The sequence below is a fragment of the Mytilus californianus genome, unplaced genomic scaffold (genome assembly GCF_021869535.1).
Source record: "Mytilus californianus isolate M0D057914Y unplaced genomic scaffold, xbMytCali1.0.p SCAF_12, whole genome shotgun sequence".
Taxonomy (NCBI): Eukaryota; Metazoa; Mollusca; class Bivalvia; order Mytilida; family Mytilidae; genus Mytilus; species Mytilus californianus.
In genome coordinates, this window is record NW_026262604.1 from 14,283,073 (window position 1) to 14,346,259 (window position 63,187).

Sequence of the window (63,187 nt, forward strand, 5' to 3'; positions counted from 1 at the left end):
GAGACAAAAAAAATCTTCTTATGAAGCAACCATATAATGTGCAACTTGGTTTTAATATTATCTAAAATGTTTGCCGTACTGATAACTATTGAACGTTTTTCATATGTTGAAAACATACTCTTTCGATCAGTTTAATTGAGGTCTTAAGCTGGCATATCAGTAACTGCTAGTAGTCTTTTGTTAATTTATGTTGATCATTGTCATTTTGCTTAGTTTTTTCTGTTAACTATTCTAACATTGGACTCGGACTTCTTTTGAAATGATTTTATTGTGTGTATTGCTGTGTGTTTGCTTATTCAACATTAGCTAGATGTATAGGGGTGGGTTGAGATCTTACAAATAAAATTGAGACAACAACCCGACCAAAGAGCCACCAATGGGTCTTCAACACAGCGAGAAAATCCCGCACCCGGAGGCGGACTTCATCTGGCCCTTAAACAAAAATGTGTACTAGTTCAATGAAAACAGACATGTTGAACCCCACCGCATTTATTCGCCTGTCCCAAGTCAGGAACCTCCAGCTTTTGCTAGTCTTCTGTTTTTTAATTGTGTTTCATTTATATGTTTTGGAGTATAGTGTGGCATCTGTTTCGCTGGTCTGTTATACATTATTGTTCACGGACCAGCTGAAGCCCGCCTGCGGATGCGAGATTTACCTGCTACGTTGAAGCACCCTTGGTGACCTTGGGCTGCACTTTTGTCAGGTTGTTGTCTCTTTGACACATTCCACGTTTCCATTTCAATTCTATTTGATGCCGGACTGTTATTCAAATGACGAAGATTACACGGGGAAGGGTTGAGTTGTATATTATCAATAGTAACGGAAGCACATATATGTGTTTTTTTTTATGTTCAACACGTGTTGATTAGCACATGGTTGCATACCTGATTTGTTATTGTATGATTTGTTTGGTTATCGTATGTCTCTTCCTTAATAATTTGACATGATAGTGTAAATATTATGTATCTACTGTCTTTTGTAGATTGTCGTAGATTTTGTATTTGTTGGAAGGAATTCCGATACCGACTGTGTATCCGTGTAAAATGTGATATATTTTACTGAGATGGAAGGTCATTGACAGGAGTATGTTGATTTGCTAAGGCTTGATGTTTTCGAGTATATTGTTTGAAGGTTTGAAAAATTAAAGTGTGCTTCTCACTTGGAGAGCTCATTCCTATATAATACATGTGTTGAATTTTATTGACTAACTAGTTTATGTTTGGTTAAGCTTGGCGAATAAGAACATAACTAGAAATATTGTTTATCACAGCGACATGTTTACATGTCTGTCACAACTCATAATTTTAGAAAGTTGTTGCTTTTTGTTATATTTCAATGATTTTATTTGTTTGTTTCCTTTTCTTATTTTTTTACGAGGAATATGCCACTGTGGTTGATTTTGTTGATTTCTGTTTAATATTCTCAAAATTGTTTAAGATTTTCAGTGATTTATAGTTGACAATTTTTTAAATGATTTCCCTATTGTTAAAGATCGTATTTTGAACAATATTAATCATGTTATGTTTCATGTGAATGCGGTCTAAATGAGTCACGTCCACTTTTATTCATATAGGCCTTCTTTTCATATTTCTAGTCTGATGAAATCAATTTTTGTTTAAAGACAAATCCTCAATGGAAGAGCTACTCAAAGGTGAAAAAGGGCTTAGAGGCAAAAGCGGTCCTGGAGATAAGTAAGACCCGTTTGACAGAAAATGTAACGTAGGTGATAAGGAAGAAAAAGGTGAAAGAGGAGATAGTTGGTGCAGCGAGAGTCAGTGGCGCAAACGGGTGACAAAGGTTTGATTGAAGTCAAATCGTAGATAAAAATCTAGTTATGTACTGAGTAGTTATGGTAAAGAATGCTTTTGCTTAAAGCAGAAAACAATATATTTTCAAGATATTTGATAAAAACACTTAAATCATCATTTAGGGCAACTAGTAGAGATTCTACTGATAATTTCCATCATTTTGACCTTTTTATTGATATTATTTTGTCATTTACTATTTTCCTCTATCTGCTGTAGTTTAAGCGTATAACGCAAAATAGAAACAAATCGACATTTACGGGAAATCACTCAAATAACAAGTTGACTAGCAATTTCGACCATTATAAGTGATATATGAATATTTTCATGCTGTTCTTTTTTGCCTTATTCAAGTTTTTTTCTATCTATTATAGCATGTATATTTTTTTTAAATTATAGTAAAAAAAAAGCCAAAATTGGGTGAAAATCGTTTTTCATTTGCTTAAACGTTTTTGAAGAGTCGACTGACTATTTCGACCATTATCAGTTGTTAAATACAGTTACTATTATTCTTCAAATAAATAATAAATCTTCTAAAACGCTTGTAAGTGCAGAAATAATAGCTTTTCTGAATAGAAAACTTGTAATTGCATTGGCATGGCAATTTCTTTGAAAACAACAGTGTCAAAATACAGTGTTGTTCAATCTTAAATATGAAATTACTTTGTTCTACGAAAACGTCAAATGAATAGTTCGAGGATATATATGTAAACAAGTTTGAACTCATCACATTCTTCTTTGGACAGGTACCACCCTATCCAATTATGACAACTCGAAGAAAGAGAAAGCCAATTAAAAATCATATTTAGCCCTAAATTGAAGCTACCACAAAATTTTATTTGTCAGCAAAACGTAGAATATAATTAAAAAAAGAACAATTTGACCTTACATGAAAATAATGAGGAGTGTTTCAATTTGAGATGATTAAGCGTGTTACTCGTACCACCATGTATACATACATTCCATTTACATGATTTATATTTCACCAATTTTAAGTCGGCATTTCGTGTAAAATATGACAAAACCTTGGACGATGGAGGTAGCATATTTACATGTCGGTAAACACAATATTTAATCAAAAATGAAATAATGAAGTGAATTGTAAAATTTAATCACCTTACAACTGTTCAAAATATATGTATGCTAATAATGTTTACTTTTGATCTTGCCACAAGCTGATTGACAAGTTGTCTTTGTGCTAATTATTTTGTAAAAATGAATAATTTCAAGGTTAACAATAGCAATCAATATATATTAGACAATTGATCTGTCAAATTAATTACAATGACGATCATTATAAAATTCAACAACATTTTTTAATGATTTCAATATACATACGTTTTACTGTCACCAACACAAATCGATTGACCAATATGATATGCCATTGTCTCAACTCACTAGCGACATGTAATTGTAAAGTCGTCTGTTATTTAACCGATTATGTAGTACTCTCGATTGTTACACTTGAGACTGAGTGTGAATTTGCATGGCTGGTAATGGATGCATAGATAGAGACGTTTACCCTGTCGCTTCTGTTAAAGTTTTTGCGATTCCCTCAGTTTTTGTTTATTACCTTTGTCTCTTCCTAATCGATTTACTACAGTCGCCTAAGTTAAATGTAGAATATGAACTATTGCTTGTTATACATTCTAATTTAATAATTGAAAACACAGTCTCTGGCAATATTCTGTTCTGTATCCATCTGATGAGTTAAGCCCTTTTCAACTGATTTTATAGTTTGTTCTTATGTTGTGCTGTTACAATATTGTCCCAGTTTGTGTGTGTGGAGAGAGGGGTTGGGGATTGGCGCAAGTAAACTAGTTTAACCCCACAACATTCTGTTTGTGCCTGTCCCAGGTGAGGAGCCTGTATAATTCAGTGGTTGTCGTTTGTCGGGTTCTTTTAAAGTTAACTATGCGGTATGGGTTTTGTTAATTGTAGAAGGTGACCTATAGTTATTAACTTCTATGTCCTTTAGTCTCTGTTGGAGAGTTGTCTCATTGGCAATCATACCACACCTTCTAATATTTATAACAACGTCGCCAACCATTAACATTTATGTGGTACAAAAAATGAACATTCCCGAAATCTAAATTTACATATAATGATAATCAATGATGTACCTCCATTTTTGCCTTTTTGACCAATATTTCCTACATTCAATACATCTAAATTAGAATGCTAATTTTCTTTAGAATAAAATATCCACCATTTTCAATTATTTTTTATTTTGTTATGAACAATGAAATATGAGATACCAAGATGGAATAAAAACTATCGTCATTGAAAGATAGACAAAATTGTGTCTAGGGAAAAGGACACAAGACATCCCAAAGTACAAAAACTACCTAAAAACTAAAGGTTAGGCAATGTGTTCCCACAACCAGAATAACATTAGACCCACTTACAATATGTATTAATTACTTTCTATAATAGGAAAACAAAGGATATGGAGTATCCATCCATGATACAAAATCAGTACATGCACGGCAAAAATCACACAAAAAGCAAAGGATCAGCGCTTTTGTTACTGTTCTACATCTGAAACTGAGGCCTTCAACACGGAGCCAACAAAACTCTCACCTCACTGTAGGTTTAAGACGGCCCCTAGCACCGGTTTGAGCGGAATTCTTTGCAAAATTATTTGGATAAACTTTATAAGATGTAATACCACCGAATCGGGCCTGGTCAAAAAAGAACATACTTGGAAGTGTAAATATCAAACTATGTAGAGTATATTTTATCATTAAGGTATCAAATGAAAGGTGAAGTGTTGAGGATCCTTGTAGAACACTTGCTTGTCACAGACTTTGTAATACTCATCTTAACACTATTATTTCCCTGAAGTCATTGAAGTCGTCTACTTAATGTTGGTATTTTTAAACAGCACCATTTACAGTGATATGAACCTCATATTTTCTAGTGTTAACTTTGATACCACATTCGCAATGTTCACCTTTTAAGCCATGTAGTCCATTTCTTCCGGTGGCATCAACTAGATCATGTCTGCCCATTTCGCCCTTGGAATCCTTTTCACCAACTACACAGATGTCTCCTTTTGTACTCTTTGTGCCAACTGCACCATTGTCACCAGCCATCTTTAGGTACACAATTATTTCCACAATTACCTTTCATTAACATAGATAATTTCATTTAATAAAAATAAGAGTGAAGGTTAATACCGAAGATAGAGAAAAGGCGATTTTAAAAAGAGTGATTGATTGTTTCAATATAAAGAAAACGAGATGTGTAATGATTGCCAATGAGAAACTATACACCTTACACCAAATGGCGTAGGTGTGAGCAACTATATGTCCATGTACGGCCTTTAGAAATGAAGAAAACCCATATTTGCACAGTTTGCTATAGCAGAACAGCCAGTTTTTATTGGTTGAAAAAGGTGGGTTCCCGGAGAGAACCCATGACTCTTGGAAATGTAACTACTAGTGTTAGTTTATTTAGATCGGAGTCCAATATACTGTACAGAAACTGGATTGAACCAGTGCATCAGAGTTAACCAGTAACTGCTATCATAAAAAAGTCAATTGATATCATGGAGTCCTATAATCAAACGGACAAAATGTTGCAGCCAAAATCGTAGACAACGAAATAAGTTATGATTCACTTTTGATATCTATATATTTGAGTGAATGTTTTTTGATACCAACATGAAATTACCTTTTCTCAAATTTTATACATAATTGCAAGTGCACTTCAAAGAAGCACTTTAACTACTTCAAACTCCACAAGCATCTTGTATTTAATGTGATAACGTTTATACTTTACAACAAGCACATTGATAGAAATTTCAAGGTCGGTACACTAGAAAATGAATTGTAATTTTAAACGATCATTTTGATCATAACAACATCGGATAAATCTGAACAATAATTTATTCGGTCATATTAAGTCTTCAAGTCAATTTTCAGACCTATCAGCAATGGTAAATCCAGTACTGTTCAAACAATTCGCTTCCAGTCATTCACTACTGTTCAGTAGCTTTTCAGACAATATAGTTTAAGTTTGTTGTGTGCAGGTAAATAGCACTCCTGAACAGATCTTAATTGACTGCAAGAGAATTGTCTGAACAGTATTGACTTTACCGCAGTGGATAAGTGTTATATTCTAGCATGGGGCATATAGAGGTCTGTATTCATTCAAGACATATTTCAAACTACACTTTATTACAAGCTATACATCAAGATATTATATTACAACAGTAAACATTACTAATACAGATAACATGTGTTAAAGCAATTAATTCGGTCAGAGTACCGTGAGAACTGTAAGATTATATTGATCATGTTTATAGATATGATGATAGATATGACATCTCATTTCTTTACTTAAATGAAATTAAATGGCATCATGTAAACCTTTGCTTTACTAAACAAATAAATTTTATAAATGAAATATTGAAATGATGTGTATGTAATTAATGAAAATATTGTATCTAAAGCTAAATTGTCCTAATCTAAATATTAACCTAACTCCTACAAATTAATTCGTGTTTTCAATTAGTCTTTCTGGTTTTTTCACCATTCTTCCTGTACGCGTACTGTAATCATCTTTCACTTCGTTTTGTACAGTATTCGGTTGCGCTATTGGCTCAGTGTCTAAATCGTCATTTACAATTACGACATTGTTTTTGTTTTCCATCAAATGTTTTCTATTTTTTCTGTACAATTTGTCATTTTTTTTTTACAATATACGAACGCGAATTGTCTGCTGGTTTCCAACGATTTTCTCTTTGAACATATACATTGTCATTAACGTTCAATTTTGATAGTTCTTTTGTTTTTTTTTATCATAATACAGATTCTGTTTCTCTTGTTTTTCAACAAAAGTGTTCTTCGCATTTTTCGGAACTTCGGTTCTCAGTAACTTCTTCGTTATGGGTAGTCTTGTTTTACAACGGCGACCCATCAATAGTTGAGATGGCGACGGCATGTCACTGTCTAACGGAGTATTTCGGAAATTAAAGATACTCATATACGGATCTTTTCCTTCATATACGGATCTTTTCCTTCATATACGGATCTTTTCCTTCATATTCGGCTTTCTTTAATAGCTGTTTTACGGTTTGAACTGTCCTTTCCGCTAATCCATTGCTTTGTTGGTATCTCGGACTCGGCGTAATATGTTTAAATTCCCACGATTTCGCGAATTCTTGGAATTTTGAACTTGTATAATACCTTGCATTGTCAGATACAAGTATTTCCGGAATGCCATGTCGTGCAAATATCGACTTTATGTTCTTTATGATTGTGTCACTAGTCAAATTGTTCAGCATACTCACTTCAAAGAGTTTTGTTTAGTAATCTACAATTAACAAATACTGCCTGTTCTTAAAGTCAAACACGTCTGTGGCTACTTTCTCCCACGGTCGCGACGGTAATTCGGCTTATACATCGGCTCCTTCGCACTTGAGTTTTGAAAACGCTTCCAAATGTCACACCTTTGAACCACGTCTTCTATCTGTTTTGACATAGCGGTCAGAACAAAACTTTCCTTGTACTGTTTTTACACTTTTCTATTCCTTGGTGTCCCTCGTGAATTCTCTGTAGCATTTCTTATCTTAAAGGAAACGGAACTACAATTTTTTCTCCTTTGAACACTAATCCTTGTGCTTCATGAATTTCTTCTCTGTAGTCCCAATATGGTTTGACTTTGTCGTTTATTTCCGACTTGCTCTTGGGCCATTCGTCCTTTGCGGTGTTCTTTAGTTCTGTTAATGTATCGTCACAGTCTGTTGCTTTCCGAAATTCGTCCATTTTCGACTCTGATACGGATACATGTTTTACCAATAAATGTAATTGAGCATCTTTGTCCTTATCACACGAGTTGTCGAACTCATTTAGGTAAGCTCTTGACTAAGTGTCCGATATGTACATCAATTTTCCTGGTTTGTATACAACATTAATGTCATACTTCCGAAGTCGTATCATAAGTTTTTGTTTTCTAGGAGGCGCTTTTACTAGTGGCTTTTTGAATATTGCTTCTAGAGGTTTATGATCTGTTTCTACCTCAATTTCCTTCCGTATACATACTGATGAAATCTTTCACACCCGAATACGATGGCGTACAGCTCTTTTTCTATTTATGCCCATTTTTTCTGCGATGTAGTCACTGCCCTCGATACATATTCAACTGGCAACTCTTTCTGTAATAGTACAGCACCTAGTCAATTTTGAGATGCATCTACGGATAACTTTACTGGCTTTGTACTGTTGAAATATCTTAGCACTGGAGAGTTTGTGATCAATGTTTTCAGATATTTGAATGTTTTATCATGATTATCGTCCCATTGAAACGGTACATCCTTTTTCAGTAAATCCCTCAATACTGCTGTGTTTGATGAAAAATTTGGTACAAATTTGGCTATATACGTCACCATTCCAAGAAATCGTTCAAGTTCTTTTTTGCTTGTCGGTGATTTCATCTCGGTTATCGCTTTCACTTTGTTGTCGTCGATTTTCAATCCTTCTCGTGTATACCTGTGACCGAAATATGTCACTTCTGAAATTCCAATTTCACATTTATCACGCTTTAGCTTCAAATTTGCGGTATGGATTCGTTCTATAAACTCATTTAATCTCTTTTCGTGCTCTTCTTTTGTACATCCCCACACTAATATATCATCGATAAATGATTCGACACCATTTAATTTTTCAAGAATTTTACATACGGCTTTGTGAAACACTTCGCTAGCAGATTTTATTCCAAACGGTTATCTCAAAAACTTAAATCTTCCAAATGGTGTGTTGAACGCACACAGGTTTGGACTTCTTACTGAAATATTTCGCTCTTGCTAACTTAGCGGTTATTTCTTCCTGTCTCGGCAATATGAAATGCTCTCTCTTTTTTGCTCGATTAAGATCTTTAGGATCCAAAGATATCCTCAATTTACCATATGCCTTTTCTACAATAACTATTGAACTAACCCATTCAGTGGGATGTTCCACTTTTTCCACAATGCCTAATTTTTCCATTCTCTCTATTTCTGATTTTAATCTTTCTTGCAGAGCAATCGATACTCTTCGCGGTGGATGAATAACAGGATTGATTGATTTATTCAATTCAATATGATGATATCCTTCTAATTCACCTATTCCTTCAAATAAATCACTATTTTCCTTCAAAATAGATTCGGCACTTTTCTCAACTGACATAACTCTATTAATTAGATCTAATTGTTCACAAGCACTTAATCCTAATATACATTGAGCATTGAAATTTACAACTGCGAATTCCATTCGTTCAGTTTTATCTTTATGAGATACATTTATGTAACATTTTACCTAGCACATTCATTTTTTTCACCTGAATATGTGACTACTCTTGTTTTGCTTGGAATAATGTTTATATCTCCTTTCACTAATTTCAATACTTTGTACGGAATTACATTTGCTTGCGCACCCGTATCCAATTTGAAATTCAGATATTTTACATTCAGATTCAAATTTACCATCCAAGAATTTTCTTTTTTCTTCTGATTTTCGATATATGTCTATTGACTTTGCGAGTGTCAAGTCTGGAATTCTTAGTAATCTTTCGCGAACATTGTCACTTAGTATACCACATACTATTATGTCCCTTACAAAACTGTCGCATAACTGTCCAAATTCACATGTTTTGGCTTTGTTTTTTAGTTCTATGGCATAGTGGTCTATGTTTTCTCCTTCACTTTGCGAACACGTATGAAATTTATAACGTTCATATGTCTGGTTCTTTATTGGATTGCAAAATTGTTCAAATTTCATTAGCAATGGTGCAATTTTGTCCTTTTCATCTTCTACGAAATTAAACGTGTTGAAAACTTCTACGGCATCTTCTCCAATACAATGAAGTAACAGCGAACATTGCAACTTTTCTGCTTTTTCGTTGAACTCAGTAGCGTCTAGGTAAAACTGGAATTTTTGTTTCCATTTTCTCCAATTCTCGGATATATTTCCCTCTACAATTAAGGCTATGGGTGGCTTCAGTTGATCCATTTTGGTAGTTAATCCATTCATTTTTTAATCTGACACCAAGTTTTATTCTAGATTGGGCATATTTAGGTCTGTATTCATTCAAGACATATTTCAAACTACACTTTATTACAAGCTACACATCAAGATATTATATTGCAACAGTAAACATTACTAATATATAACATGTGTTAAAGCAATTAAGAGTCTGCGGTCAGAATACCGTGACACCTGTTAGATTATATTTATCATGTTTATAGATATGATGATAGATATGACAATAAGTATAAAAATGACACGAAAAACTGAGAAATACTAACAATTTATTGTTCCGTCTTTAAAGAGCTGTTCAGATCAAAATTGGTTTACTAGTGGTACTAAGTGGAACAAATTCCGCAGCAAATACTGACGCAATTTATCACAATTTTTTGTAATTATATTCTCTGTTGATAGATTAAAACAAAATAAAATAAACTTTTGATACAGAGATATGTCTTGTCTGTTGGCAGAAAATTGATAAAAAGACAATCTGATGGACAGCAACATTGCTAATTAATTCAAAACTGATGGATCGTGACATAGAGGGTAACACTATCAAATGATCGACAAACTGAGATGTACTGATTGTGATACAATTTTATACACATGTTAAAGAAAATATCATTGTCTATTATACATGTAGGTAGTTCATAACAAACTAACTTAACCAGAAAACTTAACATTTAAAATTGGGAATTAATTGAAAGTCATTGGATCGTGAACTACGAAAGAAGGGCCTCAAAATAGTCGCCAGTAGTTCCTATCAAACTGATTTAAACCTAAAACTTAACATTAAAAATTGCTAATTATTTCAAAGTCACTGAACCATGACCAAAGGGACAGGGCCTCGAAATAGTTATCAGACTGATCAGTACTGATATTGATTCAACTTTATATAAATATATTGATCTATCACAAGTAGTTCCTATCAAACTAACTTCAGTAGAAAACTTAACAGTGAAAATAGCTTATTAATTAAAAGTTGCTGGACCATGACCTAGGGTCAAAAATAGTCGTCAAACTGATATGTACTGATAGTAATGCAACGTTGAAGAAAATATCATTGATATTTGATAAGTAGTTCATATTAAACGGACTTAAGCAGAAACGTTAACAATTGTTTACGCCGCCACAACGAAGACGACGACACCGTAACAGCAACACCTATATCTCGCATTCTGAAACTTTCATTGCTGGCGCGATAAATACTATGGATTGTACTCCCTCAGTGTTAAATTTGACATTATATTGATTTGTTTTTCTGTGATGTCCGTTGGTCATACAGCTCTTAACATGTTAGGTATTTAAACATCCGTGGTTTTCAATATGTAAGGTATTAGCGTTTTTTTCATGAAGGTATATCCAGTAATATTCGGAAGCAATAAATATATCAAATGTTATTTTTAATTACTAATAAGGTTCAACAAGGCAAACACAAAACGTCTTTCGTGACTACTACTTGTAACCTTTAACACTATCACCATCAACTGTACCAAACCTGTGACAATTGATATGTATAAAATGTAAAATGCAAATGTAAGTGTTCAGGTGCTCTGCAATAACCTTAATCTAGTGGTATTGAATTGTTCTAAAACTATTATTTTAGGAAAATAAGTATGTGATGACCATCTCGTAGATCTGTATATCTTAATATAATGGAGTTATTTGCTTTAGTTCAACCATTATTCCACCATTTTGAAAATTAACTACGCAGAAAAATTAGATGATTCACAGTTACTGTAAATAAAGGCAACAGTAGTATACCACTGTTCAATAGTCAATGAGAATAACATTGTAACCATAGTCAATGTGATTGCGTGAAACTGTCCTTCACAAGAATGAATTCCATTTCCAATCGAATAAATCAAACAATTAATAAGTAAAGGTTTTCGTCATTTGTTCTAGTACTTGAGTATTAAACTTTTGATCATATACTCGATGTCTTTCCATAAGAATAATGTGTTTACAAAGGTTAGGGTAATTTCAATATTGAATACAATGCTGTAATCTTGATCAAAATCTTGATAAAGGGAATATTTTAATCGTCTATAATCAACGTTGGAGAACGATTGTTTATTTAACCTGTAAACAAGGTCACAGTAATGTCTTAAAATATCATCCGACTACATAAAAACTCCTTGAACGTAGATGAAATACGACATCTTTTATCATATGGAAGTCACTTGTATAAGAATCTGCTAACACTTCTGACTTCATAAGCCCGCTTTCGGGTGCGGGATTTTCTCACTGTGTTGAAGACCTGTTGGTGTCCTTCGGCTGTTTTCTGCTCTTTGGTCGGTTTGTTGTCTCTTTGACACATTCCTTATTTCCATTCTCAATTTTATTGATGTTTATCACATTGTACATATCGATTTCTACATGTATGTGTACTTATAAATGTCATTATTTATACTTATTTACATCCATTCTTTCTCTTTTGCAAGAAAAATATCAAATTTCTGACTACATCATGGTATGTCCGAAATAAGTTCACAAGATTCTTTTGGGTCGATACAATCATATCATATGAAATCAGTTGCAATAAGGACTTTGCTGAAGCAGACCTGATGTCAGTGATCTAACAAAATGCAAATATGAGATCTTAGATATGCACGTCTTATCACAATTCCATCATATATTTACTTTTCACCATGATAAATGAGGTATGAACATACTGTAAAAATTAATAAATGAGCTCATCATGGAAAACAACGAGTTGGAAAGACAAACAAAAGTCTGTTAAGCAGAAAACTAAAGTTGGATCATCACAAACCCTCCAACAAAAGAATAAAACTTTCTTGCGCTACCATGGAACCTAATAGATTGCACGATTGAACAAGATGTCCGGTGATAAGATGCATTTGATGATGTCTTGAACTAGGAAAGAAAATAATGGATTATGAAAACAAACAGTGAAACTATTCTTGATCATCTGTGAGATAGATATTATATAAAGGTTTTAATTTGATTACCTAAATGTGCCTTAATATCCTTCTCGATTTTTTTTTTATTCATTCACTGTTTGCATGACTTGAGACAATTGAGAACTTTAACTAAATATAGTTTATTCTTTTGTAAATCTTAGAAAACTTTTGGCTCGTATATGCTATTTTTTTATTCTTCATGTTCAACTTGTTGGCATATGTGTAATTGATATGTTTTTATTGAAATAGATTTCCGCATGTAATTTATGATAGATAAAATACACAATTAGGAATTAATGAATAACAAAAAAAATTATAACTTCGTGCGTGCGAAGAGCTTTTTGGGCTTACCTTGATAAGAAATTCTCATACTGACACATTAGAAAGCTAGGGATGTATAACAAGATACAACGTAAGGAAAAAATTGACCAAAACGGACCTAAAGAAATAGGCATATATATGTCTAAATCAATTGCAAATTATGACATACACAACCGGTTTCAATATGAGAAAGAAATTAACAATAACAAACATGCTATTTAAAAAAAAGGAAAACAAACACATTAAAAAATTCATATTGAAGTAAAAAAACAATTTTTAATCAACAAGGAATAACTCTGAGCGACTATTATATTACAGACATGATTAAAACCTGAGAAATAACGCATAGTTGGTTTTAATATTTCTCACAAATATATGAAAATTTATGTGAACATTGAATGTCATTCCACTTATACGTAGCACCACTACTCATATGCACACAGTCTTCTTGACCAGCATAATTAGGTTCGTTTTCATTCCAGTCGGTATAAGTTAGCACTGTATTATCGGATTCCCATATAAAACGAGATTCTTGTACAGAATCATGAGCTCCAATCCACACGTGGCCTGGGTTTTTTCTGACTATAAACATCATGCTTTGAATCTATCTGATGAGTTAAGCCCTTTTCAACTGATTTTTATAGTTTGTTCATATCTTGTACTGTTACACCACTGTCCCAGTTCAAGGGAGGGTTGGGCGCCCGTTAACATGTTTAACCCCGCCACATTCTATACGTGCCTATTCCAAGTCAGGAGCCTGTAATTGAGTGGTTGTTGTTTGTTCTTGTTGAATATGTTTTCTTTTTTTATTGTTTTGTGTAGCTATTGTGTTGTTCTGTTGCACCACTGTCCCATGATAAGGGGAGGGTTGGGCGCCCGCTAACATGTTTACCCCCCCCCCCCCCCCCACACACACACACACATTCTTTATATGCCTCTCCCGTCAGAAGCCTATACTTTTTGTACATAAATCAGGCCGTTAGTTTTCTAGTTTGAATTGTTTTGCATTTGTCATTTCGGGGCCGTTTATAGCTGACCATGCGGTATGGGCTTTACTCATTGTTGTAGGACGTACGTTGACCTATAGTTGATAATTTCTGTGTTATTTTGTCTCTTTTGAAGAGTTTTTTAATTGTCAATAATACCACATCATCTTATTTTTATATCTACTTTTATTAGAATTTGACAGTTGTCAACAAAACAAAAAGACTGCAGTGTTGCACTTAAATATCACAATGTTATCTCTTTAAAACGAAAATCAGATCACTCAAACGTAAAGAGAATACGTTTTGTTATAACATTTTTTTTCATTTCTAAAAGGCCTACTTTTGCACTCAATGAACGTATGTAATTTAACTTCGTTCCTCGGCGTTCGGTCATAGTTGTCGTCATTCTTATTAAAATTTCGTCATGATGTTTCTTTAAATGACCTTTCACATAAAAGACATTGGGAATATATCGCAACAGCACAAAACCAAATTCGTAACTAGTGGAGCAGGAACTATTAATTTTCTGAAACACCAGATTTCACACCTGGTGTTTGCTGGTTTTGTGTTGCTTAGTTTAGAAATGTTTTATGAACTTGTGTGTATTGTAGTCTTTTATGTGGATGATAATGGTATTGTCTGTGTTCCTCAATTGCTCCCTCCTAGACAAAATACATTATTTACTGCGAAATTCAGTTTTTTATATAAAGGGGGATTTAAGTACTAATTACTATTATTTTATATTGTACATACCGATAGTAATAAACGATTCCAAGAAAATAAACTCATCATAGATACCAGGATTGAAATTTTATATTTACGCCAGACGCGCGTTTCGTCTACAAAAGACTCATCAGTGACGCTCGAATCAAAAAATATTAAAAAGTCCAAATAAAGTACGAAGTTGAAGAGCATTGAGGACCAAAAATTCCTAAAAGTTTTGCCAAATACAGCTAAAGTAATCTATTCCTGAGGTAGAAAAGCCTTAGTATTTCAAAAATTCAAAGTTTTGTTAACAGTTAATTTATAATTATGAACATATCAATGATAACTCAAGTCAACACAGAAGTGCTGACTACTGGGCTGGTGATACCCTCGGGGAAATAAATCTCCACCAGCAGTGGCATCGACCCAGTGGTTGTAAATAAACTCATCATAGAACCAATTCTCAGCAGTATTGTCAATTTTTACAAGGTTTCAATCAGTCTACAAACAATATTTCCAAATTTAATGTTAGAATAGGATGCATGTTTTATATTTTCGATAATAAGGCTTTTGAAATTGCATTTTCCTATTTATTGATACGTTGTGTAATATCTGCAAAGACTTATGTCAACATGGCCGTTTTTCATTCAAATGTTTTTCGAATTGTCCCCGCATTTCTATGTTTCAGCGGAGGTTACAAGCAATAACTTCATACTTCAATATGAATAACAAAGGAGATTTACGACCACTTTGTCTCGTCGATATTTAAATTAAGATGTATTTACTCAGAAATCAATTAATTATCTTACAAGTCCTCACATTTCTATCATGATTTGTGTCCACTAAAATAGTGTAAACAACGTCAAATCCTTAGTAAACCATCATTGTTTGACTCTAGCTACAGTTTTTTATTAGTAAAAACTATGATGTTCTTTTAGCTCGCTATTTGTTTAGTTCTTCTATTAATGTCTTACCCATATTAATTTTTTTATTTTAACATTCCAATTATGTTAGAAAATTTCAAAATAATGGCTACGATATTTATTTTTCTATGCCCAAACAAATGTCTCTCCTGAAAAAACCACTAATATTTGAACTTTATTTGGTATACAGACACCGCGTCAAAAACATGGCTTTAGAGGAATTAAACTTGTCTTAACATCAATTAGCGTTAACTAATCAGATTACAGGAACAGGATGAAACCTAATAGTTCGTATTACTTTTCAAAGTTTAAAGATAGATTATCACAACAGACAATTATCGGGTACCGGAATTTAAAGGGGGGAAATGTATAGTAATTTATTAGTATCAAAAAGCGGATAAACATGTTTAAATCATACATGTACCTTATATTGCATTGAGCTATTCGGTTTCTATTTGTTTTTCAATATCTTGTATATAATTAGTAATACTACAAACTCTCCGTTTGGATGTCTTTCCTTGGTTAACACAATGATAAAATTTAAAACAAAACTAAAGGAATTCTTATTCAAAAGTAATGAATAATTGTTCCTATTGTTTTGTTTGCAGTCTGTATTTATCAATGCTACTGTTATGAAATAATTTTGTTTGGTTACTGTCGCACCTGATTTATATTACATTGTAATTTAACTTTCAACAAATTTAGCTTTTCAAGTTGATCATAAAATTTATGTCTGAAAGGAAACTAAGTATTTCAATTTGTCATGAATATCGATTTTGATACCTCATTCTCCCGGATTTCCCTTATCACCATTTTGTCCTCGTGTGCCTGTAATTTGAAATAAAGACATTATAAAAGATATGATAAAAATAAAGAGAAAGATCCCGAACTCTAAAGTAAATTCAAGAAGTCCATAAAATAAACAATCAACAATCAAACAACCAACGGAACGAATGGAAAACAACTGTTATATTCCTTACTTGGTATATGTATTCTTTGAAGAATATGGTGAATTAAACATGGTTTTATAGATTGTTAAACCTCCCGCTTATATGACAGTTTTTTGTAGTTACGTTATATTGACAAAATTGGGTTAGCAACCCAAACAGACATACTAAGTTGATGTGACAATTATTCATTCAAAACGGATAAAATGTTACCTCAATCTTTATTATCTTTAGTTATTGATATAAAATTCAGTATTAGTCTCGTAGGTCAATGTTTATACTGGAAAGACGAAGTAGAGATAATATTATAAGAAGTATTATGACTACAATCGGCGTGAGACTTGGTACAATGATAGGATAAATATTCGTTGCAATGTATTCTTTAGTAGTACACAAACTAACCATAGATACCAGGCTTAAAAGTTTGTACGCCAGACGTGCGTTTCTTCTATAAAAGACTAATCAGTGACGCTCGAATTAAAAAAGTAAAAGAGCCAAATGAAATACAAAGTTTAAGGGCATTGAGGACCCAGATTTTCGAAAGGTTTTGCTTAATACAGCTAGCTAAGGTAATTTATTCCTGGGGTAGACAATCCTTAGTGTATCAAAAATTTCAAAGTTTTCTTAACATTGAATTTTTATAATCAATTAATAATTAATAACAGTAGGAGCAAGTAATTGATGTTCTTTTGTTTCTTTACGTGGATTTCTATGAAGTCATCTGTCATTACAAATTATCAAAGAATAACTAAAATTATGAGAATATTAATAATATTCAACACTGGTATTACAAATTGTGTTCCTCTTTTTCATTCATTCAAGGAAAATTAGTTGTTTGTCAGATATGTGACGTATGGGTCAAATAAAAAGGACAATGATCTGTCATTTATTTATAATAAATCTGCAGCCTTCTGTTATAATGGAATAGTAAAGAAAAAACCAACTATTATCATATAAACCTTTAAAATTACTATTATATTTATAAAACTACTGTTCTTATTATATTACTTTGGAAAACATGGAAAACAAAACATGTTCTTCTAATGTTCATTTTACGTAATTTTGATGTTCTCACCTTTGTGTCCCTTGTCGCCAACATGGACCCATATTTCCCATTACACCTTTGTCACCTTTGATACCCTTTTCGCCATGTTCACCTTTTAGGCCAGCAAGTCCAATTTCTCCCTTTGGTCCTTTATCGCCAGTTGGTCCTTTTTCTCCTATCAAACATTTCCTTCCGGTAGGTCCAACTAGACTAGTCTGGCCTATTTCACCCGGCATGCCCTCTTCACCATCCACACCTTTGTTTCCATTATGACCTTTTACAACAAGTGTACCTTTTTCTCTGACTTCCCCTTTTTGTCCACTTGGACCTTCATCTTTGATGGTACCTTTGTCGCTAGCCGAAGAACCTTTTGCACCTATTGCACCCTTTTCTCCCAGAGGTCCTTTAACGCCATTCATGCCCTTTTCTTCATTTGATTCTTTCGTACCATTTTGTCCTTTTCCTCCTATTGGGCCTTTATCTCCGATTTGTCCATTACTTCCAGCTGAGCCTTTGTTTCCAGTTCCACCTTTTACCTCGTATTCACCTTTATCTCCTGTTTCACCTTGTTGTCCCTTATCACCAGCAGTACCTTTATGGCCGCTAGGACCCCTTTCTACTATAGAGCCTTTTTCACCTTTAGGGAAATTTCCATGGTAACTGTTACCTTTTAAAAATATATACAGCATTTAATTAAATGATTGATTAACTAAAAATAATGTTATATTGATGTAGATATAACATTTTATCAACGTGCAATGTTACAGGTCCCACTAAATGAACAGTAATTGCTGTCCTTTTACGTTAAAAAATTGAAAACAACATGTTTAATAATTTCATGCGTCCGAAGCGCTTTTCTGGATTGACCTTCATCAGGAACGCTCAATGCCAAACATTTGAAATCCGAGGGATGCATAAGTACCGAAACAGTTGAAGAGCTATATAACAAAAATACCTAAAATAAATAGCCAAATTCATCTAAGGTCAACTTGGCCTGAGGGAGTTGAAACCTTAGTTTCTTTATAATTTAAAAATTTATCAACGGACAATTTTAGAAAAGTTTGTTATAAATCATGTCAGTACCGACGTACTGACTACTGAGCTGATGATACCCTCGGGAACTGATAGTCCACCAGCAGAGGTATCGACCCAGTGATGTAAAAAATTGAAAACAACACGTTTAATAATTTCATGCGTCCGAAGCGCTTTTCTGGATTGACCTTCATCAGGAACGCTCAATGCGAAACATTTGAAATCCGAGGGATGTATAAGTTCCGAAACAGATGAAGAGCTATATAACAAAAATACCTAAAATAAATAGCCAAATTTATCTAAGGTCAACTTTGCCTGAGGGAGTTAAAACCTTAGTTTCTTTATAATTTCAAAATTTATCAACGGACAATTTTAGAAAAGTTTGTTATAAATCATGTCAGTACCGACGTACTGACTACTGAGCTGATGATACCCTCGGGGACTGATAGTCCACCAGTAGAGGTATCGACCCAGTGATGTAAAAAATTGAAAACAACACGTTTAATAATTTCATGCGTCCGAAGCGCTTTTCTGGATTGACCTTCATCAGGAACGCTCAATGCCAAACATTTGAAATCCGAGAGATGTATAAGTACCGAAACAGTTGAAGAGCTATATAACAAAAATACCTGAAATAAATAGCCAAATTCATCTAAGGTCAACTTTGCCTGAGGGAGTTGAAACCTTAGTTTCTTTATAATTTCAAAATTTATCAACGGACAATATTCGAAAAGTTTGTTATAAATCATGTCAGTACCGACGTACTGACTACTGAGCTGATGATACCCTCGGGGACTGATAGTCCACCAGCAGAGGTATCGACCCAGTGATGTAAAAAATTGAAAACAACACGTTTAATAATTTCATGCGTCCGAAGCGCTTTTCTGGATTGACCTTCATCAGGAACGCTCAATGCCAAACATTTGAAATCCGATGGATGTATAAGTACCGAAACAGATGAAGAGCTAAGTACCGAAACAGTTGAAGAGCTATATAACAAAAATACCTAAAATAAATAGCAAAATTCATCTAAGGTCAACTTGGCCTGAGGGAGTTGAAACCTTAGTTTCTTTATAATTTCAAAATTTATCAACGGACAATTTTAGAAAAGTTTGTTATAAATCATGTCAGTACCGACGTACTGACTACTGAGCTGATGATACCCTCGGGAACTGATAGTCCACCAGCAGAGGTATCGACACAGTGATGTAAAAAATTGAAAACAACACGTTTAATAATTTCATGCGTCCGAAGCGCTTTTCTGGATTGACCTTCATCAGGAACGCTCAATACCAAACATTTGAAATCCGATGGATGTATAAGTACCGAAACAGTTGAAGAGCTATATAAGAAAAATACCTAAAATAAATAGCCAAATTCATCTAAGGTCAACTTTGCCTGAGGGAGTTGAAACCTTAGTTTCTTTATAATTTCAAAATTTATCAACGGACAATTTTAGAAAAGTTTGTTATAAATCATGTCAGTACCGACGTACTGACTACTGAGCTGATGATACCCTCGGGGACTGATAGTCCACCAGCAGAGGTATCGACCCAGTGATGTAAAAAATTGAAAACAACACGTTTAATAATTTCATGCGTCCGAAGCGCTTTTCTGGATTGACCTTCATCAGGAACGCTCAATGCCAAACATTTGAAATCCGAGGGATGTATAAGTACCGAAACAATTGAAGAGCTATATAACAAAAATACCTAAAATAAATAGCCAAATTCATCTAAGGTCAACTTTGTCTGAGGGAGTTGAAACCTTAATTTCTTTATAATTTCAAAATTTATCAACGGACAATTTTAGAAAAGTTTGTTATAAATCATGTCAGTACCGACGTACTGACTACTGAGCTAATGATACCCTCGGGGACTGATAGTCCACCAGCAGAGGTATCGACCCAGTGATGTAAAAAATTGAAAACAACACGTTTAATAATTTCATGCGTCCGAAGCGCTTTTCTGGTTGACCTTCATTATGAACGCTCAATGCCAAACATTTGAAATCCGAGGGATGTATAAGTACCGAAACAATTGAAGAGCTATATAACAAAAATAAGCTACGGGTTAAGCTACGGGTTTTGGTAAGGTATTTGTTGCTCCATCTTCTCTGTGTAGTGTATGGCGAAATGTTCATTAGATTTTCGTCTTATTTGAATTTAGCTATGGTGTTGCCTATTTTTTTCAATTTGTGATTTTGGCCTTTAGGATTCTTGTTCCTTTAAATCATGTTATTATGTTATCCTTTAGAAATAAAAAGAGATGTGGGGTGTACTATATTTTTACAAACTATAAAAACTAATTATAGCTAAGTATACATGTTTATCTGATTAATTGGCATTTCTGTTTTATGACGGGTTGAATCTTAAACCATTCATCAAGACCAGTTTGTACAGCAACAATATCTAGTCAATTTGTCATTGCTATGCGTTTGGATAATCTGGGTACGCTTCCTCATTACTTGCGAAATACACTGGATTTTACTTAAACACGTTACTTTGTAAATGGACTGATCGATACATGCCACATATTAAGCTTTCCTCAGCATATGTATCTTCATATTATGATATTTTAAACTGATATAGGTAGCATTCCTCAATATTTATAAAAATTCCGATGTCATGCATATATCTGGAAAGGTTGAGCTCTCATCGGACATGTTTTCCTTATTTCATATTGGTCATTTCATTTTGTTTTGGGGTTTTGAAAGTAAAACGTGAAGATACCAAGTTCGCATTCGAAATCATTTAAAAATAATTAAAATAGACCATGCCATGGCAAAACTAAAAATTGCGTAACCAGAACAATAATTAAACGGTACACAAAACATTAAGATTTTGCAGCATGACCCCCCACCACCACCAAAACAAAACAAAAGAAACCCTTGAAAGTCTTTTTTTTTTTGCTTACATGTCATTTGAATATCAATGATGAACTAATTTAGCAACACAAGGTATTCCAATAACATTAAAAGAGAGGCGAAAGATACCAAAGGGACAGTCAAACTCTTACGTCATAAATAAAATGACAACGCCATGGCTAAAAAAGAAAAAGACAAACAGACAAACAACAGTACACAAAACACAACATCGGAAACTGAACCGCTCGGAAAACTGGGAGTGATCTCAGGTGCTCCGGAAGGGTAAGCAGATCCTGCTCCACATGTGGCAACCGTCGTGTATGTTGCTCATTTTAGGTCAAACTCATGCAGTAATAAGTCTAATTCGGTAGGTCACATTCGGGGAAAAGGGGGACGAGATTGTAGTAACGACAATTAGAACATATCCGCTGTCATCTGCGAAACGGATATTCCATAACGGACAACCAACTCATGATGGCGTCCGTAAAATTTACGAAGCGATGATTTCGACTTCACCACTTAGAACTCTTGGTTTAATAGCTTCCTTGTGAGCAGCAACCCTGTATCAAGGAAATCATGAAAGGAAATACAAGCCCTGGAATAAAGTATCAACTGGGAGATATATATATTCCGTGTGCAGGTGCTGATGCAATGTTGTTACATAGAAAAGGACAGTTCACAATAGGGAAGCTGAAATCATCTCTTTTGTCGTAAAGTTTTATATTCCACCGACCCTCATTGTCAATTTCTAGATATAAGTCAAGATATTAGGCAGAATTAACTGTATCTGTTATCTTTTATCTCAAATTCGATGGGATAGATGCGTTCAACGTAGTCACCAAATTTTGAATTATTAAGTGAGAGAACATCTATATAGCGGAAAGTAAAGTTAAAGGATACTGCTAACTTCTTTTCTCTCTTTCTTCCTAAGGAGTTTCTGTATGAAGTTAGCCTCATTTGAATAAAGAAACAAGTCGGCCAGAAGAGAAGCACAGTTGGTTCCCATGGAAATGTCGATTGTTTGTTGAAAAACACGTCCTCCAAACGTAACAAGTATGTTGTCAATTTTGATAATATCAGTTTCAGTGAATTTTTTGTTTGAATCAGACAATGTCAGAGTGATTTCAAAGTATGATTTATCCCTCCCTAATAGATATAAGAAGATGTGGTATGAGTGCCAATGAGACAACTCTCCATCCAAATCAAAATTTATAAAAGTAAACCATTATAGGTCACAGTACGGTCTTCAACACGGAGCCTTGGCTCACACCGAACAGTAAGCTATAATGGGCCCCAAAAAATTACTAGTGTTAAACCATTCAAACGGGAAAACCAACGGTCTAATCTATATAAAAAACGAGAAACGAGAAACACTTATGAACCACATCAACAAACAACAACTACTGAACATCATACGGTTTCTTTGTATCTTTAATTTTAGTGTAAACAAAATATTTGTACATCAGATAATTTCTATACTTTTAATCAAGACAAGATATATACGTTGGTCATTCTTTTTTATGAAACAAAGCCGGATCAACTCCTTCAATTTGTCTTTTAGTTTGGATTGGGGAATACTTGTGTAAACTGTAGAAAAGTCAAATGTTTTAATACTATTGAAAGATGAAAGACTCTTAGATTGTATGTACTCTGTAAAAATATCTTTAATTTTTTTTAGAATCCACATCTGATTCACGCCACCTCTAGAATAGGTAGTTTCCCAATAACATTGATGCCCTGCTTTGAATGCTGATAAAGTTGATGTTAATAATTTAGATAGACGTTTCGTGGAGCACTTGGAAGACCCAGCAATATAACGTTGTTCGTAAGGACACGTGTGTAGTTTGGGTATCCAATACAGTGATGGAAGATCATGTTCTTCATCTTTGGTTGAAATTCATAAGAAACATAGAACAGACCTATGATTATCCAGGATTTTCTCTTTGGTAATTATCGTGAGGGTATATGTTGAGTTTCCAAGTGAACTGTCAATACCTTGTCAATATCAAGCAGTTTATGTAGTGTGATTTTCACACAAAAACGATGTTGATTGGGGCTTTATCTGCGGGTACAACAACATATTTGTAATGGAGGTTTGACAAGTGTTTTGCCACATTTGGGTCTTTTAAAATTGATGTAGCATGGGTATTCATAGACCCATTCAGTTTCTTAATTCTGATTTGTATCAACAATCTCACAGCCTTAATCCATTGTTGGCAAAGGAAAGTTTTAGAAAGGATCATTTCTCCTTTTAATCTTTTCGAATGCAAACTGGTTTGAAAAGTATGTGACTTGCAATATCCGAGATGATAGCTGTAAGTTTGTATTGGTTTAAATGGGGGTTTGTAACTGTTACAGTAGTTTCCCTAACATAGGTTGTATAAGTTTTGAAAGGGGTAACGAATAAAGCTTCCTGCGTATGTGATAAATAAATACAGGCTTTTGTATAAATGGCAGCAGGTCATTACTAGAGACATCATGGTGAGTAGGTGATGTATAATGACTGCGTCTACGTCGAGGAGTAGAGTTGAAAATGTTCATCGCATTCACATCTACAGGAAGGACTGGATAGATTTACTATACCATAAATTTTGTCATTGCAACCATATGTTGTCGCAGCTCACAATAATTGTCGAATCCAGTAGTCTTCTTTTTTAATTCAAGTCATCAGTTTAAAGGTATTAAAATGAAAGCGAATTGAGATACATTTAGTACTTGATTTGGCCTTTTAACCGTTTTGATTCTAGCGTCACATGAGTCTTTTGTAGACGAAACGCGCGTCTGGCGTGCACAATTATTAGCCTGGCATCTGTGATGAATTTATTTTTATAGGACAAAATTATTTTCGCAAAAAAGCCATGCACAATTTTGTATAGTTGTTGAATACCCAGTGCTGTTAAATTGATTTTCCATTGAGATCAAAATATACGGCAACTAATATATAATGTACATTTGGCATGTTTATAAAGTAGTTTGTCCAGTAAATTCTAACTCAAGCTCCCTTAATTAAACAAACAGATTAAAAGTTAAAGCCACGTTACGTCAAGAGAATTAATTTGTTTGAAAATTAAGACAGAATAAGACTCAAAAACATGCTGTTATTACCTAATCGATCAGACAAATGAGATTGTCTTTCCAAATCGGATATATTCAATATCAATTGTTGTATCTGCTTTTCTAGTTTCGAACTCTTTTCCATTTACTGTAAAATATAGAGGAAAACATTCAAGTCAACATAACTTGTTATTTATGTATTAATGCAGTGAAAGTGAAAGTTCATTTTATTTTATTTTCAAATCGATTACCAGGTTTCCTCAAACGTATGTATGACATATTCGAACGATTTTTTTTTTTTTTTTTGCTGGTTACCTGATCTAAGGGTCTAATTTGTCATGCTGATGAATTTTTCTAATTTAAGATTAATAATTATCGTTTCTCCTTTAAAACAAATGATTCAGAATTGTTTGCTTTCACAGCAGTAACGAGGGGAAGGTGAGGTGGGGATAGTGGTTGGGGGAAGAAAGCGGTCTCATCCCGAATTTCCGAGAAAATAAATGTCAAATCCCGAATGGCCGAAAAATAATGTGTCCATTCCAGCATCCTGATATAATTAAATTTCTAATTCCCAAATTCCCGACGAAATAACTTGCCATTCCAGAATGCAGCTCAATCCCGAATTTCATAAACAATGTTCGTCCGCCCCTCATGAACAAAAAATAAAAACGCTTACCTTCAAGTATATGACAACGACTGTAACTGCAAGTGAAAAATAGCATTATAGTTAGGGCTAAAAACGATTTATCTCTTTTTTTACTCTCGGTACGAATTTCCGTAAGTTTGCCATCTCCACATAAGGATACGTGATGATAATTATTATTATCTTATGAAACGTTTACAGAAAATTAATTTAAAGGTATGAATAAAAAGATTCAAATTTCACTATAAATTGATACTGTGTATTAGTAGAACTAGTTTTATGAATTTAAAGCCAGACGTAACACAAAAATGGTTTGAAATATGTTTTTGAGGTAAAGACGAACAATTCCAAAAAGTTATGTCATATACGGCGTAAAGCATCTTTGTGTTAGGGCATAACATATTTCGTTATCTGTTTTATTTTTATCTTGTCTCTTGATTCTAATAACATTTTGACTTTTAATCGCAACATATTTGTCGAAAGGACAGGATGGGAGTCAGAATTATATTAATGTGTTTTATATAGGTGAATTGTACTTGATTTTGATACTTTTTGCATTATATTTCAGTGTACTAGACGTAAACGACTTCAAGATTAGAATAGCAGGTATTTCTTTAACTGACATCGAATACTTCCGGTTTCAAAGACTAGTTATCACATCAATTAGCATGATTAGGTAATTAACACTGTCAATCATCTGATATTTGATTTAAAAATAAAAAAAGTTGTGGTACAATTGCCAATGAGACAACTACCCACCAGAGACAAAATAACGTCGGTTTTTATTTTGTTTTTGAACTAAATTACACTGACATACCATACACTTATTAAATTTGTGTAAGTCTTTATTATTAGGTATCTAGGGACGGAGGGGGTATTAACATTTACAAGCAAATCTAAATCGCAAAATAAGTGCATGCATGTATATTTATTTATGCTTACTTGTTGATCACCTTCTGTTGTTTCATTGATTTTTCTCTATGATGCGATTCTTTTGACAGCCATTCATTTGAAAAAAAAGTGTAAATCGGAAGTAAAGAAATTTTACAGAATAACAAGATAAGAAAGTTAATTCAAAGAAACATTAACGATTGTGAAAGAGATTTTCTTACATCTTTTGTTTTTTCTTCAGAAATGAAAAAAAAAATAAAATGATAAAAAGGGGGAAATACCAAGTGACCACGAGAACCACAAGTCGATAAAAAACAAAAAAAAACTCCAAAGAAGGAAATATGAATAACAGACAAACAACAGTTCACACGAAGAAAAAAGAAATTCTAGAAAATACGCTGCAAAGGGTAAAATTTATCACTCTGCAAGTTGATTAAAAGTCATATCTACATCATTGTAGCATTTTAAGTTGATCATATGTTCTTAAATTTATCAAAGGTAAAAGTGAAATTAAACATCTCTCTGAAGTCGAAAATAGCTTTAGAGACGACATGGTTCTCCCAGTTATTTAGGTAATGTGTGTGACAAGGGACGGACAAGTGAAACAAAGAGACATAAAGGCGATCAAGGAGTAAAAGGTAAAATTTGAGACAAATCGGAGTGAAGGTCTAATAGGAGAAAAAAAGACCAATAGTTACAAAGACAAAAAGTATAAAAGGTAAAAATGACCAATAAGAGAAAAATGCACAAACTGGTGCAAAGTGTGACAGAGGAAATATCGTAGAACTAGGTTCAATTGGATCGAAACGCGTTATGGGAGACACATGGCGCAAGAGGTCCAAATGAAGACAAATGTGCGGTTGGTGAACGAGATCCAAAAACAATAAGGGCCAACTGATCTACTTTGTCATCTGGGAGCAGAGGTTGATTGAAAAAAGAATCGAGATGTGTTAACGGTCTAAATGGAGATAATTGGCTTCCTTGATTAAATAGTGAACATGGCAATCATGGTATCAACGTTAGCATGGGTTCAATAAGAAGTAAGGGCCCTGTCGGCGACAAATGGCAAACAGGTGTAACAATAAAGTAAGTTCAAGTTGAAAGTTTATGTACATGATTCTGTACTAAATTGTAGAACATCATAATTCTACAATTTAATATGTCTTCTATAACAGAAGATGGCACATCAATTAATATCAAATGAGAAATGCAAGTGTTATATGAGATAAATGAACCATATCGTTTGCGTTGTTTATTTAAAAACATGTAATTACCGGTCTTTCATTATGACAAATATCTAAATTCATTCTTAATTAGTTTTTGAAAGGAACATCCTGACTAGCTTTTCACACTTTTCAGAAGTATCTACTTATCTCAATACTTATGAATACATACATAAATTATATTTCATTTTATTTGTTATTATCGAACGAAGATTGTTTTATGATAAACGGGAGATCACCAAATAATTTTTCCAACGCCTGTTTCATATTCATTGTGTAATGATGACCTTGGATGGATGTTGAACCTGTCATTCTACCCAGACATATTATCCTTACAGCGAGCCGGCCAATCTCCTAAGTGGCGATAGATTTTAGTTTGATCTTGCCGGAATTTAAAACCCGCATCCTGTCGCAATCGAGGCAAGCACGCTACCAACACACCACCGAGACAGTTAAATTCATTGTACGTCTGGTAAATAACACCTATTCAATTTTTGTTTATCCTCACTTTCGTGTTTTTTAACATTGGCTTATAAAACTAGTGCTAATAAAAATTAAAAATAAACGTATTTTTGAGATACAGTTAGGTAATCAAATAATTATACAAAATCGTCAATACTTTGAATACCAACTACTACCTCTTAACTTTAAATTAGGATGACAGATTAAAGAAGCGGCGTCAAATTTTAAAATGGATAAAAAAGTTTGGCTCCTCAACATTTTACAAACCGAAGACTTTTAAAGCGGGAATATTTTGCAACAATATAAATGTGCAACTTGGTTTTAATATTAATGTTTGCCGTACTGATAGATATAGTATGTTCGTTAAAACCGGATTGTTATTCAAATGACGGAGATTAAACGGAGGACGGTGGAGTTTTACAAATATTGAATATCCCCGTCACATGTTCACATGTCTGTCACAATTCATAAAGCTAGAAATGTGTTACTTTTTGGTATATTTTAATGTTTTTTTTCGTTTTTTTTTCCTTTTCCCAAGAGGAATTTGCCGCTGTGGCTGATCTTGGATGATATCTGTTTAATTTTCTCAAAATTATTTAAGATTTTCAGCGATTTAGAGTTGAAAAGTTGTATAATGATTTGCCTATTGTGTAATATCGTATGTTGAACCATATCATTCATGTTGTGTTTCGTGTGAATGCGGTCTCAATGAGTCACATCCACTTTTATCCATATAGGCCTTCTTTTTATATTTTAAGTCTGATGAAATTCATTTTTTTTCTGAAAGACAAATTTTCAATAGAAGTGCTACTTAAAGGTGAAGAGGGCTTAAGAGGCAAAGTCAGTCACGGAGATAAGTAACCCCAGTTTGGCTGAAAATACAACGTAAGTGATAAGGGAAACACGTGTTTCTTCTACATAGGACTCATCAGTTGCGTTTGAATTTAAATAATTATAAGGTCAAATCAAACAAGACGTTAGAGGCACTTAGACAAAAATTCAGAAAAGATTTGGTTAAAACAACGGAGGCTCATTATGCCTTAGGATAGAAAACCTAATTGCTTCAAATAATTCAACATTTAATAACCACTGAATTTAAGGATATGATCGTATCAAAAATATTTCATGTCAACACAATAGTGTTGACTACTGGCCATGGGCTGGTCGAACCCTCGTGAACGGAAAGTCCATCAACATTGTAACACTATAAAAGATAAAATAAGTTATACTATGTGATGCACCGTTGATTTTACCTTTGCATCAAACTAAGTCTCCTCAAATTTTGATTGAAAGTCATAACGACTGCTCATAAACTCTGTCTCCTTCCATACCCACAACCAAGTGTCTTAACTGACAAAAATATATTTAACAAGAAAATTCCATTAATCATCTTCATATTGAATATTTATATATGTCAGATCATACGAATGTTTGTGCTCCCGCTTTACAGGATTTCATTGTTAGAGGGTTGCATGTTTGTAATGTTCAAGTGTAGATTGATTCTCCTTAAGTTAGGTTTTACGGACACCATTATGTGGTTGACTATAATAAACGACCACGCATATGTCAAAAGATAATTCCCACATATACAAGTGGGACGAAAGATACCAGAGAGACAGTCAAACTCGTAGATCGAAAACAAACCGACAACGCCATGGCCAAAAATAAAAAGACAAACAGACAAATAATAGTACAGATGACATAACATAGAAAACTAAAATCTAAGCAACACGAACCCCCCAAAAAACTGGGGGTGATCTCGGGTGCTCCGGAAAGGTAAGCAGATCCTGCTCCACATGTGGCACCCGTCGTGTTGCTTATGTTATTACAAATCCGGTAAATAGTCTAATTCGGTAGGTCATATTCGTGAAAAGGGAAGGATATTGTAGTTACGACATAAGGAACATATCCGATATCATCTGTGAAACGGTTATTCCATAACGGTCAACCAACTCGTGATGGCGTCCGTAAAATTTACGAAGGGATGATTTCAACTTCACCATTTGGAACTCTTGGTTTAATAGCTTCCTTGTAAGCAGCAATCCTCTATCAAGGATATCATGATAGGAAATACAAACCCGGGAATATCGTATCAATTGGGAGATATATACTCCGTATGCAGGCGCTGCTGGAATGTTGCTACATAGAAATGGAAAGTTCACAATTGGGAAGCTGAAATCATCTCTTTTGTCGTAAAGTTTTGTTTTCAACCGACCCTCATTGTCAATTTCTAGATATAAGTCAAGATATGAGGCAGACTTAACTGTATCTGCAGTATCCTTTATCTCTAGTTCGATGGGATAGATTTGTTCAACATAGTCACCAAATTATGTATTATTTAGTGAGAGAACATCATCTATATAGCGGAACGTAAAGTTAAAGGATATTGCTAACTTCTTATTTTTCTTCCTAAGAAGTTTCTGCATGAAGTCAGCTTCATAATAATAAAGAAACAAGTCGGCAAGAAAAGGGGCACAATTGATTCCCATTGGAATTCCGACAGTATGTTGAAAAACACGTCCTCCAAACGTAACAAATATGTTGTCAATCAAGAAATCAAGCATCTTGATAATGTCAGTTTCAGAGAATTTTTTGTTTGAATCAGAGTGATTCTTTACAAAGTAGGATTTATCCCTCCCCAAGACAAGATACTTGTATCTACGTTCGCCATTCTTTTTAATGAAACAAAGTAATACCAACACTTTCAATTTGTCTTTTAGTTTGGAATGGGGAATACTTGTGTAAAGTGTAGAAAAGTCAAATGTTTTAATACTATTGCAAGATGAGAGAGTCTTAGATTGTATGTACTCTAAAAGATCTTTGGAATTTTTTAGTATCTACATCTGATTCACGCCACCTCTAGAATAGGCAGTTTCACAATAACTTAGGAGCCCGGCTTTGATTGCTGATAAAATAGATGTTAATAATTTAGAAAGAGGTTTCGTGGAGCACTTGGAAGACCCAGCCATATACCGTTGTTTGTAAGGACACTTATGTAGTTTAGGTATCCAATACAGTGATGGAAGATCCAGTTCCTCATCTTTAGTTGAAATTCCAAAGGAACATAGAACAGACCTATGCTTATCCAGGATTTTCTCTTTGGTAAGTGTCGTGAGGGTATATGTTGAGTTTCTTATTGAATTGTCAATACCTAATTCATTTATCAAGCAGTTTATGTAATAATTTTACACACAAACACGATGTTGTTTCAGGCTTTATCTGCGGGGACAACAACATATTTGTCATGGAGGTAGGACAAGTGCTTTGCAACATTTGGGTCTTTAAAAATTGCATGACGTAGCGCGGGTATTGATAGACCCATTTAGTTTCTTAATTCGGATTTGTATCAACGACCTCACAGCTTTTATCCATTCGGAAAGAGTATCTACGTCTTTTTTCTCGCGTTTAGCCCATTGCCTGGCATACTCCTCGACTGAATCCATAAATATTTTAAAGTTGTATTTCCAATTGATGGATTTAGGCTCACGATATTTCAGACCTTTGGATAACATTACTTAATACCAAATGCGAGCTTTTGTCGTTGAAAAAGCAACACAACAGTTTCCCGAAGAACACCTCAGTAGCTGAATTTTGAGTTGGATTCATGCTGTTGAGATTTGTCTGCGTAGTTTTGTGAAATGTCGTTTGTCAAATAGTCTTTTATCTATTGGTAATATTATTGTCTTTCTTTTTTTACTAATGATTTATTTAATTGTCTCTATAGTGTCTACTTGCTTTCTGTAACTTCAAAACAAGTTTAATGTCAAATTTGTCTTTCATATAAACATGATTAAGGATGAATACAAGCTTACTTTTTAATAGGGTAAAATAGTTTATCCGCCAAATCAATCAAAAGAGTACAAGCAAATATCAATAACAGAGACGGGCAACTGGATATGCCCGTGCCTTTCAAAGTTAAAATTTGAATAGTTCATTGATGTTGTACAAACGTTCTTTTCTCTCAATTAGTATCTGCGTGTATCGTCTAGTATCCGACATAAGGCAAAGCAAAAAAGAAGCAAACATTCGAGGCCTTTTATAGTAGACTATACGTTATGTGTTTTTCTCATTGTTAAAGGCTGTACGGTTGCCTATAATTGCTTACATCCACTTCATTTGAACTGTGGTGGATAATGTCTCATTGGCAATCATACCGCATCTTCTTATTTGTATTTTTAATTCATTATTGTTAGATAGGACATGAATTCGCTCGTCGTATGAGAAGAATGTCATATGGACATTGTGTATTCATTATTTCATATATTTTTATTTCGTATTATGGGATAACATTCATTATAACACTATGGAAATAAAAGTCACCAGAAGTCTCGATATTCATTCCGTTAAAACTTTTTTTCTTTTACTTTTATTGGCGTAATGCTTGAATCTTGATATTTATTGTTTTCTTGCTTTAGAATTAAGAAATGTTTTAAAGACAGGAAATATTAACTTTTCTTATTAAACCTAAGATGACATTCATTTGTTAAACACATGTGCAATTTGCATTCTCGAAAAGTTACCAACCCTTATGAGAAGTAATGTATGAGATAAACTGCCATCTTTATATATATCTAGAAACTTCTTCAAAAATTTCTAGAAACTCGTGATATGCGCTCGAAAATCGGTATCAGTTTTTTTTTGCTAATATGTTATTCCAAAATCATTACGTTAAATCTAACCCATACCCCAATCCTAACCCTAACTCTAACCTTAACCCTATCGCATGCCTAATCCCAACCCTAACCGAGATTACAGACATTATGATGGCTAATGCAAGCTTTAATCTTGATACAAACTACTGGAGTATTTTGTTAACTTAAGTGATAAATGAAGTTGTCTGTTGATGCTGGTAAGATTTGACTAGTTTATTGTCAAATGCTTGCATAAGACTCGTGTTTCTGGAATAACCTAATCAATTGAAAGTAAGAAAAGTCAACTTGAACGCATGAAGTATTATCTTCAAATGTAATAGACTTGTTCTACGTAATGTGGTCTCTGGTGGAGAGTACCAAGAGTTCCAAATGGTGAAGTTGAAATCATCCCTTCGTAAATTTTACGGACGCCATCACGAGTTGGTTGACCGTTATGGAATAACTGTTTCACAGATGATATCGGATATGTTCCTTATGTCGTAACTACAATACCCTTCCCTTTTCACGAATATGACCTACCGAATTAGACTATTTACCGGATTTGTAATAACATAAGCAACACGACGGGTGCCACAGGTGGAGCAGGATCTGCTTACCCTTCCGGAGCACATGAGATCACCCCCAGTTTTTGGTGGGGTTCGTGTTGCTTAGTCTTTAGTTTTCTATGTTGTGTCATCTGTACTAATATTTGTCTGTTTGTCTTTTTATTTTTGGCCATGGCGTTGTCAGTTTGTTTTCGATCTATGAGTTTGACTGTCCCTCTGGTATCTTTCGTCCCTCTTTTGTCTCATTGGCAATCATACCACATCTTCTTATTTTCATAGTTGACAGGCGAACGGAGGTGTTACAATAATGACATTTAAAACAAATAAGCAATAGTCAGTCAGCATCCGATGATTTTGATCAGATGCCTGGTATATGTATTCACAGTTGTCATTAGGTTTCCATCTGCGTAAGCCGTCAAGTCTTCTTTCTCTGCCTAATTGAGCAACTGATCGCATGTCTCTAACTATTAAGCGAAACAGTTGAACATTCAATTTGGTATTTATTGCTTAAATGCCACGCAACCAGCATATAGGGACAATAGCAAAGACAGTTTGATTCGGAGTAAAATGATTGATTCATAGTAAGATAACACGATCTTCAGATGCCAGTTGTGAAGTAACAGGTTGAAATGCGATTAAGCCCGTCGGTCTTATACTAAGCCGGATGTACCAATCAATCAATCCTAGAAAATATACGAGTATATCATATCGGTATAATATTTGTCTGTTGGTAAAGAACATATATTGACTTGCAGGTGCCTTTTGGTTTTCATGACTTTGGTTTGGGATGTCATTGGTGAAAACCCCACATCACAAACTTCAGATGTAATCTATTTTTCACCAATGAGAAAACTGAGTGGTTTAAGATTAATAGTGTATTGAAACATCCTCTCAAGCATTTCTGTAAAATCACTGGTTTTCTTGGGCCAAAAATCTGAAGTTTTTTCGTGAATGTATATCTCTTTCGTCTCAATATTTCATGTGCATTATTTTCTTGCGGTCACCATCACGAATCGGTTGACCGATACGGCGTGTATTTTTCTCAACTCACTGGTGACATGTTTCGCGGTCTTAGATCTTTTAAGTTGTCAGAATAGTCGCCTGATCTGTAAATTGACCAATATAACCTATTACCTTATGTGATATTTGGACAGAGTGTAGATTTGTATGACGGATGATACATGCGTTATTTACTCTTTCGACACGCCCAATTTTACTCCCTTTCCTCAGTTCTGTATTTAACCTTGATTTGAACGCTCTGGATGGATTCATACGATTCGAACATCAATCCGTAAACTAATGTTGCCTTTTTCATGCATTGTTATTTGAATTTACACTGATTCTGCTGTATATAGTATAAGAGTAGAAGAACTGGAAATTTTTCCTGATTGTATATCTATGTTTCACTGCATGACTTCGAAATATTTTTGACAATTAAAAAATAATCATTGAAGTGTTTGTTTAAAGAAGATGGAAGCACGTGTAGTCCAATTTTTTTTTTTTCTGAAACCTTTTTCTAAAAATGATCTACCTTTAATAAATATCCATTTTAAAGACATCTTTACGATATTCATTAAAATCCTTTATTATTATGTCTGTCTAAGACAAAAATCATTTGCAAAGAGCTTCATTTACATTTCAATTAATGTGAAAAGAGTACTATTTGATATCAATTAGTTTTTTTTTTTCTGTATTTGAGTCTATTAGCATGTCAGAAAACACAATTTCTGTAGAGACTCGGAAATTAAGATATTAACTTTCCTTCTGTTTTTATTCAATCTGCACTCTTTCTTTTAAACCCATTGTTGTTTTGTATTTTGTGAATACTTTGACTTAAAAAAATGTTCCCTAAATTAAAAATAAGTTTAAAAGTGAAACATGCTTATCATTGAAATGCAAGATACTGAATGCAGCTGACACTGATAAACAAATCAACTGCATTACTATCAGAACAATCATTAATTTATCTCTTTTCCTATTTGATTTACAAGTTTCAGCATGTTTATCATTCCACACTTTAGTTTAGGTACTGTATTCGTGGTTTGATGTATTCTGGTATTCCATCGGTATATCATACATGTTCAACTTTATCACCCATTTTTATTTTAAAAATTTCTTCAGAATGAATTAACAATGCAGTGACTTTTATATATATTCTAAAGAATGTTTGCTCTATAAAAACAAGGGTTTTCCACTGTTTTATCTGTAACTTATCTATCATTTCTTTTGTTTGATATTAACAAGGGAGATGATTTCAATAGAACAATAGTTTTATACTTCCTTTTGAAATGAAGTTTTTTTCTCTATTTTGTCTTACAATACTATAGTTATTACTGTATGTAGCCAGACAAGATACACTGAAATGTAAAGCGTGTTTTCTCATAATAAGAGTAGTTTAACATTGTCCACCATTATGTAAATACGATGCAAAGATTTATATACTTTGTTTTTGACATCGTAGGATAGGAATCCTGTATAGACTTCTCTATAGTGATTTGAGGCATTTCAGTGTTAACGATATCTCATTTGAAGATATAGATGAACAGATAAAATTATACATGGTCTGCTAAATTAGAAGTTATCATTAATAACTAAACATCCTGTTCAAATGAAGTTTATGACTCCCCTTAGGAGTTGGGGACATCGAACAAATAAGCACCTTACATCTGAGTTTTAAAAAATACTTACATTCTGTTGAAATCCTGAACTTTGCAGAAGTTGTAAACGAAAATAACACTTTATGAATTCAGAGAATAATTTCATAATATGTACTACTTCATGTTTAACATCAAATAATTAGGTTTTTAGAACAATGGTAGTAACAGATTGTGTCTGTTACCTTAGATTATATCTTCTTAATCAATGTATGAGATGATTTGAACATCGGAAGACTACTGTTGCCAAATATTTGATAGTACCTTTTATAAGGGCACTTGTAATAAAGTATCTATTTTGCCGAAAACAATAACATGCAAGTGAATGTACAATTTAAAGTAAGCTCTTGTAATATGAACTTCCGTTGATGTGATGTTAACATATATTTTTAATAAATCTCATTTGACAGGCATTGTTTAACGAGTTTGTAATTAGTATAAGGCTTTTTCGGAGATTCGTATGTATTTAAACTATATAAATGCTCGTTCATAGTGCAGTACAATGAAATGACTCAAAAGTTGTCATGAACACCGACCGTTATTTCGATTGTTTTTCTTCCAACTTTTCAGTTTGATTCTCAAGGTATTTATTGTTTTTTCACAAATGTATCCTAATTTCTGTGAACAACTAACATCATTTCCAGTGTTTGTCATGCTTTGGTCTAAATGAACACAATCTTCGCCATTTCTCAAATTATCAGGCTGGCGAGATCCCCAGTCGGTAAAAGTAACACCTGTATTGTCAGCTCTCCACACAAAATGAGATTCCCGGATTGAATCATGTGCTCCGATCCAAATGTGACTTCCATTCTTATCTCAAATGAAGTAAGTTATTGAAATGTACGCTTAGGCAGGAAATTGGAATCTCCCTCTCTCTCTCTCCCCCATCTCTATCTCTATTATATTTTCATATGTTAACAATTTCTTAGGTATTCTGTGTTTTCCTGTTTTGTCAAAATTGATTCGTTTGAATTTGATACTATCTGGACAAATTTTCATCTTTAAAAGATGACGATTATTAGATTTTAATTGAAGTATGTAAGTATACCTTTTGCAAGTGATTTCAAAAAGTCATTTTCAAAGGTGTTGTCTATTTTGAAGAGTCGAAATAGGATGAACGGATTATATAAACCCGAAAGCAGATATAATACAAGCCCAAACGAAAAAAATATAAACAAGTCTAAATTGAAAACAACGTTCAAACCTATGATTGCGTTGGATACAAACCGCAATTTTTATACGTGTGCATGCAAAACAAATTTCTTGGTAGAGGGGTCTAAATACAGCACAAACAACATTTTCCAAAAGACCAAAAATGTGAAAAAGTATATTTTAACAAAGCGCATTTGACTAGCAGGTCAAACAATGGATGTTCTTAAACCCTGCTGACTGCCATGCGATTGCCAAAGAAACATATAACAGACACAGACATAGTGAGCAAGTTTTGAAATAAAAAAACACCGTAAAAAGAGGCAAAAGGAACATTACCTCCAAAAAAGGGAAAATATACTTGCCTTAATTCACAAAGGGAGTAGAAATAGAGATTATGTCAGCGTTTGTAGTAGTGCAGCTGATTTTTTTTTACATGGTGATTGCAGTCGTTTTTGTGTATTTGAATGGTTACCATATTCCTACACTTAATTTTTTAAAGAAATTATTTGATGAACAAATTCAAAAGAAAGTGTCATGTATGGTTAAAGATACATCGTTATATGTAAGATGACAATACCTTCAGGCAAAGTTTACCTTAAATGGATTTAGATATAGTTTTAGGTTCCTTTGGGTAATATAGCTCTTCAAATGTTTCGGTTTTCTTGTATCTTTGGCTTTCAAATATTTGGTTTTGATCATTTTTGGTTCAAGGTAGATCAAGAAGGGCGCTTCGGACGCATACACTTTATAAAGCGTTATTGTCATTATATTCAGGGCGATTCAGCTGGTTGTCCTTTAACAGAAAAATATTAGTTGTTTCAAGATCTTGTTGATAAATATTCAGTATCAACTTAACAAATAATACATGATGGTCATGAAGTATAGATTCTAGGTACTGGTGTTGTTTATCATCTCAATTAAGTGTTATCGTGTTCTTTTTATTTGTTTTTGTATATTTTTAACCTTTAATATTTAGTCAATTTTTGGTAATATCCTTTTGGCGTGTCTCGGTATTTATACATCCCGCCATTGTGTTATTGTGCTATGGTCATTTTTTTTATTCTTGTCTTTCATTTTTGCTTATGTGATTAGTCTATAGAGTGTCTACATGCCATTTTGCTTTTCTTTGTCGACATTGTTTTTTTATCGTGATTAAGATAATCACACAATGTTGACTGCTGTACCCCGATTATTGACATTTTTCATTTGCTGTGTATTTCTTTTTTTAGTGCAAAAAGGGAGTTACGGAAGTGAAAACATGTTAAGAACAATTAAGTATGTGTGTATGACTAGTTTTTAAAGAGTTTCGTCAAGCACTCGCAACCCTTTCTTATTGTTTACATTTGCATCCATTTTACTAAGTTGTACCATATACCATCAATTCAAAATAAAATATACAATATAACATTAATAAAAAGAACAATAATCTCTTTATAATATATGAAAAACACATAAATAATGGATTTTTTTTTCTCTGGCAATGTTGTCTTGTAGATTTTGTGTATTTTGATGAATTAATTTTTACGCAAGAACGAAAAAAGTAATGAAAACGCGATCACACTTATATCGGGATATCCGAGTATATTATTTTCAATACTTTAGATTCTATTCTATTCTTTTTGTAAAGGTTCTTTTGTGTGCTAAGTGTCGATCTGATCAGTCTTTTTCTATTGATTTTATAATTTGTGTTAATCTTGTGCTGTTAAACCACTGTTTCATATTAGGGGGAGATGTTAGCGTTCATATACATGATATACTTGATTGAGTATGATACCTTTTTGTAGTGCCTGTCCTCAGTAAGGAGCCTGTACTTGGTTGATGTCTATTATATGAGTTTTCCATTTAATTGTGTTTAGCTATTTTTTTTTTATAACTTACCATATAGTATGGGTTTTAGCTTATTGTTAAATACCGTACAGTGCCCATGGTTATTCAGAAAATTTTTTTTTTTTTTGTCTTGGGAGAATAGTAATCTCATTGACAATTATACCGCATCATCTTATTTGATTTTATCGTAAGGATATTTTGCTAGATATGTAGAAGTTAGAATGTCAATAAACCGGTAGCAATAGGATTTGGAAAAGTTAAACAGATAGATAGATTACAAAAAAAAAGAATTTTTTGAAGCTCCCCCTTTCCATAAAACATGACTGTACAGTATGAACAAGATTCTATATTACGGCAAATTTCTTAGGCTTTCAAATAAATATTTCTTTAAATTTGGTTTGAGCGTTCATCAAGGAGGTAAACCTATGACGTACCAAATTTACAAAAAATTTTTTTTATTTACTAGCAATGGATTGCAAGCAATGCTTGTGAACTGTTGTCTTTTTTAGAATGTTAAACTGTTTTAATGTATTTCTTTCAGGGGAATGCACCTTTTTAGAATACAATAAATGATTCACACAAGGAAGTATTACATAAGTATGTGTCATTTGACACAAGGAGTTTTCTATTTTGGACATAACAATTTAAGCTAAAACAGATTTATTTAAATATAAAAGAAACTCTAATGTATAAAGTTTACTGAACTTTTAAAGTCATTCTCAAGAAAACTTTGATTGAAAATGGGTGAACAAGTTGAAAATGTATATGAACTACCAATGGAAGAATAGAATGCATCAAACTGCGAATATAGTACGCAAACTAATGTGAAGAATAATAAACTTGCTGACTTTTTTAAAGCAAATAGGAAGAGAAATAAATTATTTGTGCTCCTGATTGTAATGCAGTTGATTTGTTTATCAGTTGCAGTTGCATTCATTGTCATGCATTTCAATGGTAAGAATGTTTCAATTTTTAACTTATTTTTAATTCATGGGATAACATTTATCATGTTTATTGTTTCAAATTTTACAAAAAGTGTATAACCAATTGGCTTTACAGGGAACTAGGTAGATAAAATAACCACTATCATATAGAAAGACAAACGTATTTTGTACAGGGTGATAAATCCAAATACAGACAAATCATTAGGATAAAAATTATATTGTTTTCAATTTAATAGAAAGAAAATGAACCTTATTGCAGATTGAGACATAACTTTAAATGTATCGATTCAAGTCGTTAATTTGTCATTGAAATTGATATAGCTTAAAAAGATATCTAAGTTAAAACTTATTACGTGTTGCATTCGTTTTTTAATACATTTTTGAAACATAATAGAATATTGGGACTACTCACTACTCATGTTTCTGACGTTTTTCCAAGCAAACGCTAACTTTTCCTGAAAAAATCCAATTAACCTTACATGTTTTTGTTATTATATTGCCATACAAATGTCGTAGTGAGGCTTATATTTACAATCACGAAAAACATACAATTACTTCCAGTGAAGGTTTGATAATGTATAGAAACATTGAAATAATGTAATGACTATTCCGATTGGGACTGTTTATCTTGTTTTGGGAACATATTGCTTAACCTTTCGTTTTTATGTCGTTTGTCCTAGCTGTTAGACACAATATTATATATCCTTCGTTGACGACAAGTCTGTTTTCAATCTTGGTATCTCATATTTCATTTCTGCATTACAAAATAGAAAATAATTGAAAAATTGTACTTTTTGTTTAAGTTTTCATTGTAAAAAAGAGTAGATGTTTAATTAAAATGCGGGTTCTTATTTAAATGTATTGAATGCAGGACCAAAATTGACAAAAAGGCAAAAAGGGATCTCCTGGAGATGTAGGATTATTGATTACTTTATCCGTATTGATTTAATTTAAGGGAATATTCATTTTCGTACCACAAAAAAAGGTTCATTGTTGGCAACAATGTTAGTTTATTATAAACTGTTTGTTGAGGCTAAAATATCTGAGTATATTATTTTCAATACTTTAGATTCTATTTTTAACATCAAGTTGTAAAAAGTCATAAAATATACAAGGATATAGTTTGGTACACCAGGAACGCTCTTTGTCTAAAAAAGACTCATTAGTGGCGCTCGATTCACAACAGTTTAAAGGCAAATTTAAGTACAAAGTTGAGGTGCATTTCTTTCGAAAATTCTGAAAATATAGTTTTGATGATGAGTTCTGTATTAACCCTCATTTGAAGACTGTACTTAAAAATCCCATGACAAAATTTGCATAAATATATGTACGCAAACAAGTTTAATTGCGTTTTAACACAATAGTATGAGAAGGAAAGAAATCATCAATCTAAGACAGAATTAGTTACTCTGAAATAATCTGTAATTTAACATGTCATTGAAGGAATATTCAATACATTTTTTACTAGAAAATGAAGACAAAAATATTTTAAAAAATGCAATGGTATAATTATGTCGTATTGTTGCAGTCTATGTAAATATTTCGGTTGAGGAAAAAAAAACGGGTACAATTACACGTCATTTGGTTGTTTTAAACAAGTGTTAAATGATCTGCGGAAGGCGGGGAACTAAAATTAAATGGTGTTGCAAGTTTCCCTCGAATTAAGAGTTCAGCTTAGAATCATCCATCCCTTCTGTCAGTAGCTCCCAAGAACAAAGAAAATGTTATGCGAAGAATGACATATTTTGCGTTTTGTTATTTCGATAGATAGATAGCTTTATTTGATAAGATATCAATACAAATATTTCAAATGCAATAGTTTAAAGCGATAGCAGATATATCAAAAACATACTAAAATTATAAAATTATAAACAAGTATCGAAACTTAATCTGGATGTCTATAAAAGCCTTAAGAAATATTTCTAAAGGGATCCGTTTATGTTACATTTTTAACACTATCATGATATAGTTAGAAGAAATCATATCTTTGGTAGGCTTTATACTAATAACTGATAAATAGTACATACCTGTCAAGTACTAGAACATGTTAAAGTGGTTATGAACATGTTAATGTGGTGATGAACATGTTAATGTGGTTATGGACATGTTAATGGGGTTATAATATGTTAATAAGGTTATGAATATGTTTATGTGGTTATGAACATGTTAATGAACACATCCTGCTTAATGTAAGACGAAATTGATGTAATGTAGAAAAGAAGTAAACATCGTTTTTAAAATCTTTGACCAGCACGGTAACAATACACTGAGAGGTTTCATTTCGAATATATATATGATATAAAACGTTTGATTCTGATTTGAATCACTCATTTAACATCTTAAATTTGTTAAATATCAGAACAAATATTTCAGCATATATAGAAAGAAGTGCAAGACTGGAAGGACAGATACAACAATTGACAGTAAACCCTTCGAATCTTGAGAGACAGTTTCACTTATTACGTAAGTTAACAAAATACTTCGGATCATGATGAAATGTGGCAATTAGCATCCCTATGTTTGTTTTAAAGTTGTGAGTAGGATAAACCTATGGTTAGGATTAATATATTAGGTTTAAAGTTTAGGCATAGAGTTAGGGTTAAGGTCAGACCTAGGGTTAGGGTTGAAGTAAGGGTTAGATTAAGTGTAATGTTTGGGATTAAAATATTAGTAAAAAACAAATATTACTGATTTGTGAACGCATGCCATGTATTTCTGGAACATTTGTAAGAAGTGTTTAAAAAATTTAAATATCAATTTGTCTCATAAAATACTTCTCACATGGTTTGGTAACTTTTCGAGAACTGGCAATTGTTATTGCATTTATCAGTGTAATCTTAAGTTTTAACAAAATGGTTGATATTCATGTATTTACACAGATTTCTAATTCATAAAAAGGAAATAATAAATAGCAGGATAAAATTATCATGCCAATATAATCATAAAAAAAGAAGTTCAAATGGAATAAGTTAAGAGAATACTGCTGAATGATACTCCCATATAGCCCTGCTGAAAATTATTCTAGAAAAACAAGATAACATTATATGAAATAAATGATTGAAAAAAGTTCATATGCCGTTATATTTTGCAATTACAAAAAAAATGTATGGGTTGTTTGCCTGTAAGAGAGCTTTCACATGATTATTATATCTTTGTTCTTAATTGTTTATTCAATATTATGGTGTCTGGATGTATAAATACTCATTCAAGCTTGCTGGACTTGAATGGCGAGTTGTCTCATTGGCACTCATACCACATCATCGTATTTCTATTTACTGCAGGGTTTGTTGCTCGTGCTGCGTGGATGCAGTAGAATGTGTCCCCGTGCTTATAGTGTAGCAATTATGGGTTTTTTTTTTTTGGTTTTTGTTTTTTCATTTTTGTTCATTTATATGTTTCAGAGTTTAGTGTGACGTCCATTTTCACTGAACTATAACACATTTTTGTTAAGGGGACAGCTGAAGCCCGCCTCTGGGGGCTTGATTTTCTCGCTGTGTTAAAGACCCATTGGTGGCCTTGAGCTGTTTTCTGCTCTTTGGTCGGGTTGTTGTCTCTTTGACACATTCCCCTTTTCCATTCCTAATTTTCTGTTTGCCTGTGAGAGAGCTTTCACATGTTTATTAGATCTTTCGTTCTTAGTTGTTTATTCAATATTATGGTGTTTTGATGTATAAATACTCATCACGCTTGCTGGACTTGGATGGAGAGTTATCTCATTGGCACTCATACCTCATCTTCTTATTTCTATAGCACAGTCTTCTTACCCTTCGACTGTATGCATGTCCTACCCAATAAACCTAAAATAACGATACTTTTGTTACGTGTACTCTTTGATTGAATTTGCAGAGAACATTATACTATATCAAACATTTATAAGCTTGTGTTCTTCCTTTATCATTATAGACACTTCTTACATTTAACATGTTTACCTTGTTTAGAAAGTAATATTAGGAAGTATATACTAAAGAGGAATTAAATCTATAAGTCAAAAAGGGAAAGGCAATACTATGATCAAAAGAAAAAAGACATAAAGACAAACCACAACTCACAAAACTACGAAGATAATAAAAAATACATGAAACAACCTAAAAAACATAGCATCTATGGTGTCCCGAAGGGACGTGCAGTTTTTGCTGCACTGAAGGCAACTGTTGTCTAATATATCTATGTTCGTTCATTTTAACGTCATGATGGTATTTGTGAAACTTAAGCAGAAACGATTTACACTTAACCATTAAACACACGTGGTGCATGTGCTTTTTTGTAAGTACCACCCATATAACAATGAAATCCTGTAAGAAGCGCAAACTTTTAACTGATATTTATATAATTTATAGAAAAGGACTGAATTAATGCTTCTTGTTAAGATAGAAAATATCTTTTCTGCAGTTGGCTGCGGGTATGGATGGCAAAGGTTTATGAGCAGTTGTTATGACTTTCAATTAAGATTACGGAAGACATGGTATGATGCAAAGGTAAGATCAACGGTGCTTCAGAGCATACTTCTAATTTTATTGTTTATAATGGAACACTGTTGGTTAAAGTTTAGTCCAGAGAATATCATCAACTAAGTAGTCCGAACGTTTGTGTTGACATGAACATCGTTGATACGGTCATGTTCTGTAAATGCATTGATTATAAAATACTTAAGTGAGCCTTAGTTGCATTTGGCACATTTTTTTCAAAATTTCCGGTTTTCAATACTATTTGATGTCGCATTTGATATGGTCTAACAACTTTTTTAATTCGAGTATAACGGACGAGTCGTATGAGACAGAACGCGAATCTGGCGTACTTAACTATGAGCTTTGTATTTTTGATGATACACAGGAAAATGTATGGGTGTACCTGTACTTGTTTTTTTTTTTTAATTTGGCGAAAGAAATGTTTATAGAGAATTATCAAAGGCAGTAAATTTTATTTTTCATATAATTTCTAACAAATTTGATAACAAAAAACTGATTAAAATACCTGACTTATAATTTGGTAAGCCATTAGGTCGTTCGTCTACATAAGACATGTGTGGTGATCGAACCGAAGCAATGGAAAGACGAAATCAAATACAAATTTAAATAGCACTAAAAACAAAACAAAAATCAAAAAGGTGTTTATAATACTGAAAAGGCTTATAAAACCTGTTATTCAAAAATAAATAAACTATACATTCACAAAAAAATGACCTTACTAATGTTATTTCATGTCAACAACGTTTTGCTGACAATTGAGCTGTTGAAACCCTCTGAGACGAAACTTCTTCATCATTGGCATCAATCCAGTGGTTGTAAAAACGCACTAAACATGCCAGGTATAAATTAAATTTACTTTAAGAATATCTAACTGAATAATTGCTAGTTAAAAAAATAATTCTTTATTTGGCAAGTGTAAATATCTTCCAGAGGTCATACATACATCATACAATATTTGTCAATTAGAAACTTTCTACGTAACATACTTTTTGAATCTAACAATGAAACTGAGTCAATTTCATTTCATCATTGATAGGTGACTCTGAATTGATAAGAACATGAGTTGAATCTCGTTTTTAAAGGTCTTCGATTGATCTATACAATAGAAATTTTGTTCATGTGTAGCATTGTAATTTATATTATCATTATTGATTTGTTGTCATGGTAATTTTATTGTTTATTAAGTGATGCACTACTTTCACCCCATCGAATCCTTCGTAATTGTTTTAATTCCCACTTGTCTAGATTTTATTTTGAGTTATTAAATCTTAAGCTTGTGAAATCGATTTTTTTAACTTTTTTTCTTAGATTGACTGTCATACAAAAGGAGGATACCTTGTGAAAATTGACAACGCTGTTGAAAATTGGTTCCTAAAATCTTACATACAAACTGGTGAGTTTTAAAAGCCAGGGGTGAATATTTATATGAAAAAATGAAAAGATCACGTTATAAATTTCATGCATCCGAAGCGCTTTTCTGTGTTTACCTTCATCAGGAACGTTCAAAGCCGAATATTAGAAAAGCATGGATGTATAAGAACCGAAACAGTTGAAGAGCTATATGACCAAAAAGGACATAAAAATATAGCCAAATCCATCTAAGGTCAACTTAGGGAGCCTGAGGGAGTTGAAACCTTAATTTCTTTATAATTTATAAAAGGACAATTCTATACAGAAACGATCAGTATCTGTCATTCGCTCACATCCCCCAAAGATCAGTGCGAGCTTTTGCCATCAGGTGGCGTCCGATAAATTTAATACGTTCCCCTTCGTCTGTCGTCTGTTATGGTTAGTTTACTTTAACCGTTTGTTTTAACTTTTCTCTGAAACAACTAAGACAATTGCAACCAAATATTGATACAACCATACGTGTAGAGTATATAGATAACTATTTGTGTCTGATGAATCCGCAGGCCTACCAATGTGACCGCAATTGTTAATATCAGGACATAGGAATGAAATATATGTTTTGTCGATTATTAAGAAAAAAAGTTGTAGAGATAATTGACATAACAGCCATGTTCAGAATGTCAATATATCAATTAAACTATCAGACGACTCCATTTATAATTCATTACCCTTAGATTAAAGTGTTTACGACTTTTTGCGGTCTTGTCTTTTTATCTTAAAATGTATGATAAATAGAGAGAAATTTTTAATTACAAATTAAAATGATAGACATGAAGACATCTAAATATATATTAGATTACCTAATGGTCAGTCGACTATTTTAGGTGTCATTTTCCGTAAATACAAATGTTATCATTTGTCGCTTTGGGTTCTTTGATATCTTGAAAATTATGTTAGGGAGACGCTTTAAATTTAAAATGATCAACAAATAGGGATCTACATAAAAAGGTGATAATCGAAGTGATCAGTCGTATTTTTTTGAGAATTTAAACCCTTGAAAGAAGATTGTTACCAATTTCTTGCATTTTTTGCTATAATGTTGAAAAACATTACAAAATGTAAATAGCACAAATGCATGACGTGATCAATAAGTAACTAAACGGTGTCGATATTATTAGTAAACTTCTAATTTGAGTCATTAAATGACGATGATTTCATATGCTTGCGTTTTACGCTAAAACTATAGTAGATACAGGAAAACCAAAAATTGTAAAACAAAATTATCAAATAAGTTCAAATGATCGAAATTATCGGCCTAAGCCCTATGAGTTGATGAGTTGCCGTAAAAGGATGGTGTGTAATTAATTTTAGTGATTTCCATTTAATATCTTGAAACTATGATATGTAAACTGTAAGTATGAACAGCAAAAAATGAAGCAACAATATGACTGACTTGTTGCCCCTAAACCAAAATGTTAAAACCATTTTTCAATTTAGCGCTTTTAAAAATATCGAGAAAAAAACAACTGATAATGATCATCAATACAAGACTTTGAGCCACACAGTTTCCATTGAAACCAAAAACTGTGTCGCATTGTATCAATGGTAAGCAAACATACAAGGTGATAAATACAGGCTCCTTGTAGACTTTAGGTTTTTTTTAATTGTCAAATTGTTTTATATTGATGATTATGTTTTCTTTTGAATGAGAAGTTATGTTAAGTACATTTTGAAACAAATGATTATTGAAAGTCTTAAACCAATAACTGACATATTATCTTATCTATTTTCCAATGTGGTTTGTCTTTACAATTAATTAGAATATATAAGGCTTATGATCTATTTATAGATAACAACACACATAACGTTTGGATTGGAGCACATGATTCTGAACGAGAATCTAATTTTGTCTGGGAATCCGACAATTCATCTCTTTCCTATACTGACTGGAATTCTGGCGAACCTAACAATGAACTTAACGAGGATTGTGCATCTATGCGTAAAAAACGTAATTACAGATGGAATGATGTGTCATGTTCACTGTTGTTTTCATATATTTGTGAGATACAATGAAATCCGTTATGCCATACTCTCGTTGTTGACCACACGTACATCATAGTATCTGTATCGTGTCTTAAATATCACAAATATTAATTATTTGATTGTTTTTTTTTTACTCTGTCCTCTTACTTTGAAAAAAAGCATTGATACAACGCTATGTAATGCAGAGGTTTGATAGTTATGTGAAAAATAGGAAGATAAATGCTCATTCGCTATAAATGATAAATCTTTGATATTCTATTAATAGCATTCTTATTCGGTTGTCACATTATTGGTAACTGCATTGGAAAAATCGTCAAGTATGTCAATCTGATCAGAAGAACAACTGAATAACACATTTTCCTATTTTATATTGGGTAGTATTCAATTAAAAAAGATGCGGTATGATTGCCAAGGCGACAATTATCCACCAGAGACCAATGTAAACGACATAGAAATCCGAAAAAGACAGTCTAATGGACAGCAACATTGCTAATTAATTCAAAGTTGCTGGACCATGACATAGAGGGCAACGCTTCAAAATGATAGACAAACTGAGATGTACTGATAGTAATACAATTTTATACACATGTTAAAGAAAATATCCCTGTCTATCATAGGTAGTTCCTAACAAACTTATTTAAGCAGAAAACTTGACATTGACCATTGGTAATTAATTGAAAGTCATCGGATCGTGAACTAGGGGAGAAGGGCCTCAAATAGTCGACAAACTGATATGTACTGATAGTAAGGCAACTTTATAGAAAATACCATTGAATTATCACAAGTAGTTCCTATCCAACTGATTTAAGACTTAAACAACCTAACATTGATTTAATAAAATTCAGAGTCACTTGACCGTGACCAAGGAGGTAGGGTCTCGAAATAGTCATCAGACTGATCAATACTGATATTAATGCAACTTTATATATAAGTTATATTGATCTATCACAAGTAGTACTTAAGCAGAAAACTTAACATTGAAAATAGCTTATTAATTAAAAGTTGCTGGACCATAACTTAGCAGGGCCTCGAAAATAGTCGTCTTACTGATATGTACTGATAGTAATGCAACTTTGAAGAAAATATCATTGATATTTGATAAGTAGTTCATATCAAACGGACTTAAGTAGAAAAGTTAACAATTGTTTACGCCGTCAACGACGACGACGGAGTAACAGAAACCCCTATGTCTAGCCTTCCGCGAATTTCATCGCAGGCGCGACAAAAACTTTACCTTTTTGGTCATACAGCTCTGAATATGTTAGGTATTTAAACATTCGTGGGTTTGAATATGTAAGATATGAGCTTTTTTTAATGAAGGTATATCCAGTTATATTTGGAAGCAATAAACATATTAAGTGTTATTTTTAATTACTTATAACGTTCAACAAGGCACATACAAAACGTCTTTTCACGATTACCACTTGTCACCTTTGACACTATGAAATAGTCAGTTATAATCAACTGTACCAATCCTGTGACAGTTGATATATATATAAAATGTTAAATGCAAATTTTAATGTTCATGGCAGGTGCTCCGCAATTATACCTTCATCGAGTGAGATTTAATTGTTTTAAAACGCTGTCTATCTAAATATAATGGACTTATTTGCTCTAGTTCAACCATTATTCTACCATATTGAAAATTAATAACGCAGGAAAATATGATTGATTGATTGATTGGTGTTTAACGCAACTTTCAACACTTGTTGCAACAGTTGTATTTTGGTCTTTCGACTGGTTTGACTCGAGCTCAACTGACTAGTCAACCAAAGGTAATTATGTACAAGGTAATGAGACTGGTGTATCTTTGATTAGTTTCTAAAATGGTGGGCTGATGCCACTGCTGGTGGACGTTTCATCCCCGACAGTGTCACTAGTCAACGAGAATAACAGTTTATAATTGTTTTGCGCCAAGAAGACAATTCTCCTGTGATGACATAATATATCATTGATACATCATTTTTTGTAATTCTACTGCATGTTCAATTTTGGAACTTTTTGTTTTTAATGCTTTTCAAATACTTAATTGATTGGGTTCCCAATTGTTTTAACTCCAGTGCTATTGATGGTTCTTCTGTAGACTAAAAGAGGGACGAAAGATACCAGAGGGACAGTCAAACTCATATATCGAAAACAAACTGACAACTCCATGGCCAAAAATAAAAAGACAAACAGACAAATAATAGAACAGATGACACAACATAGAAAACTAAAGACTAAGCAACACGAACCCCACCAAAAACTGGGGATGATCTCAGGTGCTCCGGAAGGGTATGCAGATCCTGCTCCACATGTGGTAAACGTGCATACATGTATATCGTAAAATATGAAAGCCTTGTATCTTGTCTATTGGCGACAAATGTCAAACAGGTGTAACTTTTAAATTTAATTCAAGTTGAAAATGTATGTTGATAAGCTCTGTACTAAATTGTAGTACAACATAATTTTATTTTTTTACATGTCTTCTATGTTAGAAGATTGCAGATCAATTAATATAAAAAAATGAGAAATGCATGTTATGTATGAGATAAATGAGTCATATAATTTACGTTGTTTATTTAAAAACATGTAATTAACCGTTTTTCATTATGACAAATGTCTACATTCATTCTTAATAAGTTTTCAAAAGGGACATCCGGATTACCGATAAACATCACACTTTTCTTAGTAGCTACTTATCTCATTCTCATGAATACGTGCATAATTAGTATTTCATTTTATTAGATATTGTCGAACGAAGATTGTTTTGTGGTACACAGGAGATCATGAAATAAAAGCCTTGTTCCACCTCCTGTTTAATATTCATTGTATAATGATGACGATGGATGGATATTGAAACCTGTCACCCTACCCAGATATATTATCCTGACTGTGAGCCGACCAATCTCCTTAGTGCCGCGTGCTTAGCGAAGATACTGCACATTTCAATTTTAAAGTCTTTGGTTTGATCCCGCAGCGTTTCGAACCCACGACCTCCCGCACAGTAGGCGAGACCATCGTGACAGTTGATACAGACTTTTGTAGTATTTTGTTGACTTACGTGATAAATGAAATTGTCTGTCAATGATGGCAAGATTCGAAGTGTTTATTGTCAATTGTTGAATATTCTAGTCTTGTGCTTTTCGATATATGATATATACTGAAATATTTTTCTGGTTTTTAATAAATTTTCAATGATTCAATCGTATCAAAATCAAACGTTATATATCTTTGAAATGAATAGTGTAATGTGGCCCAGATTTTAAAATCGATATTTGCTCGTTTTCCACTGAGAACGCAAAATATTAGAGAAACAACAAAGATTGGTCTGTTTGCTGTAAAACTAATTTTGTCCTGATTTGATAACATGTTCCACTGTTAACAAAAGTTGTGACCTACTAGTAGGTAAACAATCCCTACAGAGCGTTTCATTATAATATCACGTAGAATTTGTTACGTAATGTGTTCTAGTTCAAGAAGCTTACATTAAATTATTCATTTAAAAAAATTATAAAAATTTCCTCTTTTGCTGGTATTTTTTTCTTTTCGGTCGTCGAAGTGCCCAAACACAGAGGACGACGTATAGATGTCTTTTCGTGTGTGGTGTCGTTTTTTACTCTTAATATTGTATATCCAAATCACCTTTTCTAGTAAAATTTATTTTTATCAAGTAAAGAGATAATTGATAAAATATAAGAACAAGGTTATGTTTTATAAAATTGATAAGACCAACAAACAAGGGCGTAATCAATTACAAGTATGAGCAAACCCGTATTGAAAAGTATAAAATGACAGAGATGACAAAACGTGAAACAATCCAAACAAATCTTCTTGTTCGTAATATAACTTAGTAAGGGGTTCAGTGATATGTGGTAAATTCCAGACTTCATAATTTACCAGTTATGAAGTGAAAGATCACGTTCATTGAAATATTAAACGTCACTTCAGACATGGGCATAGCGAACGAGCTTGGAAATATTCTCTGTAAAATGAGCTACAGGAACATTAATGTAAAAAGGAAAAAGAAACAATAGAGAACAAAATTTCGTCGCTGATTGTCGAAATTTAACATTGAATATCCCATGTAAAACTGAAATATCCAAATCATGAAAGGGCAAATGTTGATCTTTATGTTAGATTGTTTCTAAGTCAAAAGCGTTGCTTAAACATCTTTGTAACACAGGCCTTTATCCTTCACCTTTATTGCATAGGGTCCGTTAATAATACCTTGGAAGGTGTTTTGCGTTGTACAAAGTTATAGTAAGGACCAACTAGATTTTAACTAAACAGAGCTAGAGTTTTTGCAGCAGAAAAAATATCAACTCGACCAAGTAAATAATAGAGTGTCAAAGATTTCTTCTGCCGTATACGTACTAATTGGATATAACAGAGATAAATGTATTTCGCGACTAGTACCATATCGTATTTGATGTAAATGTTGTTACAATGAGTAAATGTGTGCCCGTGATATCTAATCTAACCCTGGTTTTTTAAGGCATCGAAGATGACTACGACATCGTTGCGTACAAAATCGCTACCAGTCTTGAAAGTTTATTTTCACAGATCTCGTCTTTCCAACAGCTGGTTTACATCGGATGACAGACAGACATATAATTATAAAACGATTGCCATGCTGGTCTTGCTGGTATATTGAGGATGTTGGATACGATTAATGTTCACTTGTAACTCTTACTTGTTTGAGGAGTTTCAGAAAAAAACATAGTTACCCTAGTACATCTGTAAAGATCTCTCTGTAAGTGACCAAGACTCGTATGTTTCATGTCGTTATTTACCACTAGTTCTCTGTATACCTTTGTTTTGTTCTGAATTCACCAAGATATTGCCTTGCTCAAAGAAAAATTGTGCATTCTTGGTGATAACACTGTTATCGTTAGATCGCATTCCAGGGATGTGGTCGGCATAAGCAGTCATACGGATTTTAGCGATACTGATTGGCCTGTGGTCAAAACATTTTGTCAATAGCTTGTTTGATAGAAAACAAACCAGGAAACTCATCAGCGAGGACAACGCCGGCATGATATGTGGTAGCCATGGTTGGAATGTTCTCTTTTTCTTTTTATCTAATAAGTCGTCTCATTTTGTGCGTCAACCACAGGTTTTGAACATTTTGAAGAGATCTCGACTATTATTGTTTGTCCAAGCGGTGTTGCATATTACTTAGATTGTTTAGATATACTGCTTTGTCTCATGCAGCACATATATTAGCGCTTAATACGGCTAAAGGGTCAGTTCTCTTTACACACCTCATTGTATTTATATCATGTAATGCTGTTTATATTACTGAACAGTTCAAAGTGTTTAACGGTTCGAATGCTGTTTAACATTCCATTACGTTGAACGATAATGAGCGATGTTAAAAAATTATGTTAAGTTACATGGTGATGAACGCCGTTGAACGATTTTGAACGGTTTGAAAGGCGTTGAAAGGTATTGATTGTGTTGAACGCTTAATCGCTAATGAATGCCCGTAACTTTTAATGACGTTTCTCAGGAGGCCCTTAGCATTTATATGTCTCTAGCAGTTCAGCTCTGAATGACGCGCCCTCCTACTGAGGTCTTGGTATGGTTGACGTTTGTTGATGCATTGATGTCATCTGATTGTCATTGCGCTACCTTGTGTTTGTTGAAGAGTTTTGCATCAAGCCTGTGTCCATGTCAGCTTACCAAATATCATTATCAATACCATTGTGAAATATGTTACTGGTCTTTTCAGTGCCTCATTAACAGCTGATTGTCTGCATTCTTCGGTGGGTTTCCATTAACATCCAGGCAAATTCGTTTGTCTTAAGAAACCTGACACGATGTCTAGGGAAACAAGGATCTTAAAAAAAGACAAGTTTTAGAAATCTACTACATAGCCCAGCGGTCATTTCCTTATCTCGTTCGAGGATTTGTTCTACAAAATACCACTGACACCTATCTTATTGAAAAATAATGATGATCTTATGCGTGAAATATGGAATAATGAGGAATGCGTCAAATGTTCGAGAGAATGTGATCATCAACGACCGGCGACGAAGGACTATAAAGTCCATCTTTTGCGGTTTCAATGAGTATCAGTTTGTTTGCTACTACAGGCGGCGGTTTCATGAACAAGGTAGTCAATAGTTTGCCCGTAGAGATGCACCAACTTTACCGGATCTGAGACGATAACGTAAACTTTAGAAAGCAAAAGGACGACTTTGACCTTGGTTGATGCTGACCAATAGAATCGATCTAGTGCAAAAGGATGTTGTCTCAACCACAAGGACACGTTCAGTCGCAATTATTGGTGCAACAAGTACATGTTCAACAAGCTCTTTCCTATCGACAGCCCTTCGTTCAAAGAAAAAATGTATCGCGGAATCGTTAGATCTCTCATCTGAATCAAGGTTCTGTTAAGGTTAGGAGTCAAGAAAATAAGATCATCGGTCGGATCAACATGCCAATTGCAAAATTCTATAGCGTTACAAACCCGTCCGACGTAAGTACAAGAAACGCCAAGTGATTACGAATGAGACCAAGACTTCAAAATCAATGACATGAGTGCAGTTGCCAGAGGCAACAAGGAAGACACTTTCATCTTAATCAGTTGCTCAAGAACCAAGACGTTGAAAGGTAATCCACAACCACGACAAGAAGTCGAGTATCATCAGAGTTATAACCAAGAAATTAATATTCAATCACTTCTTTGCAAAATCTGCGTGCACGTACATCAATGATTTGAAGGAGCTCGAATATGAGTAAAAAAACAATTATATACTAAAGTTAAACATTAAAAAACAATCTGTAATAGGATGACAACGTCGCTTATGATTAACATTTTTGGGGTACGAACAATGAACTTCACGCGAAATCTAAAATTACGGATATTTATTTTGTACCTTATTTTCCTGGTGTTCTTTTTTCTCCCTTTTTGTCCATGGTCTCCTTCATTTTAAAATAAATATCTAAACAATACATTTATATTAAAAATTGCAATTCCTTCAGCATAGATCATAAATTTTTTTACGAATTATGAAAACCTAAAAACCTAAATCAAAAGTATATTTCCATCCATTCAAGGTTTGTCCTAGATAAATGAGATATGAGAAAAAGAGAAAGAACATGTTCATTGTCAAAGAAGAATAGACATTTGTATGTCTTACAAAAGAACAAAATACATGCGAAAAGTCGAAAACTTAAGGTAGGGAAATGCCAAAGTATAAGTATCGACAGAATGCTTGTAGGAACTAGAGAGTTAATTACTGTATAGCCCAAATATAAAGCTATGTTTTCATTTTTTTAACCTCAAAACAATGGGGTATTACCCAGGACAAAAATTAACGCATTTAATTTTGATGAGATCTATTATCCTATATATGACTAATCTATTCAATTGAACAGAAAACAACTCTATTTAATTGAACAGAAAACAACCTCATTGCGTAGATCTGTTGAGTTTGGATAACGTGAACAACTCGAATACGAAATAAGCTTTCTGGCAGATCCAATTTGTATTAGTTATTTTGTATGCTTCTCGCCTACCAGTAAGTGATAAGAACATATATATTTCTGTCATGGTATATTTGGATCTATTCCTAAGATGTTTGGTGACTTTCAAATATATATTATGTACTTATTTCAGACCTTTGAATATACTAGCACTAGTACGTGTATTCTGACAAAGGTCTCGTTCTGCTCACGAAATTTTTGTTCCCAAAAAAAGATATATTGATACCTTGTTTGAGTCGGCTTTTTCTGCGATTTTATGACAAAATGAGAAAACTAATTTTTTCTTCTGCATTATTTTCGCTAGTAATTAAGATATACGATATAATCCTTGTAATATAAAGACGTAGAGTAAAGTTAAGGAGAACACGAATTAGTTGTTATATGCTTTTAACTAGCGTTCAGTAACCTCTTGTACACTTAGATTGATGTCTTTCTCTTAATGTTAGTTTTGTTTGTGCTAAGTGTCGATCCGAAAAGTAAAATTTAAGGTATTATTTCGTTTTTAAGGATATGCAAGCGCCTGCACACAGATTAAAATCCTGTCTACTTTGACTTACCTAACATGAAATAAGTTACAGTGAAAAGTAAAGCAAGCTGATGCAAATGACACTGTAAGTCCAAAAACAAAAACAAAAACTATTGCTTCAACGAAGTATTGATGCTCGTCGTACGTCTGAACGGTTGATCTTATTTTTTGATTTTGTATTATAAGAAGCCATTTACATTTTAACACTCTATAATTTATAAACCACCGAATGTTGCATTTCTAGCTTCCTACGAATTTTTGGTAGCAGTAAGGGTGTTATATATTTATCAATGAACACGTGAACATCATTAACTACGTTTTGGAGAAATAATATTTGATTCGGACACTCGAATGATTACTTAATCGTAAGTGTTGATTGTTAAATTTTACGTCTGACGATACTGTTGTTATGTCAGGTGAAATTATTTATTATCAATTTATTTTTATTCATATTCATTAGATATTTACCAATATTGCCATTAAAGAATTTAGTATTGACCTTGCTTGATAATATTTGTAAGGTAAACCTAAGCCGATTTTTCAGAAACCAAATAAAAATATTCAAGCAATGTTTCCTTTGAAATCTGATTTCATTTATCTTCTTTGTAGTATATGTAATACCGAAGCAAGTACAATTGCTCGTTTAACTGCTTTGTCCAGTTTTGTATGGGACGGTCTAATTTTTTCTACACCCTTTTAGTCTGTCACCCTAATAGTCTGATATTCGATTGTACAAACACATCACTAGCCTGCCAACCTATTTTTTTTTAAACAATGGTTCCACACCCCATTGGTACTAATATTGTCCGTCATTCTAGAATTGAGAGAGCAGTTAATATCTATTCCGTAAAAACATGAATGACTTGCTTTTTTTGCTTCTGTAATAGCATACACACATGATAATCTGTCCCATTGGTCGAATGCAAATTTTATAAAAAAAAATATATAATGAATTGGTACATGTTAAATTCTTTTTTTGCTCCTGAAGGTTTTATTTATTATTACTTTTATTCTTATCTTATGTAAATGTGCAAACTGACAGTGTGGAGAAAAACTGGTGAAAGATACCACGGGGACATACAAAACTCATAATTCGAAGAAGTACCGGGTAATTTGAATTCTTTAATACCTAATGAGCTGTATGTTTTTATCCGTAGCTTTAGTATATTTAAGAGAAAGAGTGGTTCAAAAACCACTTAAACATTTATCATTGTCGGGGGGAAAACTGCCTAAAAAACTAAGATTAGGCAATATGTTCCCTTATCCAGAATAACATTAGACCCAATTACAAAATTTATCAATTACTTTCTTTGTTTTTATGTATAATTCAGACATTTATTCGCAAGCTATTTTCCATTGTGTCACAAACTTTGTTATAAAAATCTTCACACTATTAATTGCCCTGAAGGAATTTTCTCCTTATTGTTGAGATTTTTAAACATTTATTACATGTACCAAATAATTAATTTAATCTCGCATATTTGTCCATGCTTCTAAAAGCCTAATAATAAATGTACGCAATAATTTCTGAATTTACAGTTTTTATTCCAGCTTGGCCATTGACCTGGTATAAACCCTTATATTTGCTAGTGTTACCTTTTATAACACAATCGCAATGTTCTTCTTAAAGGCCATGTAGTCCGTTTCTTCCGGTAGCACCAACTAAACCATGTCTGCCTATTTCGCCCTTGGAACCCTTTTCAGCAACTACACATATGTCTCCATCTGAACCCTTTGTGCCAACTGCCCCTTTGTCGCCGGTTGTGCCTTTTGGTCCGTTTAAGCCTTTATCTCTAGTTTAGTCCATTTTCTCCGTTTATGCATTTATCTCCTTTTTCGCCTCTGTAGCCCTCTCCATCTGTAAGTATGTCATTTTCATATCAACATAGAAATAATTTCACTTAATAAAAAAAAAATAGTGAAGGTGATAACCAAGATGGAGAAAAAGCAGTTTAAATAATTTTAATAAAGACATCTATATATCCAATCTTAACACAAGTCCGCTGATGCATTTAGTCTTTTCTTATCATATTCGGCAGTAGAAACCAGATAGATTAATTCGAAGGTACATCCAAATTTTATAATTTATTTAATTGGATCAAAGCTATTCGGTTATGTATTTAGAAGCATATTCAAAATCTACGACGAACAATAAGCAAACGGTTATCTAGCCCTTTCACGAAGCCATATGTTGTGGATGCTTTACGACAAATATGTTGTTGCAGCCAAAGCATATAGCAATATTGTGTTATATGCAAATAAGGGCAATAGTAGTATACCGCTGTTCAATAGTCATAAATCGATTTAACTGAAACAAATCTGGGTCACAAACCAAAACTAAGGGAAACACATCAACTATAAGAGGAAACAAAACGGAACAACAGAAACACTGAACTGCTACGCCAACATACATAAAAACGGACTGTATGATAACAACTGCCATATTCCTTACTTGGTACAGTACATTTTAAGAAAAAATGGTTGATTGAACCTGGTTTTATGGCTAGCCAAACTTCCCGCTTATATTGCAATGTTAAAAATACCGCTTAATTAACATATTACGTGACAGGAATACAGTACAAATAAGTGCAAGAACATTCAGGACAGAGAAATACATAAATGAATAATATAATAGTACATTTCAACACGCAAACCACAGAATAACAACGAACACCTCAAATTAATTCACGACAGAACACAATAGAATAATGAACTGTGCGTCACACGAATGTATCAACGCCACAAAAAGTGACGTCACAGGTAAATTTCTAAAAATAAGAATATAAAATTTGGATTAAGTTTGTAATGGTGTTATTTGATGTATTTTCTAACCATTACAAGAATACTAATATAAAATTGTGTTAGTAATGGTATAATTATTTGTATTTTATAACCATGTCGGTTTTTCTTCTAAATCAAACTGTGTAAAAACAAATAAATCCTGTGCATATAGTTGCTTTAAACTAAAAATCATATAAATGAACTAGGTGATTAATATCTTTACTTTTACATACATATAGAAAATAAGAATAGAATTAAAACCACAAACGATAAGACATAAAACAACATCCAACCAGAATTACAAATAAAACATCATAACTAAATACATTCAGGTTGGATATACAAATACCGATACACGTCTAATAGCAAAGCGAATTGACACTCAGCAAAACAGTCATATTCGGGAATAGGTAACGTTCGGTACTTAGAAGACCAGACGACGTAGATGGTCGTTATTCGGAAACTCGAAATTCACAACAAAACTGGGAATCCTACATATACCATTACATTATTCATGAAAGAGGAGATTTTAGAAAATCACAAATCCGTCCATTTTTTTTTTTTTTTTTTTTTTGTTATTAACAAAATAAAGGACGATGGAAATCTCCTTTCTTAACAGGATACCTTAACTCCACAAAACATCCTTTTAAAGAACGATATATTGCACGGTCGTCATGATGTTGGAACAAACATCTTACTAAAGTTCTTACTTCCATTCTTTCTACAATAAAAGATGACCATCAGTAAAATTGTATCTAACTAAATCTTTGGTTTTTCGACGTTTTACACTACTATTTCCAATGCGTATTTGAAGATCGAATACAACGTCTCACTAAACAGATTGATCTACAAAAAAATCAGAATTGTAGATACACTTTTTTTATTGCAGGTCATGAGAAATCTTATACATAGACGACTTCGAACAAGAATCTATGACAGATGTGAAGATTTCAACTATCCAATTGTCACCTTCCCATTTTGCAGCAGTAACATACCCTCTGTTCCAACGTATGGCGTATTCATGACTCCACTGAAACGTTGCGCTCGTTCAAATTTATACTATAAAGACTCCATTAGCAGGCCTGGGGTAATTTTCTAACACAACAAAAACTTCAACAGAGTTATGAGGTTGAAGGACTGAAATCGACATTGTAACAATGTTTACAATCACCTTTGTGAATTTATTGATTGATACGATATGTAAGTGACTCAACTAACTTAAATCTTTAGATAACATAATAGTCGTCTTATCTATGATTTTACCGATTGTGTCTTTTTTTCAATTGTGAGATTTTGACTGAGTGGTGGATTTACCATGACTGGTTATATATGTATTGCAGGAGATACTTACTCTATCGACGCACCAGTCTAGCTTTTTTTTTTTATTCATGCGATTCCCTTTGTTTTTGTTTACTACATTGATTTGTCACCTTCATCGATATTTGAACATCGGTAAAGTATTGTTGCCTATATCTTATATTAGTATATAAAGATTTCAGACCGCTAAAACACGTTTTTCATAAGTTAAATTACGATATGTAATATCGGTCAGATTATTTGAGTCAAATACAAATCCGCTATTGCGTGATGCCTAACCAATTGATATACCTTAACAACATATTTTGTAGAAGTTACTCGGTGGGTTTCAAATAAGGAGCAGGATCTGCAAACCCTTCCGGAGCACTTAAGTTATGACATCTAGTAGTATAAATCTGACAAATGAGCAAAATGAAATTTTTTTTAAGAAATGTGGTTGACTATATTCAAAAGTATAATCTGAATGTTGTGATCCGCACACGCACACATACACACACATACATGCATTTTTTACTCTTCCTTTTTTTCCTAATTTTTCTTTTCTTTGTTGTTTGTTAATATGAATTTTAAATTAGAGATGTCTGATTATAATGAATTTGAGATTTGCTTGCTATGAAACTCTATTGATTAATAGTGTATTTTAGGAGAGGACGATCGAAGTTTTACTAACTTGTGTCTAATACATTTTGTGATGTTCTGCAAATGAAATAAGTTTAAACAAGTGATACAGTAAACTCAAAAATGTGTCCACGCACTTAGTAGTACAATTGCTGAACAATAGGTCAACATATAAAGTTTTTGGTTGTAAAAAACACTATCACGTCAAAATCTTTCCCAAAATAAAAACATAGAAATAAAATCGGAATTTACAGTAACCGATTTTGTCTGACTTAACTGGTTAGATTCTAATTGTATGAAGTCAATGGTTGGTTCTGCTTTTATAAAACTGCACTATTTCCCATATTAGCGGAAATATTTATATTGTATTTAATGAATTATTTATTTCATTGACATTAACGTATCAATAAAGTAAACTCCTTTAGTCTAGATGAAGCATGCTCGCAAAGAGTGCAGTTTAAAAAAAATTATCAAACGAAACAGTTTTACAATCAATTTGGTATTTATTGCTTAAATGCCACGCAACCAACAAATAGGGACAATAGCAAACTCTTTAAGACAGTTTGATTCGGAGTAAAATTATTGATTCATAGTATGATGACACGATCTTCGGATGCCACTTGTGGAGTAACAGGTTAAAATGCGTCTGAGCCCGTCGGTCTTATACTAAGCAGGATATACGAATCAATCAATCTTAGAAAATAAACGTGTATATCATATCGGTCTAATATGTGTCTGTTGGTTTGGGATGTCATTGGTGAAAACCCCACATCGCAAACTTCAGGTATAATCTATTTTTCACCAATGAGAAAATTGAGTGGTTTAGGATTAATAATGTATTGAAACATCCTCTCAAGCATCACTGTATAATCACTGGTTTTCTTGGGCCAAAATTCTGAAGTGTGTTCGTGAATGTATATTTTGTTCGTCTCAATATTTGACGTGCATTATTTATTTGCAGTCACCATCACGAATCGGCTGACCGATACGGCGTGCATGTTTCTCAACTCACTAGTGACATGTTTCGCGGTCTTAGATCTTTTAAGATGTCAGAATAGTCGTCTGATCTGTAAATTGACCAATATAACATACTCCCTTATGTGATATTGGACTGAGCGTAGATTTGTATGAGGGATGATGCATGTATTATTTACTCTTTCGACACGCCCAATTTTACTCCATTTCCTCAGTTCTGTATTTCACATTAATTTGAACGCTCTGGATGGATGTATGAGATTCGAACATCAATCCGTAAACTAATGTTGCCTTTTTCATGCATCGTTACTTGAAATTACACTGATTTTGCTGAATATTGTCGAATAGAAGAATTGGAAATGTTTTCTTGATTGTTAATCTATGTTTCACTGCATCGTCGAAATGTTTTTGACAATTAAAAAACAAATCATTGAAATGTAATTTGAAAAGTGTCACTTTTGAGATGAAAAAAATACAGTTAGTGTTTGTTTTAAAAAAGATTGAAGAACGTTCAGTCCAAATATTTCTGAAAATTTTTTCCAAAAATTATCTACCTTAAATATATCCATTTTAAAGATATCTATAGGATATTTATCGATATCTTCATTATTATGGCTAGATAAAAATAATTTGAAAAGAGCTACATTTACATTTCAACTAAAGTGAAAAGAGTACTACTTGATACCAATTAGTTTTTTTTTTCTGTATTTGAATCTATCAGCATGTCAGAAAACACGATTTCTGTAGAGACTCAGGAATTAAGATATAAACTTCTGTTTTTTTTCAATCTACACACTTTCTTTTAAAGCCATTATGGTTTTGTATTTTGTGAATACTTTGACTTAAAAAAATGTTCCCTACTTTGAAAATAATTTTAAAATTGAAACATGCTTAGCATTGAAATGCATGATAATGAATGCAACTGTCACTGATACACAAATCAACTGCATAACTATCAGGACAATCATTAATTCGTCTCTGTTCTTACTTAATTTATAAACTTCAGCATGTTTATCATTCCGCACTTTAGTTAAGGTACTATATTCGTGGTTTGATGTATTCTGGTATTCCATCGGTATATCATAAACATGTCCAACTTGCTCACCCATTTTCATTTAAAACATTTCTACAGAACGAATTAAGAATGCAGTGACTTTTATGTATATTCTAAAGAGTTATTCTTTATGAAAGCAAGGGTTTTCCACTTTTTTTATCAGTAACTTATCATTTCTTTTGTTTGATATTAACAAAGGGAATGGGTTCAATAGAACAATAGTTCTATATTTCCTTTTGAAATAACGTTTTTTTCTCTATTCTGTCTAAAAATACTAAAGTTATTGCTATACGTAGCCAACCAATGTACACTGAAATGTAAGCGTATTTTCTCATAAGAGCAGTGTAACATTGTCATTATATAAATACGATGCAAAAACATATATTTTGTTTTTTGATATCGTAGGGTAGGAATCTTGTATAGACTTTTCTACGATGATTTGAGACAGTTCCATGTAAACGATACATTATTTGAAGATGTAGATGAACAGATATAATTATACATGGTTAGCTAAATTATAAGTTATCATTGAAAACTAAACATCCTGTCAGCTGAAGTTTATGACTCTCCTAAAGTGTTAGGGACATCGAATAAATAAGCAACCTAGATCTACATCTATGTTTTTAAAAAATACTTATATTTTGTTGAAATTCTGAACTAACGAAAATAACACTTCAGAGAATAATTTCAGAATATGTACTACTTCATGTTTGACATGATGTAATAAGGGTTTTAGAACAAAAGTAATAACACATGTAGTCTGTTACCTTAAATTGTATCTTCTTAATCGATGTATGATATGATTTGACCATTGGTAGACTACTGTTGCCAAATACTCAATAGTAAATTTCATAAGGGCACTTGTAATTAAGTTACATATTTCGCCGAAAACAATTACATATAAGTGACTGTACAATTCAAAGTAAGCTCTTGTAATATTAATCTCCGTTGGTGTGATGTGAACATATATT

General features: G+C 33.0%; 1 protein-coding gene and 1 pseudogene across 1 annotated transcript; one reads left to right on the plus strand and one right to left on the minus strand.

Annotated features, from left to right (window-relative positions):
• Positions 1-11,270: 11,270 nt before the first annotated feature.
• Positions 11,271-25,326, minus strand: LOC127722295 (otolin-1-like; annotated as a pseudogene).
• Positions 25,327-39,369: 14,043 nt separating this feature from the next.
• On the plus strand, positions 39,370-47,583 carry LOC127721424 (perlucin-like protein). Its single transcript, XM_052228146.1, has 5 exons — positions 39,370-39,620; positions 41,984-42,073; positions 44,000-44,085; positions 45,385-45,469; positions 47,276-47,583. Exons 1-5 carry the CDS (start codon positions 39,566-39,568, stop codon positions 47,497-47,499), a joined length of 540 nt encoding a protein of 179 aa, XP_052084106.1. The 5' UTR covers positions 39,370-39,565; the 3' UTR covers positions 47,500-47,583.
• Positions 47,584-63,187: the final 15,604 nt, after the last annotated feature.

Coding starts and splice junctions, on each gene's coding strand:
- LOC127721424 (XM_052228146.1), top strand. CDS start 39,566: ATGCAGTTGATTTGTTTATCAGTTGCAGTTGCATTCATTGTCATGCAT. Junction 39,621..41,983: donor CATTGTCATGCATTTCAATG/GTAAGAATGTTT, acceptor CAAATATTTCAG/CATATATAGAAAGAAGTGCA. Junction 45,470..47,275: donor AAAATCTTACATACAAACTG/GTGAGTTTTAAA, acceptor ATCTATTTATAG/ATAACAACACACATAACGTT.